Here is a 72,089-nt window from a genome sequence, read left to right as displayed (position 1 = left end):
ACATACCCAACAATATACTGATTGAAAGAAGTCTTACACAAGAGTATATACTGTATGATTCCATTTTCATCATGTTCTGGAAAAAACCTAATCTATGATGGGAACAAAAATAAGAACAGTGGTTGTTTGTGGGGAACTGAAAGCAATACGGACTTCAAGGGACATTGGGGAATTTTCTGAAGTGATGGTAATGTTTGATATCTTGGAGCTGTAGAACACAGATGCATGAGTTTTTCAAAACTCAGAAAGCACATTTAAGCTGTGTTTTCTGCATTGTACATCAATTTTATATCAAAAGAATAAAACTGTGCACAAACATTGAACTACAGCTAATGATGTGCATAATGAAATATTTAGGGGAAAGTGTATCGACATCTTCAATTCGCTCTGAAATGCATTTAAAAAATAAGATGAATTGATGGATGTCTAAAGGGATGGATAAACAGATGGAGAAGGGATAAAGCAAGTATAGTAAAATGTTAATGGTAGAAATGAGGTGATGTGTATACAGGGTAGAACAAAAGTAGGTTTACAGTTGTGAGTGCATAAAACACAGTTTACTCTTGTATTATTATTCATTAATTATTGTAATATTTTCCATACAAATGACTGTAAACCTACTTTTGCCCCACCCTGTACAGATTGATCATTGTAATATTCTTTCAACTTTGCTGCATGTTTGAAAATTAGGGTATTAAAATGTTGAAAACATGAGGGAGAAGAGTCAGCCTCAAGGAAAAATACCTATAAATCTATAGATGATTTTTCTCAAGAAATCTTAGCCTGCTGCCATGCCATTTCATGTGTTGAGTACATGAAAGCATCACAAAACAGTGTTCAATTGCCAACATGAGCCTGAGGGTGACTGGATTCAGTTCCTATCATGCACGTCTGAATTGTGACCCGCACCAAGCTGAGACACCAGAATGTCTTTTTCCTACATAACACATATTCTTAGGCTTTCTACTTACTTCAGTTGCACCCCATTAACTGATGTGAATGTTTTTTTTTAATTTAGAAACCAAAAAAGAAGTAAAAACATTCAGAGTTCCAGAAATTTTCTAATAATTCCTAATAGATTTGTAGTTTGCTTTTTAGTCACTACAGGTATTTGGCTTTCTGGGAAGAAAAAAGAAAAACCTTTTTATTCCCTGTCTCTTATGGAACAACCATCCAGAAATCTTGTAGTTTCTCTCTACTGTAAAAAAAATAGTAATAATAAAATCCAGTCATGTGACTTTTTAACAATAAGTAAAAATACTTACACGGATTTATCTAGGGCCTGGTTTGTCTCAACATGATTCCTTCAAACACCTCATTACTCAGTTGCTATTTAGTTTCTTGAAGGCTGTTGCCATCTGCAATTTCCATAGCTTTTAGAAGCTGAAGGACAGTTCATATGTGGGCTGTGGGATGATCGATAGTAGAGTCACATTTTTGCAGTTTGTGATGAGAATAACAACTCTCTCAAGACACTGTTCATTGTGAGCCAAATTCAACACATCCTTCTAAATGTTTCTTTGGACCTAGAGATATCTGTTGCTGAATAAATAATCTTTCTATATCATCTTATAAAACACCCAGTCTCTATGCAATGTTGTTTCTGACCCTTGAACCTCTTTGGCTGCTCCATTTCTACTATTCTGACCTGCAAGGTCAAGGATGGAGCTGTTTTAGCAGTGACTGGAATCTGTGGCCTCGGTTTGTTATTGATGGAGTGTAAACAATGTGTATGCAATTGCTTTACCATGATTCCTCAGGATTTATCCTAGTAATATTTAACTACACATCCATTACCAGCTAAGAAATTTGGTGCAGATTTATTCCTCCTCCTATTTCTAATAATAAATACCACTTCATCTTTCACTGTTCATTATGATTTAGGCATTTTGATGGTTAACTAATCTGTTATCTTTTTCTTTCCTTCACTGTATGTATATCTTAGAATAAGAATTGATTTTGTGTTTGCTATCCTTTCATTCTGTTATTCCTTAATTTCTGTGCCAGAGAGATGGGGTTCTTTGGACCAAGAAAAAAGTCTCATCAAACAAGAGAAATAGCCATTGATGTGTTATTTACTTGATATGATTTTTTTTTTAAAAATGAGACAGTTGGAATGCCAAAGACACTATCAACATATGCTTCATTTAATGTCTTTCATTGTTAAAAGTCAGCCTATAAAAATACCATTTTTAATAGGAGCATCTATACAAATGAATTGAAATAGTATTCAGTCTCTACAAATAACTCGTAATGCATCCCAGAGAAAATAAATTTCCTTTCTTCTGTCATTGTCTCTAAAGCCTGGAACCTTGAGTACGTGCATCACACGTTTTCCTTTATCTTTAAGTTGTGTTTTATTCTTCATCTTTTGTTGTTTTTAAGTAGTTTTCACATTAGAAAACCCTGCGTGATTGTCCTGATTTATTTCACTCCACGTTTCTGTCCATGCATGCTATTGTCGCGAGTACTCACACACAGCTTCTATTCAATTAGCCATCTAGAGTAAAGGGCCTTTTATTCTGAAATATTTGGTATACTAGGGACTTGAGTTTGTCTAATTGTTTCATCATAATCTGATTCTTTGCCTATAATATGTTACTATTTTTGTTTATTCTATACCCCCATAAAAGTCTGTTTTCATAGCATAACATCTTAAAACTAGAAGGGACCTTTGAAATACCTAGAATAAGACTCCTCTTTTCTAATTACAAAGAATGAGACAGAGCCAAAAAGCCACCCTGGGAACCCATACATGCTGGCTTCTGGACTAGCTCTCTACTGTTCGCAGAGCTAAACATGTATATGATTTTAGACTATTCTTATTCCCATGGCTTTAATCCATAAGTAAGGCAACTATTAATTTTCTGTAGATAAAAGAGTTGTATTATGTACACTAAGGATTTCAAAGAATTTCTTTGAATTTCTTTTTCTCATGGAGTCCAAGAATATAACTTGGAAGCTATAGTTTAAAAAGTAATTTGCAAGTCACTGTATAATATGTCTCTTTCTCTCTCTCTCTCTCTCTCTCTCTCTCACTCTCTCACTCTCTCACTCTCTCACTCTCTTTCTCTCTTTCTCTTTCTCTCTTTCCATCTGTCTATCTCTCCGTCTGTCTCTCTCTCTTTCTCTGTCTTTCCTTTTATGTCCCCCTTTCTCTTTCCCTCCCCACCCCTCACCCTGGTACCGTACTAGACACTAAATGTACAAAGATGAATGTGGCAAAGACCCTGATTTAAGGAGCATGTGAAGTGGGAGCTCAGCAAAGGGGATAGGAGACTTAGAAGAATGATCCAGGAATGCTTACTGGAGGAAGCTCAAAGTCCAGTCACAGTTAAACTGAACCTCCAAGGATGAAAAGGGAATAGCACATGAAGGATTAAAGAGAGATCTAAATAATATCATTTGCAATGGCCAGATGCCAAGTCAATACATTGTCTTTTTATGTTTAATTGGATAGGTCCAAAAGGTATTAATTGCTACATTTGCTATCACAAATACATTCACATACTCATCTTTTTTTCTTCTTCAAATAGTGTAAGCAGCAGTTGATATTGCAAGGGTTGGGAGAGAGAGGACACAAAATAGAAAAAATGGAGAGGTGACTAGACATAGAATCAGTAGTTCTAGAACCTGCTATCAGCTCCATCCTTCTCTAGGTATCTGATCTTGAAAATATTTAACTCCTCTTAACTTTGGTCTGCTCAACCTTTAATGGTGAGGGACTTTAATTTAATTATATGACTTTATAACATAATGATGAATATCAAGTGAGCAATGAGGAAGTACTCTAGACAACAGTGTAGCATTACACAGACACCTATTGCTATGTGCAGACAGTGCACACGGAAGAGCCCGCTGTGCGTACCACAGTGCTAATGTTCATCTCTACCTCTGGGGAAGGGAGGAAGCCTGTGCTACATCCCAAACTGATAGATACATGTCTATTCAATACATAGGATTTGCACATTGTTATACAGTTCTTTTCACTCTTGTGTATTGAATGTTTGCTCTTTCTGTTAGGTCTGAGATTGTCTCATTCACCTCCAACTTCCCTGCACCTAGTATACTACCCAGGAATATGCTTATAGAGGGGAAGCCAATGTAATCTTCAGTAAATATCTTCAAATGCAATTATTAAACCTGAATTATATAGCAAACAGATCAACTTTTTACTAGCTCTAGATACATAATTTTTTGTTTACTGTACACAAAGCAATATTTGATTGAAGAAGTTAATTTCCAGTGGGTTTTCCTAGTTTGTACTTTTGGCCAATTTTGATCCTTTTCAAACATGCACAGGAATATTCTTAGCCACATTCAATTTCTTCAATATGAGATGCTAGACACCTACAATATTAGGTTTATGACACTGAATTATGTCTTGTTCAGGGAAACAAGATGTACTTAATAGGAGCCTCCCATCAACAGTTATCTGACCATATAAAACACTATGTGTCTAAGTATAAGGAGCTCAGGTCAAAACAGTATAGCAGTTTAAAGGAAGAAGAGATGTGGGAGGGTCTGAGAATGATTTCCTAGAGCATTATAGGAATAGCTAACATTTATTGAATGCATGCCAAAGGCCAGGCATTGTTTTAAACTTTTTACATATTTTACTCAGTTAATGCTCACAGTAACATGAGATAGGTATCATTGTATTCTCACTTTGAGCACAAGAAAATTGTGGCTGAGCTAACAGAGCGGAGCCCGAACCTACACAGTCTTCCTCAAGCACCTGCACTCATGATAACTATACCATGTCTTTTGTAATTGAACGTTCAGGGCTGAGTGAGGTGCGACTGCTCACAGAAAAGGACACTGATAAAGAAAGGATGGGTGAAGAGTAAGAGCAGAGGCATGGAGGTAGGATAAGAACAGCGTAGTTGGCCAGTAGTGTTCCTGCTGAAGACCAGTGGAAGTCAAATCCGGAAAGCTCAGATGGACTCATACTATGAACTCGAGTGGTAGCTGAATAATTAGACTATGTTGTTTGGGCTGTGAAGACTGGTTACACATTTTCAGTCAAGCTTGAAAACATTAACACAGTGGAATGCAGAGGTTTGAAATAGGATCTGTACCTTCTGGCCATTGAGGCAAATTTTATATTTTCAGAAAAATCGAGTGTGCCCCTCTCTGCAAACCCTGCTGTCAGCTGCCTCGCCAGCATCCATTGCATTCTCCCTAACAGCCCCTGATTTCCATTCAGGCATCCATGGGTTTCCATGGCTAAGCCAACCAGTGACATTAAACCCTCTGATAAGAGGGGCAGTCAAATTTGCATTAATCTTAGGACTTCACCTTTCGGTCTTCAGGCAAAGGATGGAGTGGGGTATGGATGGGAGCCATCTGAGAATGAAGCCAGCACACAGAGCTGGTGGAGCCCAACAAGGAGAATAATATATGGAGCTCAAACCCCCGTGAATCCCACATACCTGAAGCCCATCCAACTTGTGGACTTTTCAGATATGTGAGCCACTATATTCTCTTTGTTTTAAAGTCACTTTTAGTAGGTTTCCTGTCACTTGCAATAAACATCACCCTAAGAAATACAGTGTCCAATGCTAAGGATTGCCCCTTGATTTGAGGACCTACAAAAGCTCTAACTGAGCTAAGTGGCACAGCTCAGAATATTGTCTTCTCTTTTTATGACCTCCCCTCTTCGCGACCTCTGCACCGGGACAAATCCCAGTGATTTTTCCATAGTTCAGCTCTGAAGCTTCAAATCCCGAGTCAGTAACTTCTGTCCCAGCACTGCTGAAGACTCTGCTCTCTGAGCTTATAAAGCTCCGGTGACCAAGGAATGGCTGTATATCATACCCAGGGCTTTCACATCAAAGCGCCCAGTGGAGGCCTCATCCTGTTCAAAATGACAAATTAAAACGAATCCCAGAGCTTTATTCTCTAAGAACATAAGACATGTTTTCTTTTGGAACATTTCATTGCACTGTCTTCAGAATCAAGCTCTCTAAAGAATGTTATTATACTTTGAGCTTCTTGACACATTTCCTAATAATTTGAAGCTTCTGACAGTTATACAATAAAAGATTGTGCTTCTGGAAAAAAAATCAATGAATCTTTTTGGCAATCGTCCTAAATCTGTAGAGATTAAATTCACTTCCCAGACACTGCTATTTCATATCAAACACAGAGTCACGCAGTATAATTAAGATAGTTGTAGAACCATATATTTCATGCCCTAGCTGTCTACTTTAAACTATCTTGGGAAGTTGAGAAATAATAGGGAAGCTACATCTTAACCAGAATAATTACATTTGCTAAGCAGAATGGTATGAGCAAGAGATATATAAAAGAATAAAACAAACCTACCAGAAAACCAATAATTTCTACATCCATTCTGATACATAAACCTTGCTGATAAAAAGAAAAAATGAAAGAGAGAGAGAAAAAAGTCTCACCTCCAGTTACAACTCCCAGGAGAATGGCAGCTATTATCCCCTATTGAGTTGGTATTTACCATACAGAGCCTGAACAATTCATACAGAAAAATAAACCCTAACATTCCTGTTTATTATTACTTTAGCTGAGAGGTGGTGACATTAAACAGTTCTGCACTGCTGCTATCAATCAGCAGGCTGGAGATGTTCTCAGCATGGGGCTAGGACTCCTTGGAAACCACGCTCATCAAGGCAACCAGCTGTCAGAGTTCTTCAAATTAAACTGTTATTACAGTAGTATTCATTAGTCGGTTACTAGCTATTAAGATATTTTTATATCAGCACCATTGACTTTGGCTGATGCTTTTTAATATGCAAGTTATATATAAACATGATTCAGTGGCTCATGTGAGGATGACAGACTCTGATAGAGCTTGGTGTCCACTGTCTAAAAGCTGCTGCAAAGAGCTCCGGTCTTATCCACGCACACACGAATTTTTCTGGGAAGCTGGATGTTTGCTCTGGTGGTTAGAGTGGGGAGAGGGGTCATAATAATATATTTCAACACTAGTATTTGCCAAGCAAAGTGATAGCTTAACATCAGAAATTATAACCCTTAAAGCTGTTACTGAGGCCCTGATGACAGTGGTTTATGCTTCTCCAGCTTGAGGGTTTGGGTTTCCTTTTTGTCTGAGTCTCTGGGTATGTGTTGAAGTTTTGCTTGAAATCCAGAGTCAAACAAAGGATGTCAAATGGGGTGTGTGGAGAAGTAAAGAGGAAAATCAGTATACAAGCTCTGATAGAAAAAATGTGACAAGAGTTGGGTTCTTATTAGCTTAATAGTATTCTTGGCATTTGGGAAAGTTCTTAAGCCTCTGTTTTAGTTTCAAGGCAAATTTAACCTAAATCATCTAGAAAAAAATTGTGCTACTCACTGGCCTAGAAAGATTGATATATTACTTACATGCATAGTGCAAACTCATTCACACGTAGAAACCACAGACCTGCTAGTTTTCCCCTTGCTTCACATTGATTCCTGTATCACATATAGAATGCTAGTTTGGTCAGTTAAAATGCAGAATATTTAGTCCAAATTGTTTATTTTGTGGATGAAGAGAGCAAGATTCAATGAATTAGATTATTGGCACCAGCCTTAATTTTGTTTTCCTCCTCTCTTTTTTCCAAAATATCTTAGACTCCCCATTCCATCTAGAAGATAGGCCATTTCCTTGTCCTCACACACACAAAGGTGCCAACAGACAACATACAAGCAACCTCTGTTGTAAGGAAGTGCAGGATTAGTTATTGTCTCTGATGCAAAATCTGAGCTCTCCAAGGTTCAGCACTGGGGTAGGGGTTGATTGGCTCTGTGGGAACTGGCATGAGCCATTTGACAACATCTTAATAGCTTGTGAAAGTATTAAGTTTTCAGGAATTTTGTGAGTCATTGACATTATGTTAAAAGCTTGAAATGGGCCATGATGGGGCTATTTACACCATGGAAATTGGCAGACATGAAAAATCAGGTGGTGGCGGTGGTTTCTTCTGGAGATTAGTTTGTTATTGATTTACCAGCTTACCACTGGCTTGCCGCTGAGCCTCCTTTGCCACGTCCAGACCCAGGAGAATGTACTCTGCTCATGAACTTTGTCACAGCTACCTCATTAAAATCATTCAGTAAACACATAGTTACTGGCCTGGAGCCATGACACTCACCTCTAGTTCTAGCTACTCAGGAGGCTGAGGCAGGACAATTGCTTGAGCCCAGCAGTTCTAGGCTGTGGTACATTATGCCAATCTGGTGTCTGCCCTAAGTTTGGGGTTAATGAGGTGTCCTCCCAGGAGTGGGAGGCCACCAAGTTGCCTAAGGAGGAGTAAACTGGCCCAGTGGAGCAAGTCAAAACTCCTGTGCTGATCAGTAGTGAGATCTCACCTGAGAATAGCCACTGCCTTCCAGCCTGGGCAACATAGGAAGACCCCACGTCTAAAGAAAAATAAGTGACTATCTATGAGTGTTTACCACATTTCAGGCACTCTGGCCACCTCCTACCATTGTACAGAACAAGTAAGGACTAATGTGAAACCCACCATCTGCCTGTACACCTGGATGGAGGCCTGCATCTGCCCGGAAGAAGAAATACTTTATAAAACAAAGTGACTCAGAGGCCTATGGGCCTAGGGCTTTGGGTCTGCAGCCCTGTGTCTGCTGAGAGGGGTACGTTTTCTTATTTTTTCAGAGAAACACGTGGGCCTCCATGCAGTATGCTGAAGACACAACAATGAACAAGTCAAAATTGGGGTTGCAGAGCTCACATTCTAGGAAGGGAACAAAATGAACCTGATGATTTGAGAGAGTGACAGTGCGAGGAAGCAAAGCCACCAAGAAGATGTGGGAGAGATAGAGGGTGGTGGGAGCGGAGCTTCTGTGGTCAGGAGTTCAGGCCCCTCTGTGGTCTGGGTAAAGGGCACCCCAGAAAGGGAGCACATGAGCAAATTCTCAGCGTTGAGAATGAGCTCGTGTCCCTAAAAGATGGAAGACAGCCAGGTGACTAGAGAAGAGTAAGAAACACTGAGAAGGGTACAAGTAGGGGACAGAGAGGTAAGCAGTGGCCTTTGCTGCCCATGGAACAGAATTTGGATTTCATTCTGTATGTAGTGAGAAGCCACTGTGTTAAGCACAGAAGTAATTCCCATGTTTAGATCATGCAGGGTTTTGTATGGAAATTAGATTGTAAGAAAACAGAAGAACATGCAAAAGGTCAGCTCAAGCCTGGATGTCACTCTCCCGCACCTGAGTGCACACTTCTCAAAATGCGGCTGCTTCTCTGTGTTTTTTATTTATTTTAGAATTTTGCTTCTGAATCCCAGCCCAAACCTCCTCACTCAACCACCACTCAACTAACCATGGGCTCAATTTCAACTCTGTCTGGTTTTCCTTGAATTGTTTCTAGATCACTGTTTATTAACAACATAGCGTGGTGGGTTTACTCAAATAATTTAAGAGATAATTTAAGGAACACAGGACAATGGAAACAGCAAACAAAGAGCAGCAAACAAAGGAAAAAATATGTCTTACATGGCAAAATTGATTTTAGTTTGAGACCTCACACTGGAGTTTTTATGAAATAATAACCCTTTCACAGCTGAAGGTCTGTTTTCTCCATCAGTGATTCCCAAACCTGGAGGCATGTTGGTGTTACCTGAAGGACTGTTAAAATACCTATGCTTGGGTCCTACCCTGACAGTTCTTTATTTCATTCATCTATGGAGAAACCAAGACAGTGAAGTGTTTTAAAAGCAAGGCAGGTAATTCTAATGGATAACCGTGCTTGAATATTACACTTCTGCATGCCTGGGCATCTAGCCAGGAGAAAAGGAAAAATGATGACAGACTCTGTATGGAGCAATAGCAGCAACACCTTCTCACCATTGAGCCTGGAATGATGAAGAGTGGCATTAATTTTTTCCCATGAAGGATGGACAGTTAATTTGGCAATATAGGGACCAAATAGTAAGAGTATTTCTAGAACTGAGTACATGAGCTAAGTCTAGATGTAATCCATCTGAAAAGAAAAAGTTGTAAGCCATCTCAAATACTACATTGTTAGAAGTGAGTACTTGCTAAGTAGAGACTGACTCTACTTCACTCTCATCCAATTTAAAATACAAATCTAAAGTGGAATAATGTGAGAGACCTCTCCTAAAATAGCAGCTGCTACTTGGATACTCAGATTTTGAAAGAAAACACACACCCAAATAAATGTCAAAAGATCTCTCTTCCCCCTTCCAACCACCTGGCCCCAACATCTCCAGCTTCTAGAAAATGACTATGAATTTGGAAATTATCATAAAATCAGAGTTGGGGAATTCTAGGAAAGTGAAAGACAGTTTTTCCTCCTACTGTCCATCAAGCATGGTGAGGGACTCTTCCCAAATCATCTCACTTATCATCAAAATAACCCATTATGTTCCTTATGTCCATTTCATAGTTGTTGAAACCAAGGCTTCTAGGTAAGTGATATTTTTCAAGGTCCCACATCCAGAAAACAGCAGAGAAGGTACCAGACTCCAAAGCCCATAATTCTTTGCATTGTACTATGCATCTTCTTCAGAGGAAATAAGTTGGGGCAAAGGGGTGGAAGAAACTGGTAAAGTTGGAGAAAAGATATTTGAAAAATCTGGAAAATTAAGAAGTTGAAGAAAGAATAAATGCCAGAACAATTTTAAATTTTATTTCCCCTCCTTTGTAGAGGAAGGTACTGTATGGGGCCAAACAGGTAGGCGTTGCACGCGGAATGTGGGCAGACCCCCAGACTATGTCGTAATGCCTTCAGGGAGCAAACCTGGAATGGCGTGAACAAAAGGGGCAGCCAGATGAAGGATGGAAGAAGAAAGAGCCAGCCATCTTAGAAAAGACCACTCTACTTCCTCTTCGCCTCTCCTGTGAAAGCATTCCAGAGATACCTATTTTCAAATGGCCCTGTTTTCACTTCTACTACGTCAGACTATTCCATTCAGGAAAAACTCCTGTCTTCCTATGTATAGGGCTGGGCAAAAGTAGGTTTACAGTGGTTTGTATGGGAAAAAATACAGTAATTAGTGAATAATAATACAAGAATAAACTCTTGTGTTTCACATGCAACTGTAAACCTACTTTTGCCCACCCCTGTATTTATGTGACGTCAGTTCATCTGTCACGGGGATATAGGAGAAAAGGGCTTTGGAGTGTTTGGCCTATTTTTTTTGTTTTGTTTTTATTTTGCAAAGTGATTTTGAGAGTGCTGAAGAGTAAAGCTGTTCTCTTCCCCTGAAGTAAACATTTGCTGGAACCAACCAAGGAAATGGAAGCCAATGTTTTCTACCTGCTGCAACACTTTCCTGCTGTTTATTTCAAGCCACTTAGACACCTTGCTTGTAGTTCGACAACAATGTCAGACAGAACTCTGCCTGCCATTACGAAATCATTGTCACAGTGGCTTTTTCTTAGCCAATGAGAAACTTGACTTTAGCCATTTACTCCAATTACTAATTAACCTTGTGCCAAATGATGGAAATACAATGGCGCAGAAAAGAATATTTTCCTGAAGCTTTATGGGTGATTTCCAATGAGTTTCTTTTTAACTTTTAAAGTCTCACAATGATTCTCTTTAAGATCCTATCAAATCACTTTTCTAAGTCTCTGTGAAACCCAAGTTTTTACGAAGACAGGGACTCTTCCTAAATGGCTCAAGGGCACCTGTATCCCACCCACTCATTCAGTGTACGTGGACCTTTTTCTTTGTTTTAGTTTGAGTCCCAATGAACAAAGCAGAAATCAAGTTGAACAGAAAACACTCCTTGCTGAAGGGTGGGCTGATATCAGAGGCAGCCAAACAAGTTATCTGTTAGGGAGGCTATTTGAATCCTCCCGCCTCATCGGCTTCCTGTTGTAAAGGTTGCTTTGGTCTTTTCACACACTTGGAGAAAATCCTATTCATTGTGTTGTCACGTCTATGAAACAGAGCTCTTGGATGACAAACCTGCTGTAAGACAGAAGGTAACCTTTGCTTCGCTATCAGGCAGCTAGGGAAGTGCACTCATATCTCAGGGCTGAGAGTGATGTCATTGAAAGATGAGGCTGCTTAAAGAGAAACGGAACACAAAACCCTGGACTCTCACTGCCTTCTTGCCAACAGGAAGACATTCCCCCGGGAGCCAATGTGCCAATGTCGGGGCTGGGTTGGATTACTCCTGCTGTGATGGAACGAAGGTGCTGGTAGCTGCCAGGAAACCAAACTGTGATGTAAAAGCAAGTGTGTCATGAAGTTGTGTTTCCTCTTTTTGCTCTGTCGCCCTGAGCAAGAGAACTTGATCTTTGTTCTAAGGCAGATGACCAAATACAGAAAAGGCTGGAGACTTTAGTTTACTTTTCCAAAGTAATAACCCTTTCAAACTACAACTCCTAGCTCAGACTTTGAGTTAGTAGTTGGCTTACTCTTTTATATATTTATTTTATTTTTTTTATCGTTGTTCAAGTACAGTTGTCCCCATGCTCCCCCCACCACTCCCCCCGCCAGCCATCCCCAAGTTGGCTTACTCTTACCTTAACCTGTAATAGAAGCACTTTTTTTCTTTTGGGTAATACCTAAAAAAGTACCAGAAAATCCTTTTTTATAACCTGTCCTTTTCTGAAATGCTAGATATTTTTATGAGTATGCTAGTCTTAAACTCAGTATAAAATATTTTTTGAATTCCTGCCCTCACCAACAGCTGGCACTTCACTTTTCTAGGGGTCAAGTTTGCTTCTCATTCTAGGTAACTCTGGAATCTTTAAGGATTCATTATTGACTTTGTGAATTTTCTGAACCCATTGGTCCTTTTCCTTCTCTCCGTTGCTGCACTGTCTCTACCTCACTATGCATCTTATCTGTGCCAAAAGGAGGCCAAGGGAAAGGGCTCAAACCAGCCAGCATGGCTCCTTGCAAACAGGCCTGGCAAAGGATTTGATGGGTAACATACTGGGAACTCTTGGCTGAAATGAGGTTTTAGAATTTTCCATGGATTTTTCCCGTTTGTTGTCTCTGCTCTCACTATTTCCCATCCAAATGCATAACTGAGATATAATTGTTGTATCTATCTGCATGTGGCCACAGTGCAGTCTGTTTCTGCAATACGGCTGTAAAGGTATTTGAAGTGGTGCAACATCTGGTAGGAAAGAGAGGTTTTGACACTGGTCTAAACTATGGATGTTGTCATTTTTATTTTTCTGTTCAGTGTTTGTAAAAGATTGGCCACATTGTTAATACAAATTGTACACTGAAATCACATAGAGATCATTTCTCAAAACATACATATACCACGCCCAAGGCTTGTATGATATTTAAAACAGGTGATTCTGAACTAGATTCCAGGTGATTCTGAACTGATTCCAGGTGATTCTGAACTAGACCCCTGACTGAGAACCAACAATATAAAAAAGAATTTATTTTCATATTTTTAAAATGTTATTATTGAGTTGGCCAAAAGCACATTTAGTTTTTTCCACAAAACAAAAGACACATTTTTCATTTTCATCAATAACTTTATTGATTTGGATACTTTGAGTATGTCGGCTATCTGCCACTATTGGCTTCTAATGGGTAGGGGCTGGGTTGCTGCGAAACGTCTTCTGATGGCTAAGAGAGCCCCACAGCAAAGAATTATCTGGCCAAAATGTTAATAGTACCAAGAAACTTCGCAAACCTCTTCTGACATGTTTGATCAGTCACAGCACCTTCTCCATACACTGCACAACTCTTTTTTTTGCATTTCAGTTGCATTCTTACCTTTCTTGAAATAATAAAGCATAATACACTGAAAATGTTGCATATTTTCTTCTAACTTCAGTGTTAAAATGCTACACAAAAAATGTACCAATTTCAATAAGTTTTTTTAAATGCATACTGACATAACAGCTGTCACAATACAATTTAACAAAATTGTTTCAAATGAAGTTAAAGACAACTAAGCACTACTAGAGCCATTGTACAGGAAAAAAAAAAAAAAACAATGAACTTTTTGGCCAACCCCATACTTTGAATTAAAATTTTCGTTACTTCTCTCTATCTGCTATTCATTTTTAAAAGAATGCTATGGAGCTTATTTAAACAATTTTCATTTACATTCATATTTCCATGGATAAAACTTTTAAAAGATCCACTCCCTTACGTGGCATGTTAAGATTCTGATTGCTGTATTTGTTTTAGTTGGCAAAATTAGATTTCTCAATATCATCAGTTAGAGAACAGACATAAGTTTTTGTTGTCAGATGCTTCACTTTAAAATGACACACTGCATAGTAAATCAAAGCTTGGATTAGGGTTCAGAAATGTGGGTTCTGATCCCAACCATGTGCTGACTCATGGGATTGGTTTAGGTGAGCCCCGGGGTCCCTGTTGGCTTCAGCCTATGTAATCCCACTTACACTCTGGGCCTGTGTGAAGCGGACTGGCAGTTGCTATGCTAGAGCTATCGAGTCAGGAATACTCAGGAGCTAAGCTTCCTCTGTCCCACCTGCCCTGGCAAGTAATGGCTTGGCTCACCTGACCTGTTATCTAGGTAGCAGGCCTTGGACTGTCAGCTCGCCTGTCAGCTTCAGTCCCGTTAGACTCATGCCCCCTAAAGGTGTTAGTTGCCTGATTGACTGACTGATGACGACTGACATGCATATACAATTAGCTCTTAGTTTCACTAGCCCTAAAGTGAGGCCCATATGTTCCTGATCCACACATGTGTGTTAGTGCCTCCTCCCTTGGCAGAATCACAACCAGGCACTAGCAGAGAGACACAGACACGTGGTTTGTAAGTACTTTTGCAGTCACACAGAATTGCACCTTCACTGACTGAGCCATTCCACACTTAGGTTTTTTTTTTTTTAAACTTTATATTTTAATTACAGTATACGTACAATATTATTTTGTGTTAGTCTCAGGTATACAACACAGAGGTTAGACAATCATATATTTTACAAAGTGTTTCCCCCAATGTTTCCAATACCCATCTGACACCGTACATAGTTATTGAATATTATTGACTATATTCCCTATGATGTACTTTACATCCATCCCTGTGACTATTCTGTAGCCACCAATTTGTACTTCTTAATCCCTTCACCTTTAACGCTCACAATTTCTGGAATATGGTGATTACTAAGTCTTGGATGGGGGAATTTTTACACCTAACAGCCCCCTCCCTGGTTTAGAACTAACAAAATAAAGAACTGGTTCTGGGTTCTCAGTTCTACTTCTACCTGTCCCTGAACAAACGCCGCAGTGTCGTGGTTCACGTTGCCTATGACGTGCTGCTATCTATCCGGCAAGAGAGGTCCCACCACGGCAGTGTTCTTGGGAGGTTCCTCAGCTATTCAGGGGACTTGGCTCTTCCATTAAACTTCAGTAAACCAGGCTTCTTTTTTTCCTGTTCCACAGAAGAAAACATGTAACAGGAATAGGTTATTATACACATATTTGTGGAATGACATCTCTTAAACAAATTTCTTCTCCATGAATGTGGTATCGCAATTCATTTACTTAGGTCTTCCATAGTTTTCTTCAACAATGCTTTAACATTTTCACTGTAACTTCCTAAAATATCCTCTGTTAGAATTACTTCATAAGGCTGTCATTTCTAACTACCTCTTTCTTGTGTATAAAAAATTAAACAGCTCTTTGGGTACAGTTGTGGGAAGAAAGACCACACACTCAACATTTTTAGGAACTGAATTATGGGAAGGCAAGGAGGGCCGTGCTCGCCAGCTGGTCTTATCACGCAAAAGTGACAGCCTTTGAAACAATGTACGTGAGTATATCTAAGACCTGTCACCCACCCATCAACCTCACCTGCAAGAACTGCTTAGGGATCCACTGAAAGAGGGTTTACTTGTTTGTGCACAAGTTAATAAACTCTGAAAGAGTGAGCCGGCTGTATCCACTTGAAAAGCGGTCAAATGTACATTCAAAAGGAAAGGGAGTTAAGTAATTGAAAGGAAATTATGGCTTTAAAGGTCTATAAAAGAGTAATGCTAACTATGCAAAGGAGTAAAACATTAAGAAATATTTTGGCTAGTTGAGTTTTTAACTTTTAGAATTATATGACATCATCTGTTGATTAAGGAAATTATTTCTTTCTCAGCTGCACTCAAATATCATGAATAACTGTTCCAATTCATTTTTTTGTAAAAATAATCACATTCCAAATAAGAAAGTGATATTATACTGATAGGAACATCAGAGGGTCCAAGAAGAAATATGGTTTCGGAAATAACACGTTGCTCTATGCCATCTCCCTCCTTCCTAGCCAGTCTCACTTTCTTTTCTTCTATCAGTTCAGAAATTTTACTATATACCTGCTCAGGAATAGAACTACCTATAAGAATAATGTAATAGACCCCCACAAAATAACTTAAAATATTTTTGTGGAAGTAAGAGATATCATTATAGAACAATTACCATATGCCTAAATATGCTAAATATAAATAAAATAGGCATAGACAACAGGTTCCAAAACACAAGTACCTGTTTGCTGAAAAACAAAGAAAAACCAAAAGAAAGAAATCTTAAGAGTTTTTCCAAAGAGTTGTATGAAATATAAGCTGAAGAGAAATACACAGGAGACTATATTTCGTAAAACCCAATGCTTATAATATTGGATTTTCTGGTCTATCCCAGTTGCTTTTAAGCCTAGAGCACATACTTCAGAGAGCTAAGAAGTAAATGCAAAGGGTGTAGTAGAACATTATTATTGGGTTGGCCAAAAATCCATTTAGTTTTTTCTTTAAAATAAAAGACACATTGTTCATTTTCACCAATAACTTAATTGAGTTGGATAGTTTGGGTATGTCAGCTGTCTCCCGTGTGGTATAGCGTGTTGATTGTTCTCAATTCCTGTCTCGATTTAATCACTATCAACTTCCCGACCATGGAGCATCATCTAGCGAGAAATCTCCAGCACAAAACTTCTCAAAACACTTTTGACACGTTCAGTCACAGCACCTTCTCCACACACTGCACAAACCTTTTTATGCATTTCAGTTGCATTTTTACCTTTCTGGAAATAATAAGCGTAAATGCTGAAAATGTTGCGCATTTCCTTCCATCTTCAATATTAAAATGGCTACACAGGAGAACCAAGATGGCGGCGTAGGTAGACACACTGCGCCTCCTCGCACAACCAGAACTGACAGAAAATCGAACGGCAAGTGGGTCCAACACCAAGGAAATACAAAATAAACATTCATCCAGACTGGTAGGAGGGGCGGAGACGGGCACCGGGGTGGAGAGGACTCGCGTGGCTGTGGCGGGACTGAGACTGGCGGAGTGTGGGACAAATGGCGCAGGCAGTCCGAGCACTAGCAGACCCTGCGGCCCCACATTTGCACAGATAAACCCAGAGGGCCAGACTCAGAGTGGCGGAGAGTGGGGCAGGCAGAGCAGCGGGTAGCACCCCGCGGCACCAAATTCGCCCACAGATAAACCTGACGAATGGCAGGCAACGAAGCAGACCGTGCAACCCAGGGCTCCAGCTCCGGGAAATAAAGCCTCAAACCTCTGATTGAAAGCGCCCCTGGGGGTTGGGGCGGCAGCAGGAGAGACTCCCAGCCTCGTAGGAGAGGTTGTTGGAGAGACCCACAGGGGCCTGGTGTGTGCACAAGCCCACCCACTGGGGAACCAGCACCAGAGGGGCCCAGTTTGATTGTGGGTATCAGAGTGAAAGATTGAAATCCGGAGGAGAGTGAGGCGGGCGCCATTGCTCCCACTGGGCCCCTCCCCCTCGTCCAGCGTCACAGCTCAGCGACCAGCGTTACCCCGCCCCAGTGAACACCTAAGGCTCCGCCCCTTAAAGTAACAGACGCGCCAAGACAAAAAAAAAAAAAAAAAAAATGGCCCAAATGACAGAACACTTCAAAGCTCCAGAAAAAATACAACTAAGCGACGAAGAGATAGCCAACCTATCGGATGCACAGTTCAAAGCACTGGTTATCAATATGCTCACAGACTTGGTTGAATCTATTCGAAAAACAGATGAAAAAATGAAGCCTATGCTAAGAGAAACGAAGGAAAATGTACAGGGAACCAATAGTGATGAGAAGGAAACTGGGACTCAAATCAATGGTGTGGACCAGAAGGAAGAAACAAACATCCAAGCAGAAAAGAATGAAGAAACAAGAACTTGGACAAATGAGGAGAGGCTTAGGAACCTCCCGGACGCCTTGAAACGTTCCCACATCCGAATTATAGGGGTGCCAGAAGGAGAAGAGGAAGAACAAAAAATTGAAAACTTATTTGAACAAATAATGAAGGAGAACTTCCCTAATCTGGCAAAGGAAATAGACTTCCGGGAAGTCCAGGAAGCTCAGAGAGTCCCAAAGAAGCTGGACCCAAGGAGGAACACACCAAGGCACATCATAATTACATTACCCAAGATTAAACGCAAGGACCTACATCCAAGATTACTGTATCCAGCAAAGCTATCACTTAGAATGGAAGGGAAGATAAAGTGCTTCTCAGATAAGGTCAAGTTAAAGAAGCTCATCATCACCAAGCCCTTATTATATGAAATGTTAAAGGGAGTTACCTAAGAAAAAGAAGATCAAAAATTGGAACAGTAAAAATGACAGCAAACTCACAGTTATTAATGGCCACACATAAAACAAAAACGAGAGCAAACTAGGCAAACAACTAGAACATGAGGGTTGTCATTAAGGGAGTGGGAGGGGGAGAGAGGGGGAAAGGTACAGAGAATAAGTAGCATAGATGATAGGTGGAAAATAGACAGGGGGAGGGTAAAAATAGTGTAGGAAATGTAGAAGCCAAAGAACTTATAAGTATGACCTATGGACATGAACTATAGGGGGGGAATGTGGGAGGGATGGGGGTGGGCAGGATGGAGTGGAGTGGGGGGGGAAATGGGACAACTGTAATAGCATAACCAATAAATATATTAAAAAAAAAATGGCTACACAAAAATTCACCAATTTGGATTAGTTGTTTTTTTAATGCATGCTGATATGACAGCTGTCACTGTACAGTGTAACAAATTGTTTCAAATGAAGTTGAAGACAACTAAGTGCTACTAGAGGCATCTTATGAGAAAAAAGAAAACAAACTTTTTGGCCAACCCAATACCTCTTTTGATTGTTCCTTCAGTGAGAAGGAATGGTGTATTCAAATATTTTGTTAAACATTTAGTTTACATTTGCAAGAAATGAAATGAATGTTCTCCATTGCTTTCACAGTTTCTCTGTCATGTCTAAGCTTCTAGACTGCATATTATTTATTGCTTAGATGTGCCCAAGTTAGGCAAAGAATTAACTGAATTAAATCGAACTCTCCAAAGGATATTCCAGCCATAGGAAAATAAGTCCAGCACGGTAGAAGGCTTTGTTTTGTTCATTGAATCATGTTTTGTGCGTGGTTGGCACCTAATAAACATTTGTTAAATAAACCTTAGTTTATTTAGCCCTGTCTCGGGAAATAACATTTAACACATCATATGAGGGAAACCGTACGAAACGGAAGACGCTGATGGTGAACAAATGTTCATGCCACGGGATCCCTGTCCCTCTGAGGCCAGGTCAGCAGGCGATGCTTTTGTTTTGTTTGGTACGTGTCTCCGGATTTCTGGCAAACCGTTCCACAGTTCGTCAATTTTTTAAACCAAGGTAAAACATTTAAGAAGAAGAGGTTTCAAGTAGATACATATAGTAAGTTCTCTATGTAATTATGCAATATTCAGGAAGAATAGTTTAAAGTAGAACAAACTTGGACATTTACAGGTAAATAGTATTTTACAGAGTGAAAATGAGCAGGGAACTTAAAAATGTTGATATCAGTTGGTGTCTTTCTTTAAACAAGACAAAAAATAACTTCCCCTTCCATGCTGTTCACGTGCAACATAGAAGTGGTTTGTGAGGTGGAGAGATGAGAATAATTTCAACTTGATGGATAATATATGTTCCTGTTCTAACGTGAAATGTCAATCAGTCTTGACCTTCAAAGCTCTCTGATACAGAATTTCAGCTTCAGCCTTTGTTCAGACTTAATGACCATCTCAATTAAATACCAAAATTTATTTTAACATTGCAGTTGTTAGAATTTAGAGATGTTCATAAATCAAAGGAAAGGAGAAGTTTTCTGCGAAGAGGAATTTACCCTAAACACATCCCAGCCTCTCCCTGTCTTTTTAATCACTCTGCCCCACCACTGGAGTGACCCACCTAGTTGGGGAGCACAAACTGGCCATAAATTCCCATATCAGCTCTTCTCCCTCTTGAGAGCCATCATCCTCAGCACCTCCGGGGACTGTCTGCCAGAGATGATTGGGGAGCATATTAGTTTCCTGAGGATATCATAACAAATTACTTCAAATTTTGTGACTAAAAACAATAGCAGTGTACTTTCTCACAGTTCTGGAAGCCAGAAGCCCAAATTCATTTTCACTGCACCCAGAGCAGCAAAGCCAAACTCTCTCAAAAGGCTGTCAGGAGAATCTGTCCCTTGCTTCAGTCCAATCTCTGCCTTTTTGGTCACATTGCCTTCTCCTGTCTGTCTTCTCACCCTGTGCCTCTTCTAAGGGCACTTCTCATGGCATGTATGGCCCTCTTAGATAATCAGGAAACTCTCCTCATCTTAAGATCCTTAACTTAATCACATCTGCAAAAACTTTACCAGTTAGCTTTCACAGGCGCCAGGAATGAGGACCTGAAATCCCTAACGACCGTTATTCAACCCACTGCAGGGGAAAGCCCGCCTTGTTGGGTGTGGTCACTGCAGACCAGGAATCACCCAAATTCTAGTCCCTTTGGCCCACAGACTGGAGTACATCCTCCCACTTAAACTCTTTTCTGGAGATCGTGTGATCTCCCAGTCTATATTGCTTCTCAACATATTTAGAACAGGGACAGGGAAGAAGGGTGCTTTCATGGGGGCCTCTTTGAAATCAGTAAATGAGATAAAGTAATGGGCTCATCATAGGCGACTACTTGAAAAACCCACCCCTTTCACCATGTACCAGTGAAGAAGAGGTGGAGAAGCCAAAACAAGGTAAAGGAAGGGAAGGTGAGGCAGAGCATGGAGGTCTAGACCTGGCTGAACCACTGTGGGCACTTTCATTGTGCACAAGGAAGTCTCTACATACGGCACCTGAAAAATATCTCTGAATTAATAATTAAGATCATGATTATGCCTCTAATTTCCCACCATATTCTCCTAAATAGACACTGTAATGAAAAGCATATTTTATTTACAATTATAGTTTACAAACCTAAATGTAAACTGACAGTAATGAGAAGAATGTGTCACCAAATCCATTTTAATGTAAATTACCGCATTTAAAATATTCTGAAAGCAGGAAGGGCAGTTAATGAACCTAGTACTGATATCCTTGTCAGAAGTGCCTGGCTTCAACCCCGATCTTCTGTTTCTGACTGGATGATGATCACTTCCTCAGCATTTAAGTGTTTATTGTTTCTCTCCATGCTACTCAAATTACAGCAGTTTTTCTTCCCTGCCCTGCTCCCAGCTATCAGTAAACCTGATTCGAATTTAAAAGGAACAACTAACTCTTTGGCTATAAACACAAATCTGTCTCCCAAGCCAGAGCTCCCTGGCTGTGCACTTAGCAGAGGAGGCAATGATGTAACAAAGGTAATTATAACCTGAGCTGGCTGGTGTCACTGCAGAGAAGGGCCTGTCAGCATGTCACTGTGAATAATAATACCATTGCCTCTGCTGATGTGAAATGCCAAGTGGTGGGTTTGTGGACGGATTTCAGTCTAAGGAGGCAACTTTTAATTGAAGACTGCTGCAACATGGTATACTTGCTGCAACCCTGTTATTCTAATGCATGAAGACTTTCCCCCCTTGTGGTAGCCACTCTGGAACCGGGAGCTACTCCTGGGTGTAAGAAAGGGGCCATGAGAAGAACGATTCAAAGTGGAGGTGAGACAGTGGGGGAAAAAAGCAAGTTTATAGAACATTTTGTTTTTCTCTCATTTTTATTTCTTTCCTCAAAAATGAATTCTCTTGGTGGCATTTTAGCTTGTGTTACCCAGAGACCTACAGTGACATAGTGAAAAATTTGTGGAAACTAAAGAAAACAATAAAGAGGTCAATGCTCATCTTTAAATTCTTATGGAAAATGAATGATTCAAGAAAAAGTAGTTGCAATTTCTGTCACACGTAGTCCTCATCTTCTGAATATATAAAGAATACTTAGAACTCGATTAAATAAACACCAACAACCCAATAGGGTAGTAGGAGACAAATATGAACAGACATTCAATTAGTACAAATAAGCATAAATGTAAAGAAGCTCAGCCTCATTCATAATAAGAGAAATGCAAACTAAAATTGCACTGAGGTGCTCTGTCTTACCTTTCAGATTGGCAAAAGTCTCCAAGTCTGGCAGCGTATTCTGTTTGCAAAGATGTGAGAAAATGATCTCATCAATTGCTGACGAGAGTGCAAAATGTTCCAAACCCTGTACAGGTGTATTCGCTTTCTGTTGTTGCTGTAACAAGTGACCACAACTTTCGAGGCTTAAAACAAGACATATTTATTACCTTACAGTTCTGTAGGTCAGACCCCCTGCACAGGTCCCATGAGGCTAAAACTCAGTGTCAACACAGCTCTGATCTTTATTGAGACTCCAAAGGAGAATCCATTTCTTTGAAGTTCTAGAACTGAAGTTGCCATTTTCTTGCTGTTTTAGGTTGTTGGCAAAATTCCATTTCTTATGGCTGTGAGCTGAGGACCATTCCTAGTGTCTAGGGTGGCCTCCACCCCTTGGACCATGATGTGTCTCTCTGTCTTCGGAGGGAACAGTGGTACGCCCTCCTCACACCACATCTCTCTCACAAAGTCATCCGCCCCTTCCTTTCCCACTTTAAAGGCTTTACCGGACTGTAATGGGCCAAGAGAATCCCAAGATACTGAACCTTGATCACCCTTCAGGGTGTTTTCGATGTGTGTGAGATCACACACTGACAGGCTCCAAGGATTAGGATATGGACGTTCTTTTTCTGCTGCTGCTTGCAGCTTTATTAGATATAATTGATAAGTGCAATTGTAAACTATTTGAGGTGTACAGTGTGATGATTTGATAAATATGTACCATACGATAGGGCTCTCCCCAGATAGGGACATCTTTGAGGGACCGTTATTCTGATTACCTCAGAGGGCCATTTGTCAGCATCTCCTTTATTACAAATGCATATGTCTTTGACTCAGTAAGCCCACTTCTGGAAATGCATTTCACATATAGAATTGCACAGACAAAAGGGTCTCTGTACCAAGTAACTATTCTTTGTAGTGCAGTTTGTCATTATGTATATATACATATATTTTTCATCCCAAGTATGTACCAGTAGGGGACTAATTAAACTATAATATATCCTCTTTAATGTATACTTAAAAGTTAGTATGAATACACTTTGTATTGTTTATAGAAATATCGCCATAATATACTCTTACTAAGTAGAAAAATCAAGGTTAGATAATGTATGTCTATGTGGCTATGTGCATATACATACATAGGTACAATATATATACTGTGTTTATGGTTGTCTATCAACAACATATAAATATAGTGTATATACATATAAACTACATTTATATTTGTTAATAAATAGCAGAATATAACATAAGAAAGTAAGAGATGTGAAATTACTCACAAGGCATAAATAGGCAGAAAAAGCTAAGACCAGGACAAGGATGGAAATATGATTCCTAATTGACCACTTCTTAATATCATTTTGATATTCAAACCTTTTAATTGAATTACTTATACAAAAATATAACATTAAAGTAAAAAAGTGAAAAACTAAAAGTCACTGGATTTGGGGGAATACAATGTTGTTCTTCACCAGAACAGCTTTCTAAAAAAAATTTAGGCATAAAAATGCATCTTATAAAAGTTAACAGGGGACAGAAACACCAATCAGTGCGAAAGTTTATATAATATTAAAATTAGGAAAATGGCCAAATGTAGAATAATCAGCAGTAGGAATTTTTTGTGGCTTTGGAAGTAATGTGAATTTCAAATGAAATATTTCTACAGTAAATGTGTTTGAATGCCCATTGGTAGTTTTCCTCTTACTAGCATGATTTTTGGTTACTCAAAATTACATTTTTCATAAGAAGTTAAATGCCATTAATTACAAACGTAACATTTCAGCTTGGCATGAGTCTCCAGTCTCTGCCAAGCATCAGGAAATCAGGTGAATCAAGCACAGCGGTCCTCTGCCGGAGCCCGTGCTAGGGTCAGAGCCCTCAGCGTCTCTGGTTTGGTCAGTGCTTCCCTAGCAAACGAGCCAGGGTAGAGAGCACAAACTGCTAAAACTTCACTTCAGTGGGGAAATCTGAAACTGCTTAGAGGAGGCAGAGCGATTTTATGGCCTTGTTTCCTATAGGCATTCAAAGGACAGAGTCTGCAGAAATAACGTATGGGTTCTTAATCATTTTTGCCCCTCCATGATGGGATAGAACTCCAAAACACATCAGGATCTTAACACAATTGAGGGTACTGTCCCAGTGTGGTGGGATTATGTGATTTTTATTTTCTTCTTTGCAGATGTGTTTTCCAAACAAATTTGTGTAAATTTATGATCAGAAAGAATAGGTTATTTAAATTTTCATTATAAATAACTATCTGTGTGTGTATTGTTCCTACTTTATAATACTAATTTTAAAACCTATCAAATGCTTATCTGACAAGCATGCCTATCAAGTTTATGACATCCCACCTGACCTGATTCTGTCCGTTCTCATTATCCTCATCAGCCTGCTGCCCGCACTGCTTTGCTCTCCACACTCAATTAAAAATGAAGTCAGAAATGAGAGAGAAAGTGTGTGTGTGTGTGTGTGTGTGTGTAAAACAATGAAAGACAGGAGAATGACTACTTTTCTGGTAAAAGCACACTCTACAAAACCAAAAAGATTCCCAGAGGTGAAAGAAGGAAAGCCAAATCACATGATCAATTGTAGTTTTTTAATAGAATATGTCTTACGGTTTCCACTATATCATATATGTACACCTACTTCTGTATTGATTGATTAAAAAACCAGCCCTGTGAATATAAGGAACAAAAGTTCCTGTCAAGGATTCTGCTCAGCCTGGCTGCTCAGGCCCCTTCTTCATTTTAAAGTCAGAAAAGCATTCCCTTCACATGGCATTTTCTTTCATTGTAGTAGAACAAAATGTAATGCACATTGTTTAAAGCATCTGTCTTCCTAGGATAGTATCAGAACACGATGACATAAAAAATACCCCCCAAAAGAAAGTACAGCACCCTTTGCACCATCATCACTCTACACATTATGGCCAACCATTATCCTCCAATAGTCTCTGCCATAAACCATCTCTTTGTACTAAGATTCCAAAGTAAATTCTCCCTGATCCTGGCCAAAGACCTATGGACACAGCCCAGTGCAGTGGGGAGGGCCCAGCTGGGGAGTCAGACTTGGGTTCAGATTCCACTCCCTCAATTAGCTCTATAGCTTCAGGTAGGTGACTAACCCCTTGATCTGCAGCATCTGTACCAGTGATGAGTCTTACTGTCCCACAGCACTGTTTTGGAGACTTCAGGAGACAACAAATTTAAAGCAACTGAGTGTTTGACATTCAAGAAAGATCCCTTGCCCTCACTTCTAGCCTTGGGACTCTTACAAAATTAACCCAGCAGGAAATTAGGAATTTAAGAAGTACCTGCTGCTACAGAAAGAAATTTACCACAGTTCACTTCAAAGCAAGAAATGACACTAATATATTCTCAGTGGGGAAATACATTATTTATTCCCATAACCTCAAATGCTCTGGAATTCAAATTCGTATTGGTAGCTAAGCAAAGTCTGCATATTGATATCTTAGGCAGCACTTGAATGGATCCCATTGCCACTGCTCATGAGGAAGACTTGGGCATACATAGGGTGGCCACACCCATACAAAGACAGGTAGCAATTCAGGTAAGAGCTTAAATGAAGCCTGTATGTAAACTACCCATGATTTAGCAGGGGGAAAAAAGGACCTATATACACATGTATACACATCTATACACCTTTTTATAAGCCTGTGATGACATGGTTCATAAAAATAAATTACTGGTTTGCGATTCTATTGTTTTACTTGGACTCAAATTTATGGGTCTTATTTGGAATCCAGGTTAGACATCAGAGTATATAAATACTATTTACAAAGTATACTGTCATCCTAATGAAAACAAAACATGGTCAAGATGGGATCAGTATATAGATCTTCTTGGACCTCATTATAGCAAAGGGAACTAGAAATTAGAATTGGAATGGATGTGGGGAAAAAGACAAGCTATGTCTGATGTGAATAGTCCTTTCTACTCACTTATATCTTTTGAAGAAACAAACAGAAAAACCTCATTAAATCAATGAGTCTAGTCAAAATGGTTCAACTTTCTAAGTAGCTCTGATTCCTTAGCCAAATGTTATAGATACCTTCCTATTGCTTAATTAAAACATCAAGTTACACAAACTGGTCCAGATAGTGGTGATTCATGCTTTTCAAATGAGTGAGGTCATCCCTGTTGTCTTGAGTGGGATTTAGACAGTGAAAAACAATACCGAACAGTATAATCCCTACCTGCTCAGAGTGTCCATGAGTTTCCACACGTGTGCACACACACAAGGACACCTACACAAACACATTACACACACTGAGATTATTTGAGATTCTTTCCCAAGTCAGTCAATAATCAATAACTAAATCTCACAATGTCAGAGGTAAGTGGAGAAAGCCAAGCAGATGGAAGTTTATCGTTATTGTGGAGCCTCAAAGAAGTAACAGACTTCCATGCCTTTCTTAACATGGGAAACTTATTTTTCACTAGAAACCCAAAAGCAACAAAACATGCAACCCCAACTTCATTCTGAATCAATCATCTAACAACTCCACCTTAATGATCCTCTTTGAGGTGGATTTCACATTGTAAATCATGCTAAAATCTACTCTACCAAACTGCACCACGCTCTCTGACTTACCCAGCTGAAAATTAGAATATAGCCTGTTTTGTTACATCACTGAATCTACTTGAAACAAAACCCTGTGAACTCAGGAAAGTCAGAAAGAAACAGGAAGTACAACAAAGGAAAGCTTGGGTGAACTTTCCAGAACTTCAGAGGTAGTTCATTTTTTTAATAATTACCCTTGGGGAAGAAGATCAAACACGTTTTTATTTTGCCACTCCATCAAGACCATAAACAGATCTTCACAGCACAAAGCACACTGCAAGTGCCCGTGATCAGACGCAATTGGCTTGTGCCTGTGACCAGCTCTAGGCCTAGGCTGCAGCAGGTACACATAAAAGAGCTGAATGGAGTGTGACTTTTACCTGTTACCCACAGTTCTGTCCATTTTCTGTCTTCAATTAGCTGCATAGAACTGGTTTCAGTATCAAAAGAAACCTCAAAATCCAGAACATTGTTTTGCTGTTGCTATCTTGTTCTGTTCTGTTTTACAAAACAGTAAATGTTGGAGGTCAAGCGCCGGGCATTAGGCTAGAGGTTGGAAATACAGGACATGTAAGGTGAGTCCATGACCTTAGGAATTGTCGCAGCTGTTAAGGGGGATCATGAGGCTCTTTTCTAAGTGCTAAATTCCAAGTGAGGCCAATCCTTGGAAAGCTTTGGTGGGACACCTCACACAGATGTCACTTCTCCCCAGGACATCCACTGATGAATGTGTCTGTCTCTTGTATACAGTGTTAATGCATTAATTTTATGGTAAAATAGTGGAAAAGTCTCAAACACATTATTTGGTGAATGTAAGAAATGACTATATTACACTACCAAAAGAAAGGTACTATGTAGCACTGTGCATTAGATTTGTTTTTAAGTGTTTTTGTTGGTTCTTAATCCTGATTTTTGAGTCAATAGAGAAGTCTCTTCTCTATTGGGGGAAGAAAAAAAACAACCACACCTAAATGTTTCTGATTCAATCAGTTGTTACACTTTTTCCTTAAGCTTATAGTTAACCATTGCAAAATTACAATGTGTTTAAAGCACAGAGAAAACAATTATATTTCGTAACAGAAGTGGAAAACTTTTACAAATATTAATTAAGTTTTTCTGTATTTGTAATGTTGGAATAAAATGAATAAATAGTATTTTGCATGTTTATGTGATATCCCAGTTAAGAATAAATTTCTTCAAGTATGGGATATTGTTAAATTATTGAGATTCATCATTTCCCAATACCAAGGCCATTATTACATTGATTTTTGTTGCTGTTGTGCTTGTTTGGCTATTGAATTAATTTAATCCATTCTATGAGTTATTTGCTGAGGCGGATAATAACATGGGTGTGATGTTAAAAAAGAAACATTCTTGTATGCATATGCATGCTAAGTTTATAAAGATGGAGGATTTTGCTCATTAATACTTCATATATTAGGTGCTAGGGACGAGCCTCAAATTTCAAAGTTCCATAGAGTTCTTTTGTTACTGGTTCTTTGTTTAAGCTGTCATATGTCTTGAATCATGGAAAATAAGTATAGATAGTTTTGTTATTAGATTCACCAAAAGCCTTGCTCTTCCTGTATAAAACACCCATTAACTTCAAGGCAAGTGTTGCAAGCTGAGGAAGGAAACCCTGAAATGGGGGTATTTGGCTCTCTTTTGAACTTTCTGGAATTAAAATGTAAGTATAAATTTGAGGTCTTAATTTTGAGAAACAAAGTAATTTTTATCTGATATTTAAGAGTAATTTTTACCACCTTTAACTACTATATGCTTGCTGACATAATAATTATAAAAATTAAAATCCATTGAATGTTCATTAGCTGGCAGGCCTATGATTAAATGTGTTTTTATTATAGGTCCCCTTTTCATTTAATCTTCACAACTCAGTGAGGTAGGTACTATTACCTCATTTTTCAGATGAAGAAAGTGAACTTTAAAGTAGGTAAGCAACTTGTCATAAAATCACACAACCAATAAATTGCAAAGCATTTATTGAAACCCTGAGTTGGTTGATTTGGAGCCTTTGTTCTTAACCTCCCATAATATTCTACTTAAGAAAATAATTTTTAATTAGGAGAAAGAAGAAAAAAAGACTACACCTGCCAAACAAGAAAGAGTTAAAATTAAGTTCAGACTTTAAGTAAACTTTAGGGAGAAAAGTACCTACTAAGTTTTCTTGTAGACTTTACCAATATTCAATATTTTGCCAGTAGTTTGATATATGTCAAAAAAATGGGAAGGGGAGCATTCGAGGTGTTGAGGATAATTCTGAATTTGAGAATCTATGGGTAGTCTATGTCTACCCAAATTAAATCTTGAATTTTAATGTTTTGAATTGTCAAACTAATTTTTGCCTGTGAATTTTCAAATGCAAAGTACATATTTGCATGTATGTCAACAAGTAATGCCTTCACTCTTAAATTTATACAGTCAAAGCTAGTTGGACATCTTCAATATTTTTTGAATATTTGATACATACAAGGGACTATATGTAAGCAGTACAAAGAATACAACTAAAATAAACACCAGTGATGCCAACAGCAAACTCGAAATCTATGGCAATGCCAACACCAACTACGTCACCAGGAGCTAGCTAGCTCTAGCCCCTTCACCGCATCTTATCCAACTCCCTGCCCCCAAACAGGTAACTGCCATCCTGAATTTGGTTTCATCATTCCCTTGTTTTTTTCTTGAGGTATAGCTGACATATAATAGTATGTTAGTTTCAGATATGTAACATTATTCAATATTTGTATATATTGCAAAATGGTCACAATAAGATGGAGTTAACATTTGTCACCATACGTAGTTACAAACATTTTCTCTTATGAGGAGAACTTTTAAAATTTACTATCTTAGCAATTTTCAAATATGCAGTATAGTATTGTTAATTGTAATCACCACAATTTATTTATATTATAACTGAAGTTTGTATGTTTTGACCTTCTTCATCCATTTTACTCACCTTCCCCATACCCTCCACCATTTCCTGCCTCTGGCAACCATCAATCTGTTTTCTGTATCTGTGAGCTTTCTTTTTGGTTGTTTTTTTGTTTGTTTCATTTGTTTGCTTTTTGTTATATATATCACATTTCCTTTATTCATTAATCCACTGATGAATACTAAGGTTGTTTTCATACCTTGGCTATTGCAAATAATGCTGCAATGAACATGCGGATGTACATATCTTTTCAAGTAGGGGTTTTTGTTTTCTTCAGCTAAATACAGCATGTCCTTGAATAATGTTTCATTCAACATTGTCTCATTACAATGTTGATGAGATGCTGTGGGGACTTAACCCTTCTCTATGTCATTAGCCTGTGGTAAAATTGATTTCATCACACATTATGTTGTTTCGCCACAGTTCTAAGAATCTATTGACAACCTTAAATGAGGACTCAACGTATCCAGAAGGGGAGTTGTGGGGTCATATGGTAGTTCTATTTTTAATTGTTTGAGGAACCTTCATACTGTTTTCCATGGTGGCTGCACCAGTTTACTTTCTCACTGACAGTACCTGAGGGTTCCCCTTTCTTTACATCCTCACCAACTCTTACTTCTGGTCTTCTTGATAATCCTCATTCTAGTAGGAATGAGCTGCTATTTCACTGTGACTTGGATTTGTATCTCCCTCATGGCCAGTGACGTTGAGCACTGTCTCATGTACCTGTTGCTTATTATCTGTGTGTCATTTTTAGGAAATTGTCTGTTAGGATCTTCTGTAAATTTTTAATCAGATTGTTTGGGGGATTTTTGGTTTTATTTTTTGCCTTTGAGCAGTATGAGTTCTTTATATATTTTGGATATTAACTGCTATCAGATATATGGTTTTTAGAGATTTTCTGATATTCAGTAGGTTGTCGTTTCATTTTGTTTATTTCCTTTGCTGTGCACTTTTCAGAATGATGTAGTCCCACTTGTGTATTTTTGCTTTTGTTGCCTTTGCTTTTTTCCTTTTTCTAAGAAAAATGTTAGCACATGTGTATATATTTCTAAACAATATATTTCTTAGTTTTGCTAATGTTGAACTTCTTAGAAATGGCCTACCAATATGTATATAGGTAATCTTTGTGGACTTGTTTATTCATTCACCATTGTTTCATAGATTTATTCTTATCATGAATTAATTATTTTTCATTTTTGTGGCAATATAATATTCCCTTTCATGAATATCCATCTATTTATTAATTCTCTTAGTGATGGCATTTTTTCTCTTTTTTTTCCTTTTTTTGCTTTTATAAATAGTGTTCCAATGAATATAGTTGCATGTCTCCTGTATTATTTCATTTGGGCTGCTATAACAGACTACCATAGACTGGGTAACTTATAAACAACGGAAATTCATTTCTCACAGTTCTGGACACTGGAAGTCTAAGATCAGGGTGGCAGCATGATCAGGTCCTTGTCACCGGACTGCCAACTTCTTGCTATGTTTTCACGTGGTGAAAAAGCAAGAGAGTTCTCTGGGGGGTCTATTATAAAGGACACTAATCATGTTGAAAAGAATTCTGCCCTCCTGACCTAATTGTCTTCTAAAGGTCCCACCCTTAAATACTATCACACTGGGAATTAGGATCTCAACAAATGAATTGGGGTGGGGGAGTACAAATATTTATTCTATAGCATCTCCTGTGGACAACTATCTCTTTCTAGAGCAAAATTTAGAAGCTATTAATGAAAACCCAGTTCCCACGCTAACACTTATGAATTTTTTTTTACTGTAGCAAATGCTTTCAAAGTTGCATTGTACAATGAAAAGTCATGTTCTATCATTGTGTACTTCCTGCTTAGTATATTTTATAGTCATGAATTTTTGCCAAGGAATGACTTAAACATAACACATATCTGTAACAGCTGAAAAATGCCAATAATATCATTTAAATTTTTGTAGCCTTTCTGATCAAAATAAGAAAGCTGAAGTGTTTCGTGTGTTTAAGAGGCTGTTGTAAGTGCTAAACCCATGCTTGCTCAATAAGGAGTCTGTTGCCACACTCACTCTAGCAAAAGGAGTATAACAGACATTTTACCTATACATATGTGTAAGTAATGGGAATACCATTCAAAGCTGGAAAAGATGAGTAAAAAAACAGTGGTGATGCCAGGTGTGTTGTTTGCAGCATCGTCTAACCGCTTCCTCTAATGCTCATTGATTAGGATTGGTTTCTAGCTTTAGCTATCCTTAAGGAAAGAAAGAACCATAGAGTACCTGGTTCAGTGCTTTTTAAAACCAGGAAACTTCAGTTATGTTCATTTTACAGTGAAATATTGATCTAGATGATATCAGGCATCAGAACGCTTTTCATTGAAGGTGACGGAAAATCCAAGCTAAACCCAATTACACAAAAAGGCAAGGTACTGGGTCACATTACTAGAAAGTGCTGTGTAAATCTAGTTTCATCTGTGGCTTGATTCGGGGTCCCACACAAGGCCATGGGACGTGATCCTTGTCCCGATCTTGGCGCAATTCTTATCCCTGTTGGCCGTCAGAACTGTATGACCCATGTCCAGGTCTGCAGGAAAATGGGCACACATTCTCAGCGATGCCTGCCAAATATCCTGCATTTCGTTGACTGACTGGGTCACACAGCTATCGATGAGCCAGTCTCTGTGGCCAAAAGAATGTAAGATTTTCATTGGTCAGGCCCTCCTTATCTGCCAGCTTCTGGTCAGGGATGAAATCAACCTTATCTAAACCTTTGAGCTGTGTCTGAAGAAGAATGTGATTCTCCAAGGAAAAAAGGGGGTGTGCATCCCAGAAGAGCATTGAAGAGATACTGAGTAGCTGACTTTCATTTCAATTTTTAAAATCTTATGGTTTTGCAGAATCATTTTTCAGTTTCTATATCTCATTCCAATTACCTTTCTCTTTCCCTTTGTTTTCGGTACACCTGTTTCATGCCCTTAAAGCTGAGGGGAATTGATTTGGGTTCCAAGCATCAGCCCCAGCTCTGTCACTGCAGATAAGTATATTCTGCTTGCTTCCATTCAGTGTAACCCGCTATGGCAATCCGCAGTTGTGGAAAGGAGTCTGACATTCCTGTAATCTCCCTCCAGCAAGTCTTAAGGGAATAGTTATGTCATTCAATGGATTCAGCATGTCCCAAAGCAAGTTTTAAGCATTTGACACTCAAGATTTCTCTTAAGTTAGCTTATAATTATCTCAGCTTTGATTTCAATTTTCTTTCATCCTCACAAAATTCTGTTATTTCATGCCACAGGAGCTCTCCACCCTTAGCACTGAAGCAGTTGAAAAATTGACATTATCCTGTGGCTGAAAATGACTACCTACAAAAAGTCCTCACATGCTGATACTTGCACTGGCTCATTCCGGTGAAACCCATGTGAAACATATGCTCATTAGTTACAGGAATCCATTTAAATGATAATGTTTTCATATGGCCAGCATCAAATAAACCCAGGGAGTAAACAGCATTGCAACGTGGTAAACAAGCTCTGAAGTGCAGCTGAGTGTGAAGGTGATTATCGAGGGACAGCTAGTGGGTACAGGGTGAGTAAACCAATCTACTGCCCGATAATAATGTAAATTTCTCATGCAGTGCACTCCATTGCTTCTCCCTTAGGCGGCTGCCACACTCCCTCCTGCAAGTTAAAAAAAAAAAAAATCCTAAGCTCTTACTGGCAAGTTCAATGTTCATTAAAAAGCAGAGAAGTATTTCACATGGGAGAGGATGGACATGAGGATTCGGTGTGTATGTGGGTAGCTCTGTAGGGTATAAATAGGTACATGAGTATCATTATGCTGTTGCTATTGTGTTTTTGAATTTGGAATATCACACATTTATTACACAGACCAAAGCTACTATTATACACTTTACCAATAGAAGCGCATTTTAAAAACCTTATTTTTTTATCCTTTAGTATTAAGCTCATTTTAAATAGTGCCATAATACTCAGAACAATACAGGAAAAAATTAGTGCCAAGTAATGTTTGGTAGGCACTAGGTTAAACACTGACTATGCAAAGAATACAGTGGACTGAGAATATCTGAGTTGGTGTGAAACGATAAGAGGGGAGTTTGCCACTTGACAAGGGGGAGGAAAGTGTTCCCAGCCAAAAGCATTATGTGCAGAGAAATAGAAATATATGACCCATTTTAAAAGTAGCAAGTTAAGGAGTGAGGGGTGGGGTATATTCATTTTATTTCTATTTCTTTTAAAAAGAGTATGCTTGAGCATCTTTTCATGATACATCTAGCAATTTTTAGGCACAGATATTGAAGAAATTTTTATATGATGCCAATAGATTTGCACATATCCAGGGACTGAAAATGTTGTGTCTTTAAAAGTTAAGTCTTTGTAAAATCTGGATGGTAAAATGGAAAGAAAAATGACTAAATTATATTTTCTTATTCTTGTCATTTTGTTTTTATTATGGTTTTGATTTATATTCTTAGTTATTATACTAAGTTTACTCTTGAGGCATATACATAAAAATTACTTAGAGCAGGAGTGAGTTCTTCAAGCTTTAGTCTTCACCTACCAAAGAAAGTCAAGAGCAATAAGAAGGGAAACTCATGCATGGAGTGCCAGCTGGGAAATGCAGTGGCATCCACAGCCATATAAACTCACTGAAATCAATGTGTATCCATGGTCTTTCAAAAAAACATATACATCTTCTGATTAATTCATTACTTGAATTACTAAAAATGGGGTTGGATTAAGAAAAGTGGTTAACTTGCATGTCATTCATATATTCAAATATTTATCACACCCTGATTCTATAGCAACAATATGGGCTCTTACTCTGTCATTACTGGATTGAGTGGTAATGGAAACCAGAAGGGCCAAACAATGTACAATGTTTCCAAAGGGACATTAGAGTCCCCATGCAGGTCTATGTATAGGTCTGCCTTGCTACACCAGAGCTGCACCAGACATGACATACCCCACAACAGGATCTGGCTGGTCTTCATAACGTCATCCTGTGACCCTGCGTGTGACCTCATTCTAACACCAGAGGTCAAGGGCAGGCTGAACTTCAGCATTTCCTATGAAGTATTAGGTATATTCTGTGAATACTCTGCTTCAGGGAACCCCATACCACCACAAAAACCTGTATTTTTGTTTAAAATAAAACTGTATTCTCAGTGACAATAGTACTTAGAAAATTATCAACATAGGATATGAACGATTTGGATTTTTGAAAGAAAAGATCAATCAGAAGCAGAAAGGGATTATTTCTGCCAGAGGCACTTCCTTTTTTTTAAATCTCTGGTGTTACAGACAGACAGGGAAGGTTTCAGGGAACAAATGCTTGCCTTCAGTTACCCTCTGATTAATTCAAAGACTGTTCTTCCTTTTGGAATTACTCAACACAAATAAAACTGGACTTCAAGGGAATATTTTCATACCATATTGTTTAGCCAATCTCATGGAATTTGGTTTTGATTCGGTTCTGCTTTGTTTTTTTCCTTAATGAGCCACATTCAACATGTATTCCTGCGCATACACATACAAACAGTGAATTGTGCAACTTCTGTTCTTACAGAAACTTCGGTTAGGATAGAAAATCCAGCTATGTTAAATGACAATGGTCTTGACAGCCTTCTCCTGGTCTCCAAATCTGATATTCTATTAAAGGGTTATTTTGTAGACTTAAGTATTCTCATGGCTTCATTCTGGAGATTAAAAGACCCTGCTTTCAGATTACTAAGCAAAAATCCTCCTTTTTCTCTTTGCTTTTTCTTTTCTTAGACTTGTAATCCAAGAGTAAGAAAAGCCAAAACATCCTCACTATGGAGATAGATATCTGTGCCTCGTTCTTGTTTTCTCTGGCTCTGGAGAGTAAGTCCATGCAGAGCACATGATGGTGTAATTGATGCTCTGGTGCAGCTGCCATTGGATCTTTCCTATAAGAAATCATATTAGCTTTCCTTTTTCAGTGTGTTTAGGGTAATAAGTCATCCTTGACATTCCCCATTCATACGACAAAATGTCTGTGTTACAAAATCAGCCCCAAGCTTATCCAATAATTAATACCAGATTTGTAAGTGACACAGATGATGTCAGGTTTTTGTATTAAGTAGGACCTTGATCCCAGCATTTACTGGTTGCAAGCCTTTTGCTAACAGATAACATCTGCCAGTGAGTAATAGTTGGTTTCAGGGAAGAACAGCTTTTAGTGATTCTATTCCTAGGAAGTTCACTACACTGACAACACTTGAAGCCAAATGCTTTAGTTTAACCACCATAGAGCAAGAAATGGCCATGCAATCTCTTTCACAATTTTTTAAGCCTTGAGGGAATTACATTTAAGAATAAGAAGACTACCGTTCAGTCCTTCGCATGGACTCACTGCAGCAGTCACTGATCAGCTCACTGCCTTTCTACTTTTGGGTGCTGTCAATCTGTTGATCAGGAAGTGGAAAGATGTCTGGTGACCAGGGTCTGATACAAACTGTCTAGATCACAAAATAAGTAGTGAAAATAGTCCCAAATCAGTGAAGCTCCTTACAGTTAGAATGGCAGGTTACAGATAAAGGGAGGAATCAACAATGCTCCACAAGTATTAGATTTGGAGAGCTCATTAAAACTCACGTTAGCTTAATATAGACGCAGAAGGTGACAGATAGGAACACTTATAGATGTATGAATAAACATGGGTGAGTATACACACACAGATTCCCTTGCTCAGTCAACCAGGAGGACATAGAAGTAATAATACCCCAGTAGCAGCCAGCACGCAGATCTTGTGTTCTAGTTCTGTTCCCCAATAAAAAGAACCGGGTTCCCCTGATTCTAGGACTTGGGTAAGAAACACACAACATAAGATTGGGTTATCTTGTACTTTGAAAAGTAAAAACACCACCAATAAAACCTCACAAGATAGGGTCATGTCAAAGGAACATAGAAACATAGAGACCAACTGAATAAGTTGCAGGTGACCAAAATAGTAATTTAGGCAATATAATAAAATAGTATAGAATTATAACACAAAATATGAAATAATCATTCATGAATCCATACTGATATTAATAAATAAATAAATAAAGGGAGGAAACTAGAAAAATCTGTGAGGAATTCCAAAGAACTCAGGTGGATCTTCCACCCTCAAAGAGGCAGGTAGAGCTTAACTCCCTACTCCTTAAGTGTGGGCTGCGTAGAGTAACCTCTCTTCAAAGGACACAGTGTAGAAAGGCGGGTGGAGGGGGGGTAAGACTAACCTGGCAAACACCAGCTCACCCAGGTGAGCAAGGTTCACAGCAACAGCAGTAAGTCAACAAAGATAGCCCATATCCTGGATATAATGTGATAAGCATGGAACTTGTCCTCTGTGGTCTTTCAAAACCCTATAACCCTTATCTAAGCTTGAGGAAAATATTAGCCAAGCTCCAGTTCAGGGGCATTCTACAAAACACCTGAGCAGTACTTCTCAAAACTGTCCGGGTCATCGAAAACAAGGAACATCTGGGAAACTGTCACAGCCGAGAGAAGCATAAGGCGACATGACAATGTAAATGTTAAGTGATGTAATGGGAACCCTGGGTGGCAATCATGGAACATAAAAAAGGACTTGAGATAAAAAGTAAGGAAATCTGAATAAAATGTGGGCTTTAATTAAATAATGCGTTGATATTGGTTCACATACTGTAAGTGCACCCTAGTAATGGAAAATATAAACAACCAGAGAAACCGGGCCTGGGGCCTATGAGAACTCTATATTATCTTCACAACCTTCTGCAGAAATTCAATTTTATTATAAAACTTAGAAGTGTACTTAAAACTTTAATAAGTGCTCCCTAATTTATTTTTTATTATTCATATGGACTTTAGTTAGATGTCAATATTTTTATGATATGCGAGCTAAATTATTATTTTCTTTTGCCCCATAGATTTGTGAATTTGTTTTTCTAAGTGCTTTAATCAAAGCTTTAATTTTACCCTGAAAATGATCTTTCAGTTGTTAGGGAAATATTTTCTTTTTCCAAGTTGTTCATATACTATCATTTTGGTTATTATATCATCTCTGATAAGAGACCACTATGGCTAGATTCTCAGTTTTATTAAAACTCTATTATAATTATCCCTCTAAAAACACTCCAAACCCTGGTCACTTGCACTCGGAGTGGTAATGAGGGTGGCATGTGTCACTGCAAGCCTAATTCTGCCCATTATATTCCTGCCTCTCCATTTATGCGCGTCTAAAAGTGCTATCTGAGCTGGAAGATCATTCTGTAACCTTCAGATTACTGCTGGGTGGCTTCAGCAGAAAAGGAATTACCAATGCATTAAATTTGAATTAGCTCTGAGAAATCATGCAGATGTATGCACAGAACATTATAGCAATACTGTCTCCCAGGCACAGCAGAATTGCTTTTATGCAGTTTTAAAGAATCACTTGAGCAACCCTTAAATTGCACACATGATGAAGCTGAGCCAGCATCTTCTGTATTAAAAAAAAAAAAATTCCGCTGCCCAAATCTAGCCTTTCAGGAAGTTGTCTTTCAGAGAAACCTGATCACACAGGGCCTGCTGCTGAGTGGACTGTTTGGGTTTTAGCCCCGCCATGTCAGAGGGCCCTGGCAGAGGGACTGCAGAAGTGTCACTTAGACTAATGATTATGAATTATGCAGAGGGTCATATCCTCTTAGTTACAAGTCATTTACACGGTCTCCCTCTGGACTGCCTCACCTGCTTCATTTTTTTTTCCCTCCTACTAGGAAATAACTCATTGAATAGATGTTCAAAGTTGAATTTATTGACATTCTATTTTTCTTCCATAATGCCAAGCTTGCAAAACAACCAAATGAAAAAAAAAAAAAAGTACAAGACACCTACCTCAGTGCAATCATAGCAGTAAAATGTCTTGGTGTATTTTTTTCCTTTTTGTCTGTCAGACAGCTTCCCACTTGAAAGGTCTGACAGTTCTAATATCTTCCTCTCTGTCTCTCCTTTCTATAATCAGTTAAATTGAAAGGGTGGTGTAAAGATTTGTGCGGGGGGAAAAGGCCCAGCTGATGCTGAATCCACGTATCGCCATCTGCAATATACATAGATACTGTTTCAGTGACCTACTTAGAAGCGGGAAACACCAGGAACACCCAAGCATCTCGTTTTTAAAAAGTTTGTCAGATGTAACTATATTTCTAGGAATCTGAGGCTGTGAGCCTACACTTAAGATAAAAGAGACAGGTCATAGAGGCAATTCTGTACATTTTAACAGACACCTTACTATGCTGACTGTGTGGATGGGTGGGAAGTCAGCTGAAATAAGGGATCTGCTTTTGTGTTGCTTGCTGACCTTAGACTTCAAGGGAATGTATGAGGAGTACTGACCTCTCCCCAAAAGTGGACCATCCGCAACCAACTTCAAAGTCAAAGACGGTTCCTCATAATAAAGCCAGTCTGGAGCAGTGAGAAGAACCTTTTCCACATTGACCAATTGTATTGTCCCTTTGGCTGAGCGGGGCAGAATCTGTCCAGACTTCATAAGCAACCTCAGAACCAACAGGCCTTGTTATTGTTTATAAGTAGGTGGTTATTCAGCCTTTCGATGCAGACTTGTACAGCACAGCTACCCTGACAGCTAGACTTTCAAAGGGAGCCCTGCTGCCGGAATGGCCAGGGCCCAGTAAAAATAACTTAAGGATAGTGCTCTGGAATGGTGCACACAAATCCAACAAGCTGGTTGACATACATGATGGAATGATTCAGTGATGGCTCAGCCAGCCACATTTGGCTGTGTTTGAATGACCTGTGCTGTTTGCACAAATTTCTTGCAGCTTAAATGTTTTCCCCTATAGAAGTTTACCATCAAAGTGCACCAGCAAGCACACATTCCCATTATCCCTGTGTACCCCAAATAAACTCAGAAAAGCTCCGGTGCAGTGGAGTTAAATGTCACTTAAAGGCGTACCATGGCAGAATGATTTATTGAGGTAACAGCCAGAGGGATCCTTTTAACACAGAACTTTAACTATGCCACTCCTCTGCTCAAACACAAAACCCCTCCCAACCCGCTCAAGAAAATCAAAGTGCTAGAGTGGCCTGTGGGCTAACAGCTCTGCCCTCCCCATCTCTATGACCCCCTCTGCCTTCACTGTCCTGTCACGCAATCCCACGGCCACACTGCCTCCTTGCCTTCCTCAAACAACCTATGCTAGCTCCAGCCCATGACTCCTGCTTGCAGTGCTCCGCCCTCAGGAATCCATCCACAGGCTTCTTTCCTCACTGCCTTCAGGTCTCAGCTCAGATGTCATCGCTGAGACAGGCCGGGACCTCACCCACACATAACCTATCACTTTGCACTGCTTAATTTTTCTAAATAACACTCACCCCTTATAAACACATGGTATGTTTTACCAACTTCTTTGTCCATGTTTATCTCCTCTGACAAAAATGGTAAGTACATGAAGGGCAGGGACTTTGTTTTATTTACTGCTTTATTTCTAGAATCTAAAAAGTGCTCATCATATAGAGGGTGCTCAATAACATTCGTTGAATTCCAGCAGGGGTATCCAACCTTTTGGCATCTCTGGGCCACACTGGAAGAAGAAAGGTTGTCTTGGGCCACACATCGAATACCTTGTGACATGTAGTCACAAAAAAAATCTCAATGTTTTACGTAAATTTATGATTTTTTGTTAGGCCACATTCATAGCCATCCCGGGCTGCATGTGGCTTATGGGCCGCAGGTTGGACACCCCTGTATGTGTTTTTTCTTTGCATTTGTCCCTTCTCAGCCTAACGTTTCTCCCCCACCACACACACACACACACACACATATGTGCACATGGGCAAGCACATGCACACTCCTGCACGCACACATATCCAGCTCAATTAGTTTTAAAAGGCTTGTTGATATAGGTCAGAAAAGTGCTATTGTGCCCTGGCTGGTGTAGCTCAGTGGATTGAGTGCAGGCTGTGAACCAAAGGGTCACCAGTTCAATTCCCAGTCAGGGCACATGCCTGGGTTGCGGTCCAAATCCCCAGTACGGGGCATGCGAGAGGAAACCACACATTGATGTTTCTCTCCCTTTCTTTCTCCTTCTCTTCCCCTCTCTCTAAAAATAAATAATAAAATCTTTTTTTTTTAAAAAAAAGAAAAGTGTGATTAGAGACAGGATTCTCAGATGCAAAAGACAGAAGCACTTCTTCCTAGCAAAGATAAAAACAGAAAATTCTCAAGCCCTGAAGCAGGAAGCAGACGTTCAATATGCCTGGCCTGTGGCACATAGGGCACATAAATGCAGTGGAGCGCATGCCTATGGGCGCTGTCCTGCGTGGGTTCCCTGGGCCTTCATAACTACAGTACCATACTGGGCAGTAACCAAAGGCTGCCAGCGGAATCCGTGATGTGTTCCTTGTATTCTGTAACATAGAGATATATATGGTAAGTGATAAAGAGTTTACACTCTAGGGCATATATTCAGTTTTACTTCAAATATAATCTTATCATTTTTAAATATATAATATCCAAAGTATAGAATATTCATGTTGTTATTCTGTATACGCAGATACTTGCACCAGCTAGATTTTTAAGTGCCCACAGTTAGGGACGCAGCTCCTGCATTCAGAGTTCTGTCTGGATGTGCAATGTGCTGTATTAGAATGCACATTATTTTGATTGACAGACCCTTACATGTAAATTCAGGTACCTGGAAATTACACCCTAAACAAAGTATGGAAAATTGACCTCATCTTGCACGAGGGATGGTTGTGTTATGAAAAACTCAGATACTGTGTTTGAGCTCAATGAAAAAGAAAGCAGCGAAGTCTATGTCTGGCATGGATAAAAAAAGGGGGGGGGGCAGGATGACAAGCTATGTGTCTTTATTTGTTATTTCTGCTTTAGATTTCAGCAGCAATTCCAAGCTTGGGAATATACTAACTAGGGGAGTGTTTCAGAATCAGTGAGCTATTGGTACACTTCTGGTCTAACAGGACATATTCAAAAATCACCATTGAATAGAGTTTTTTATTAATGCTCTATTGTTTATTTTGAAATTGCAAATAACATCAAAATAAAGTGAGAACTTTTATGCTTCGTGGAAAAGGCAATGCATTTTTAAATGCTGAGAAGCATTACATTAGTATATAGATTCATAAATAACTTTCTTCTTCCTTCTTGGCAATGCATACAGTTTAGTCTAACAAGCACTAATGTCCCACCTGTATGCAAGCCACTGTGCTGGACACTGTGGGAACTTTTCACCATAGAGTTTGTAATTGCTGAATTAAATGAACACTCGTGTGTTGTTGTTGTTTTTTTATATATATCTTACAAAGCTGAAACTTTCTACCTGTTAAAAAGCTCCTCTCCTCTTCCCCTTTCTCCCTCATCCCCTCACCACTTCCATTGTACTTTCTGTTTCTAAGAGTTGAATACTTTAGCCTCATCTAAGTGGAATAATTTACTATTTCTCTTTTTGTGGCTAACTTACTTCACTTAGCATAATGTCCTCAAGGTTCATCCATGTTATAGTGTGAGAGGATTTCATTTTTAAGGCTGATTAATATCCCACTGTATGTCTATATCTCATTTTCTTTATCCATTTTCCTCCTGATGCACATTTAGGTTGCTTTTGCCCTTTGACTGTTGCAAATAGTGCTGCAAGCAACGTGTGTCCAAATATTTCTTCAAGATTCTGTTTTCAGTTCATTTGAATATATCCAGAAGTGGGATTGCTAGATCATACAGTAATTCTATTAATTTTTTGAGGACCCTCAATACTGTTTTGCATTGTGGTTATCCATTTATATTCCTACCAACAGTGCACAAGTGTTAGAATTTTTCTACATCCTCACCAACACTTGTTATTGTCTGTTCTATTTTTTAATGTAGCGGCCATCTTAACTAACAGGTAGGAGATAGCTTGTGCTATTTATTTGCATTTCTTTGTTGATTAGTAAAGTTAAGCATTTTTTCCCCATATCTGTTGCATATTTGTGTGTTTCCTTTGGAAAAATGCCTATTCAGGGTTTTTTGGCCAAGTTTTTGATTGAGTTATTTTTGTTTTGCGGGGGGGGTGTTATTTTGGGGTATTTTTGTTTCTTGTTTTTTTTGCTACTGAGTTGTAGGAGTTCTTTACATATTTTGAAAATTAACCCCTTATCAGATATATGGTTTGCGAAGATTTTCTTCCATTCTAATTGTTGCCTTTTCACTCTTTTGGTTATTTTCTTTGCTCTACAGAAGACTTTGAGTTTGATGCAGTCCCACTTGTTCCAATGATCCAACAACTCTTACATAGAGTATCGGTGTTTTACCTTAAAATCCTTTGAAACCCTTGCACAAAACCCCCACCTTGCTTTTCCCTCTGTTCTCAACTATCACTTGTCCTTAGTCAATCCTAACCAACCCTCCTCAGGAAAAGAGCAGTCTTAACAAACCTTGAAATTCTCAGCAACTTCTGACTTTACTTTCCCCACTGCAAGTTGCTGCCAAAGCTTTGTGAGATGGAGTCTCCCATACAACAGTCATCCATAAGTTCACCTCCGTCTTTCCTCTTTGTGAGACTTGGGGAGCCCGATTTCAACCATAGCCACATCTAAACAGAAACCTGATTTATGTCAGAGTTGGCATGGCAGATCAGTGAGGAAGTAGACTATTTTTTTCAGTACACAGTGTTGAAATAATTGACTTTATCCTAATAGATCATCACTTTATACTACACACAACAACCAATTTCAAGGGATGTTAAAGACTTACATGTGAAAAACAAAGCTATAAAAATGTTAGAAGTCAATATAGGGGAATATCTCAAGATAAGGAAGGTTTTTTTAAAGATACAATAACCCAAAAATACAAATAATAAAATTTAACATCATTAAAATTAAGAATTGTAGTTTGTCAACATTTATATGAAAAAAGTGAAAGGAAAACCATGAATTTAGAGAAGGAAACTAGCAACATATAACACATAATTAGGATCAATGGTAGAGAAAGAATTCCTACCTGTCAGTAAGAAAAACAACAATTAAAAAAAACAGGCACATGATAGGAGAGGAAAATAAACATATGAAAAGATAAATGTATAATCAGAAAAATGCAGATGAAACTTTGTCAGGAAACCATTTTGCACATAACAGATTAGTAAAAATTTAAAAGTCAGCTACTATCGAATGTTGAGCGAGGGTGTGGAACAGGGATTGCACGCCGTCCCGCTGGGCTTGGACAGGTGCAGCGCCACTTTGCAGGGTAGTGTGTTATCTGCCATATGACATACATCCGATTTCTTAACAAATTTTAAAGTATTTTTCTTATCTTCATAAACATTTTCAGTTGCTTGCTTTATAAGAGTGTTTCTGGAAAGCAGAAGAGCCAAACATAGAAATAATTTTTTAGAAAGTCTTTTCAGACTCAAACGGTCAGTTCTTCATTTTAGCACCCATTCTGCTACCAGCCTGTACTGCCTCATCAAGAGTTCAGTATGTCAAGAACGGGAAGAGGCAGGAAAGGGAAATTGCTATTTTGCGTGCAAGGCTCTGCATCCTAATCTAAGAGGGCCTGGAGAGTCTATTTCTTCTTATTGTGCAATCCTGAACTGAGCACCAGTGCGCATTAAAAGGAGGGCGCAGCACACACACAGCAGCGTGGTGATCACCACAGTGGGGGTAGGGGCAGGCAGGACAGGGTAAAGGCAGGGGGAGGGGACAAATGGTGACAGAGGGAGACCTGACTTTGGGTGGTGAGCACACAAAACAATATACAGATGATGTGTTTATAGAATTGTATACTTGAAACTTACATAATTTTATTAACCAATGTCACCCCAATAAATTCAATAAAAATTTTAATTAAAAATAAAAGAGGGAACAGTGATTCATCAGTGCCCTGAAGTAATTCCAATAGCTGTACCATCTGTCTCCTTATCGTTTGGGGAGGTGGGGATAGGCACACTGTCCTGTCAAGGTCTCCTCCTTTCCTTTTTTCACCAAGTGAAAGCAAAATCCCAGAGAGGCTTTTTCCCCCTTCACACTCGCATGGGAATATTTTATTTTGGCTGAGTGAAGGCCCACTAAAAGGTTGCTGTTTCTCCATTATTTCTGCCTTGGGAGGATCCTCTAGATTTCTGTCCTGCTAAATTGTAGACCTTTCAGGGCATCTTCACACCCTGAATACAATGCCTTGGAAGTCATTTGCACCAAATTGATGCTCTTTGATTTAGGTTCATTCAGTGAATATCATAGCTCTCAGTGGCTATACCTAAATTACAGCACCCGATTTCTGCCTTCTTACTAGTGAACAGGTGAGTAGCAGAAGCTGTTGAGACATTTTGTGTGTCTCCCAGGGCAAAGACCCTAACGTGGAGAATAGCACATAAGGGTCTCAATCAGTTCTAAGAATATAACTTTTGTAAAGTCTCACAATTTTCTCCGCTTGCGATATATCCCCCACCTGATGTGCACGTGAAAGGAAATTCAATGCCTGTTGTGAATAACGGCATAATGATACTTTTTTTTTCAGAGAAAAAACATCTGGGGAAATAGTTATCAGCATATCTTAGGAAGACTTTAAAATTATTGATACTTTTTTCTTCTAAGTAGCATTCCTGTATATCAAGCTGAAGGCATGAGCTTCAAGCTTGAAAATAGGGTACATGGCTGTCACATTGGAATCAAATTAAGTAAAAGGTGCCCTAATGGCCTAAAAGAATTAATGTACCTTCAACATGTGAGCCATTTCCTTCAGGGAAATAAGGTCCTTATTAATCTGGACAAAAGATTCATGAAAAAAAGGCAGGTATCAGAAATGCGAGCCCCATTTTGGGAACGGAGCAAGCAAGGCGGAGGAAATTGAAATGACTGACCTTTGTCATAAAGGGAGACGAGTGTCAGAGCTAATTACATAGACCGTTTGGGCTTCCTCTTTTAAATTGTCACACTTCAGCAATTAGAAATCACTTATGCTCTCAGTGCTACATTAATTTGTGCTTAGACTCCCAGACTCAGAGACTGGGCTGCACAGAAACAGCCTTGGAGCCCAATCTCTTCATTTTTCAGATGAGGAAACCAATGTCTGGGGGTGTGATAAACCTTGTTCAAAGTTACACACCCCGAAATTGAAGTCTGACACTAAGTTTAAAACTCTTTGGTGATGCTGCATTTTGGATAAAAGTTACTCATTTCAAATTTTTAAAAATTATTTTCTATAACAAACATGTCTCATACACCTGTGAATTTTCATAGCAAGTTGTAAAATTTTAAAATGCGTTCGCCTGGGAGAACCAAGATGGCGGCGTAGGTGGACACACTGCGCCTCCTCGCACAACCAGAACTGACAGAGAATCGAACAGCGGGGGGCACCGACACCAAGGAAACAGAAAATAATCATTCATCCAGACTGGTAGGAGGGGCGGAGACGGGCACTGGGGTGGAGAGGACTCTCGTGGCTGTGGCAGGACTGAGTCTGGCGGAGTGTGGGACAAATGGCGCAGGCATTCCGAGCACTAGCAGACCCTGCGGCCCCACATTTGCACAGATAAACCCAGAGGGCCAGACTCAGAGTGGCGGAGAACATAAACCCAGCGGGTAGCACCCTCTATCTGTGGGCACCACATTCGCCCACAGATAAACAGGACGAACGGCGGGGAGCGAAGCAGACCTCCCAACCCAGGGCTCCAGCTTGGTGAAATAAAGCCTCAAACCTCTGATTGAAAGCGCCCCTGGGGGTTGGGGCAGCAGCAGGAGAGACTCCCAGCCTCACAGGAGAGGTTGTTGGAGAGACCCACAGGGGCCTAGAGTGTGCACAGGCCCACCCACTCGAGAACCAGCACCAGAGGGGCCCAGTTTGATTGTGGGTATCAGAGTGAAAGATTGAAATCCTGAGGAGAGTGAGGCGGGCGCCATTGCTCCCACTCGGCCCCTCCCCCACGTACAGCGTCACAGCGCAGCGACCAGACCAGCGTTACCCCGCCCCAGTGAACACCTAAGGCTCCGCCCCTTAAAGTAACAGACGCGTCAAGACAAAAAAAAAAAAAAAAAATGGCCCAAATGACAGAACACTTCAAAGCTCCAGAAAAAATACAACTAAGCGACGAAGAGATAGCCAACCTATCGGATGCACAGTTCAAAGCACTGGTTATCAATATGCTCACAGACTTGGTTGAATCTATTCGAAAAACAGATGAAAAAATGAAGCCTATGCTAAGAGAAACAAAGGAAAATGTACAGGGAACCAATAGTGATGAGAAGGAAACTGGGACTCAAATCAATGGTGTGGACCAGAAGGAAGAAACAAACATCCAACCAGAAAAGAATGAAGAAACAGGAACTTGGAAAAATGAGGAGAGGCGTAGGAACCTCCAGGACACCTTGAAACGTTCCATCATCCGAATTATAGGGGTGCCAGAAGGAGAAGAGGAAGAACAAAAAGTTGAAAACTTATTTGAACAAATAATGAAGGAGAACTTCCCTAATCTGGCAAAGGAAATAGACTTCTGGGAAGTCCAGGAAGCTCAGAGAGTCCCAAAGAAGCTGGACCCAAGTAGGAACACACCAAGGCACATCATAATTACATTACCCAAGATTAAACGCAAGGACCTACATCCAAGATTACTGTATCCAGCAAAGCTATCATTTAGAATGGAAGGGAAGATAAAGTGCTTCTCAGATAAGGTCAAGTTAAAGAAGCTCATCATCACCAAACCCTTATTATATGAAATGTTAAAGGGAGTTACCTAAGAAAAAGAAGATCAAAAATAGGAACAGTAAAAATGACAGCAAACTCACAGTTATTAATGACCACACATAAAACAAAAATGAGAGCAAACTAGGCAAACAACTAGAACATGAGGGTTGTCAATAAGGGAGTGGGAGGGGGAGGGGGGGAAGGCATAGAGAATAAGTAGCATAGATGATAGGTGGAAAATAGACAGGGGGAGGGTAAGAATAGTGTAGGAAATGTAGAAGCCAAAGAACTTATAAGTATGACCCATGGACATGAACTATGGGGGGGGGAATGTGGGAGGGAGGGGGGTGGGCAGGATGGAGTGGAGTGGGGGGGAATGGGACAACTGTAATAGCATAATCAATAAATATATTAAAATAAAAAATAAAAAAATAAAATGCGTTCGCCTCATGCATCATCACTTCAAGGACTCCTTTTCACACACACACACACACATGCATACATACATACATACATGTACTGAAAGATACCAATTCCTTAGGGTACCTGTAAGACTTAGTACATGCTTCCTCATTGCATTAAGTGCATTTATAAAGATTCATTTAATACCTATCACACCTACTGTATTGTTAGTTCTTTCAGGATAGAGACTGGGTCATACTCAGCTTTGTACCCCAAAATCTTAATATGAAGTAAACATTGTGGAAATATTAAATGATTTATCATTTACCCCTTACATGACAACATTCTGTAAATGATCCATGACTATATCTGAAACCAATTAGTATTTTAGGTGACTTAATAAACAATATACGTTGGCTCTTCTGGAGAAAGATCTCCTAAAAAGAATCAAGCTGCAGCATCTCTTTCCTCTGTCTTAAAAAAAGAAGCATCCTATGGCTTGCCAGATCGAACTCCTCCATCTGGTTGTAGAATTTTAGTATGCCAGCCAGGCGTTATTTTATTAGTCATTCCTGGATCCTCAGTCTCCCCACTCATATATTGCCGTCTGACTATCTACAAACCAAACTGACTCTCTTCCATCTCTAAACCCGTAGTAATCTATATTCCCTGTCTCTACTTCCTGGCTATTTATTTCTTCTCTCTGTATTATATATTCAACGAAAAATGAATGTACGGATGAATAGACATGAAGACTTTAATGCCTGAGCAGCCGGTCCCATGGAGCCAGCAGATCCGGCTGCCTCGACCTCTCAGTTGTTTTCCTGGACACTCCCAGGTCTCCATGGTTTCTCTTGATTCACATCAGCCCAAGAAGTGGAGACTGGTGCTTGGGCTTTGATTCAGACAGTGAGTTACATTAACCTGGGGGAGGGGCGGCCAGAAGGGACCTGGGGTAGTTTTGACTACTCTGGTAAAAACTTAACCTTAGATAACCTACTTTCCAGGTACCTAAACCAAAACACAGGTTTTCCTTACAGACATCTTTTAATTGTGGTGGGTCCCAGCATCACCACAAATGAAATAAAAATAAAACCTTCTCAACTAAAAGAAGAAAAAAAATTAAAAGAATAAATTGAGAACACTGGTTGTTTAATCTAGGATACCAGCATGTCATTTGACATAGAAAGCTCTTATTATCCCCTCTACCCCAAGTCTGAAAGTTTCTAAAGCTGTTCTGTGTTACCCTGGCGCTTCCAGGGAATACATGTTCTTGGTGATGGAAGCTGGTGGTCCCACAACCCTCCTCTGGGCTTCTCTGAGTCTCCATCCCCTCCTTTTCAACCTGCAGCCCAGAGCATCCTCTGCTGTGGCCACAACAGCCCTTGTGAGTTTTTGTACCACGAGTCCATCATTTTTACCTTATGAGCTGCTCCCCGGGGTTTACGGGTCACAGCACGGCCACTAGGATGGCCACATTGGTTACCCTCGTGCGGAAGTACCAACAGCAGCTGTTGCCTGTATGTAGGGAACAGTATGGTATACTCAAATCGCAGCTGAGGCACCTAACCATCAGTGTGAACTTGGTCAGGGTCCTTGACTTCAGTAAGCTTCGGCATCCTCACCAGAAAAGTTAATATAATAATAACTTCCCTGGGTATTGCAGGGTAATTTTGATTAAAGTGTCAACAAATGATATTTGCTAAAGCAATAGTTGCTGTTTTAGTTTGCATGACGTCCACTGTTACTGCAGCAGTGGTTTGTTACAGACGAAAATGCGTGTATCTTCTCTGACTTTGGCGCACTGTCTGACTGCAGTAACTAAAAGATACATTACACGCATATTGGCCTTGTGAAGCCATGGGTCAAATTTTCTGTTATAAATTTCAATCATTGTATAAGTTTAGCTTTATCTAAGATGCATTTATTAATCTCAGGAATAATTATTGTATGTCTGTAATGCACAAGATGTTATGCCAGCCACTGGAGACAGAACTGTAAACAAGATAAACGGTATCATGGAATTTAGAAGCCCGTGAAAGGGTTAACAAGGACAGGGTAGGAACTACAGCCAAAGCAAACTGCATTTGAGAAGGCCTGTGTGTCGGAGGATATTTCTCTGCTAAGTGACCATGGTTCCCCTGATAGTGCAGGAGGCACAGCTGTAGTCTTGACTACAGAGTGACTGGTGGGGCAAGCCACATTTGAAATCCAAGAACGTGAAACAGGACTCTTGCAGGCGCGAAGCGTTATGGTGCTGGCTTGATTCTTACACAATGGTGGCCATTTGTGGTGGCATAGTAACGGGTGGGACCAAGAGTGTCCAGCTCTCAAAACTCAGTTGGAAAAGCCGCACTACACATCCTTGTGTTTGTTTGAATCTCCTGTCTTTCTCCCTCTGACAGGGAGAGAATCTGACCTGAGTACCAAAAAAGTGTTATAAAAATCATGATTTTTGCTCCTTCTTCCTATATCTGATAAACCCCAGATGATTTTCACAGAGCTGATTCTGCACCAGCCCCTTTTCATATCATAGAGGTGAAGGAGTATTGGTGTTGTGTGAGCAGTGCCAGCTTTTGGAATTCAAGCAGAACAGCAGGTGGGAGTGCTCGGCCTTGTCTTCAGACCCCCCAGCCGGCTCTGAGAGGGTGGGAGGGGCACAGCACATTTGAGGAAGGAGAAGCCAGTCTACATGGAAGGAAAAGAAGAGCAAAGTGGGGAAGTGACAGGAGATAAAACTGAAACCGATGAGATAGATGGGGGTCAGATTATGTAAGTCATATGGCCATGTGAAAAATTGATTCTTATACAAAATGCAATGGGAAATGTACTGTCTTTTTTAAAGGTTCAGAAAAGCAAGTAAATTCAGAGTGTAAAAGAAATCTCAAAATGACATAAACATTCTACTGGGAAAAAAACAGCTCAAAATGGTAATTTGATTGCTGTGACTTCCCTTTGATTAGTAACTGAAGGAAAACATTTTGTTCCTCTGTTCATGTCATTCACTCGGGAACACGAGCTGCATTGGGTCCCACAGGGACAGATTTGGAACAGGCCTGGAAAGATCATATCGCTCTGCTCCCTGCCAATAGGCAAGTGAATCAAGCAGCCAGAGCAGAGAAATGGGATGGCTTTAACAGTGTCCCAGAAAATATGTGTCTGTATGAAAAAAAGATACACACATATAAATATATACACATGTGTGGCATATGCATGTATATGCACCACACATATACATGCATGTTTATGCAAATGTGCATATACATGCATGTATATAGTGTGTGTTTGTGTATGTATATATACATATATGTTTTTTACATATATATATATATATTTTTTTTTAACACTGTTACTGCCTTCTAAAGCAATTCTATCTTAGTTACCATGGGAGTTTAGGAGGCAGGTAGGGGGTCAATGAAAGGAGACCCAATAACTGGCTGCTGAAGAGAAATTTTAGTGAAAATGAATGTATTCATTCAAGAAAACTTTATTGTGTGACTTCCATTTTCCATACTTATTTTAAATAATGAAGGACACAGCAGGAAATAGAACAGACAAAATTTTCACCCTCATTGAACTGTGTGAAGGAGGGAGGCAGATGATAAACCCACGATTAAGAGAATATGTAAGTACAATGGAGGAAAGTTAAGTAGGGGAGAGAGTGTGCAGGGCTAAAAGGAAGCCTCACCTGTAAGATGGGGTTTAAACAGCAGCCTGAGGGAAGGAAGGAGCCTGCCACATTACCATGTAGGGAAGAGACTAAGCAGTAGGAGCCGAGAGGCCGGCTGGTGCAGAGGGCACAGACCAGTCCAAAAGGAGCGGAAGGCTGGCTTGTCCTCAATAAGGAGTTGTATTAAATTGTTTGCTCTGTGGGGGCGATATATGATCTCCACTCCCTCATACAGTCCTTTGGTAAAATCCTCATAACTGGCTCTTGCCAGTGGAGAGAACGCACTGATCTGCTGAATTCTGTCTTACTATTATGTCTAAGATATGATTTCAGCTCTGTAAGAAAAGCTCAAAACAGCTGGGTTAAGTAGGAATATGACTAAAGAAATACCTATATTAGAGGACAAGTTATATCTTAAAAACAGTTGCAAGTTCCAAGAGCAGAAATTTGGCTCGAGGGAGTTAACCTGTGAACCACAGAGAGACCTGCAATGATGGTGGAAGAATTCTCCTTACCGGCCATCATATCTGCATGACCTTTTAACAGAACACCATCCTAGGACTTGCATTCTCCTTGTCTTTATATGTTGTAGACACGTAGGGTACATCTATTCCCATAGATTTGCTTTAAGAGACTCGCCCCCAAATGTCAACCCTGTTGTTTAGGTTGGGGAGGAGCCCCTTCCCTTCCCCAGAGTAAAGGGCAAACCCTGAGTGACTCAATCCAAAACATTGTTCAGTGTTGTTGGTCACAGTGCTCAAGGGTGGCACAGGAGCTAAGCAAGACCAGCCAAAGTGGCCCTCAGAAATTTTGCTAGGACTTCTGGGTACAGTTGTTTGCTAGGGCTGCTACAGTGAAGTGCCACATACTGGGTGAGTTCAACAACAGAAATGTATTCACAGTTCTAGAGGCTGGAAGTCTGAAACCAACAGGTTGTCAGGATTGGAATCTCTTGAAACCACTCTCCTTGGCTTGTTGATGGTTTTCTTCTGTGTTCTTCCCTCTGTGTTGTTCTGTCTCCTAATCTCTTCTTGTAAGGACACCAGCCATAATGGATCAAAGCTCTCCCTAGTGACCTCATTTTATCTCAATTGTCTCTTTAAAGACCCTATTTTCAAATAATCACATACCGAGTAGCTGGGGGTTAGGACTTCAACATATGAATTTGGGGAGGACACAATTCAGCCCATAGCACTGGGACAAAGACTAATTTTCCCGGGAGCCATCCTAAGAGGTTTTCCCTTTTTTCCAGAAACCGTGGTGTGGGGACGTGAGGTGTTCAAAGGAAGCAGTAATTCTGTGACCTGGAGGGATAATGGAAGGTCCTTTGTGAAAACTTTTGAACTGTTATATCAAACCTCACCTACTGAGATAAATGAGGCTTTTCAGCTACAAGGACCAATACATTCCTTTTGCACTTACACCTTATTTTGGTCTGTTCTACACCCATTTGGTTTTCCATTAATCACAATTAAGTTATTCCTTACAGATAAAGCCTAAAGTGAGTTCATTGATCTAAAAAAATTAATAATGTATGGGATTTATATTCAAAGTTCAAATCACTTTTTCCCTGTACCACCAATTGAAGTCTCTCTCTCTGAATCTCAAACCAGTCAAGATCCCCAGACAGTAACAGGACACACAGATAAAACAGAAACGTAGCACAAGTGAAGATGTTCTTTTTCCTCTAAAGAAAGCAACAAAATAGTACTCTAGGCTGGAAAGTGCTGAGGAGGCGATCGAAAGCAAGAGTTTCTAAATTCTATCACTAGTTACAGTGTTGCACTTGCCTTTGAATAAGGATAGGCTTCACGCAGCGCGTCAGCCCCGTCTTACTCTCCCTTCCTCTAAAATAACCAGAAGCACCTCTCTGCTGGACGCATAATGTTTCTGCCCCAGAAACTTGATGCCTATGGAGAGAAGCAGATCAAAAGCGTGGGTGCATCATGACTGTGTATGGCTGTATACAACAGACCTTTTCAGCAAAACAATCCAAATTAGGAAGTAACAGCTATTGCTCTTTTATAATAAAGGCCAACTCCAAGACTCATGTCATGCTATCGAAGTGATTATTATTTCAAGATTTATTTGTATTAGAGTTTTCTCCAGACTTTTGTGCTAAATGCTAAAGTTACCTAGAAAACTCAAAAGAACAAGATTTTCTGAATGGTCCCCAATGTATCTTTCCCGCTGGGAAAAAAAAATAGGAAAATTATTTTCTCATGAAATGCTAAAGCATTCCTTTCTTGATTAGTTATACAAGAGATCAGTATTAAGTATGTTTCATCAAGGAAAGAGCTAGTATGCTTCCAAAATAGCTGAGCTGAAGAGCCGAGAGCTGTTTCTCAAAATAGCTGAGTTTGGAGCTACTGTAGCATGTTGTCACCAAACAGTGTCTAATTCCCAGTTTAAAATGTGAGAAAAATTATAGATGGAAGCAGTTTACCAATAAAGATACATTGTTAACATTACATCATCAGTATGGAGAACTTATACCTTAGACACCACTGTCAAACACGTCAAACATAAAAACAGCTTCCGAAGACCAGGGCTTTTGCAGGAGAACCAAACTCACAAACACACACACATGGTGACAAAATAAGTGTCTTTGTCACCGGACAGATGTTGTATGCTCTCACTCTTGGGTTTCATGTTGCAGAGGACTAAGTGGCAATGAAGGGGAGTAGTCTTGTTCTGAGTGATAGAGAATGAATTTGCCTCCTCCCATGGCACTTGGACATTTTATTAACTCCCTGCTTGTCCTAACAAGCCTCTCCTCTCTTCTTTCCCCTCAGGTCAGAAACCTTTGCCCCCCACCCTGGCCTTGTTCCAGTTTTAGCTCTGTCAGTGGCCCTCAGGTGGTCTCACCCCTGTCTTAGCCCAGTCAAAAGTAAGCAGCTTCCTTTCAAAAGTGTCTTTCAAGAAGAAATTGTATACCACTCCAATATTCCAACGTAACAAGTTTAGAGTATCTTTTTAAGCAAACATAGGACAGAAAGGGGATATGCATATTTTCTCTACAGTCCACAGCATGGGCATTGGTCAGCAGTCTTCAGAACATAAAAGTCAGCTGATAGAGAAAACTTACAGGCTACACCTGCCTCCCGGCACAATGGAATTGCACTGTGCGGTCACAGACCTGTCTGACCATTTCCCACAAACTCAGGTTAATGCCTGGGCTTTCTTGCTTTCCCTCGGTGTTGAAATGTCTCTTACAAAGCCAGCTATGGGAAAAATTTCCTCTAAAGTTTAATTCAAAAACAAGACAACTTGTAAATGCCCTTCAACTTTCAAGGGTAATTCCCCTTACTGCTTTCCAGGAGACCAAGGGAACCCACTCGCCAAAAATATTGGACATGTTGAAAATACTGTCTATGGTTATATAGTAAATATCTTTAAATAAAGACTGTTGAAGAAGGGAGGCATTAAAGATAAAAATTTACATATCATGACCTCTCTAGTGGCAAGTTGCTAAGGTGTTTTTTTTTCTGTTCTTTTAACTAGAGAGGGAAAGCAGCACTGTCCAATAAAAATATCATGTAAGCCACACACGTCATTCTGAATTTTTTAGTGGCCATATCTTTTAAAAATGGAAAAAATGGTTAATTTTAATAATATGACATTATATTTAATCCATATATTTTACATTATTTCCACATATTATGTTCAAATATATCATAATATATATAAAATATTGCATTTCAATATAAAATATTAAATACTTTACACTCTTTTCTCATACTCAGTCATTAATTCTGGGTTATGTTTCACACATCACACCTCAATTCAAACTGAGAACATACCAAATGCTCAGTAACCCCATCTCTTTCATGGCTTACATATTGGACAATTACAGCATAGAATGATGTTTTATACACTCTGATTTACATGGGCATCACCACTTATGTAAACCTTTGACTGTGATATGCTTGTACGGAAAAGCAATTCTCTTGAGAGAGGGGAGAGGGAGACATCAATGTGAATAAAAAGTATCAATTGGTTGCCTCCCTTATGTGCCCCAGTGGGGGATCAGGACTGAGAGAGGTGTCATTATCTTTCTCTAAATAGATTGCAACTGACCATCCTGAATAACGAAATTTATAAATTCGCTTAAAAAAATAGTGTCACTAGGCTTTTCAATTGCAGGCTCCCCAAATTTCACCAACATAATTTTTTGACAAGATAAAGCTGAGTTCCTCACCACAGTAATGGAAAACATCATCTTACCTTTGGTAGCATCTTGGAAAGACGAAGGCTAAATCAAAATTTATTGAAAATGGAAAGTTTAGTGTCAAGTGGATCTCCCAGTGCAGAGACTTGATTAGAAATGGGTAAAGATCAGGATATAACAGTTGAGGATTGGTAGAAACAGCCAGTAAGGACTTTTAATTTGTTTTTTGTTGTCTATCCTCACCCAAGGACATTTCTGTCATTGATTTTAGAGAGAGAGGAAGGGAGAGAGAAGCATCGATCAGTTACCTCGGTTACATCCATTGCCTGGCTGGGGGATCATGTGCACCTGGGCTGAGGATAAAACCCTCAACCTAGGTGTGTGCCCTGCCTGGGAATCAAACCCGCAACCCTTTTGTTACCTGAGCCACACGGGCCAGGGAACCAGTAAGGATTTTCGAGGCAAGGGATTTAAAGAGTCTTTGGCAAAAACTATCTGTTGATGCTGAAGGATTGGTGAATATTTCAGAAAGCTCTGGTGATGAACAATCAGGATATTTGCCCTGGCAACACCCTGGAATAGAACAGTTATGCTAATGAAGATAAGGACACTTCCTGTAGTCATGTTAATGAAGACAGTAAACTGGGAGGGAGGAACAGGCAGCTTTCATTCTCAGGCTGTGTGTGTGTGTGTGTGTGTGTGTATATTACCATACAAAACGATGTCCAGCAGGGAGGAAATCCCTCCCTTTCACACACCTGACAACTCTGGAAAATATTTACACAAATAAGCTTTACCTTTGCATGGTCACTTCCACATAACAAAATCATCCAAATACAGAAATCAAGTAATTATAGAGTAAGTACATAAAATGTTTTAAAAACAGAAATCTACCTTTGAACCCCAATGATTTAGGTCAAATGCTCACATACTTGAAGTTGTCTTTATTTGTCAATACACCAAATAGAGAGCTCCTACTAAGTTCTAAGTAAGCACTGTGGCTTCATCTCAGTGAACAGTACACAGAAAGCTCCTGTCCTCGGGAGGCTAACATTCTAGTCAGAAGAGTTATTTAATGTTTAAAAGAAGTAATATAATTAGAAATTGGCATAGGTGTGCTCTGGCAGAAATAAGGAGGCACCATAACACTGAGGAGGAAGAGGTGCTGGAAAAGACTTTTCTAAGGTGTTAATATTGATTTGTTCCATAAAGGCAAAGCAGGAGCCAGCCTGGGAAGGGCCCACACTGCAATTATCTGTGGCAGGGAGTTCCAAGCTTGGAATAGCCTTGTGCAAATGCCCTAAGGCAGGATAGGATTTAGAATGTTCAGGAAACAGAGAGAAAGAAGGCTGATGTAGCTGAGGTTTATTAACAGGTGAGAAAGAGACTGGTACAGAATGAGTTTAGAGATGTTTTGGAGGAGTGGGGTGGTGTCAGGCCTTTAAGCAGAAGTGGCTCCATACACAGGCTTCTGCACTTCCTTTAATCTCTGCTGTTGCTTTCCAATGATAAATTATTAATAAGTTTTGAACAAGAAGATCCTCTGCTCAAAAATTATTTGCACTGAATCTCGCAATTATATCCTACTGGTAAACAAATCATTTCAAGGATTTCAATTCACATATTGTATTATGTTAGGGTTTTTTTTTTTTCCCCTTCCCACATTCCAGAAACCTGAAAGTAATCAGTTCAGGGATGGTATGTTCTCTCTCATATCAAAGCCTCTAATTCTTTGTATCTTGTTGCTCTGCAGTACAGGGCTTTCAATACCAGCAGAACCCTAGACTCCAAAATGACTGCTAGTGTTCCAGCCATTACAACCTTTTCCCAACCATGAATTAAAGTCACCTACTGAATTACCATACCATACTATCTCCCATTGGCTATATTTAAAAAATGATCATATCTAGCTGGAAGACAGGCTGGGAAATGAGTCTTTAAGATCCCAGAAAGGTATGTGCCCAGCTGAAAAGTAGGATTTCTTTTTTCATTTAAAAATAAGAAATATTTAAGGGACTGTTGTCAGCTCTGCTATACGCTCTCAATTCTTCCTTTGACCTAAAAAAAAAAAAAACATTTATTTATTCATTTGACATTAATTTACTCAGAAATTTTATTGAGGGTCTATTTGTACCAGACAGTATACACTAGTAACTGAGGAGAAAAAAATGGTTAAGAGTGGGACCTGAGAAGCTAATATAGGGGGAGGGAGAAAGACCACAGATAATTACAGTACAATGTCACAAATACTAAATAAAGTGTTTAAACACATATGGTCAGGAATAACCAACTACAGGTGTTGATAAAACTACACAGAGGGGATGAGATGACATGTATGTTTGATTTTGCAAGAATAGATTAACAAAGAAGGGGAAGGTATTTCCAAGTTATACTTTGTATCACGAAGTATGATTTTGAATATGTGGGACTTTCCTAGCTCTGTTATAGTTATTAGTCAGACTTGATAAATAAAACATGACCCAGACAATTGTTTGGTTAAGCATTTAGTGACTTAGGGACTCTCGGTCTGCACACAATTGTTTTGGCTGCAGCCATCAGAGATGCTGATACAAATGGATTGGCTCTGCTGCTTCTCTGTCTGCCAGCAGACATAACCTGAAAGGCAAAGAAATACACCAGCTGACAGAAGAATCAGGCATAGCATTTATGTTCCATTTCTCTAGCCCCACACCCATCCAACTGAAAAATCCCCCATTTGATCTCAGCCTCTCTCCTAGCCCAACAGTGTTGCGACAGAGACCCTAGCAATCAGCAGCTTTCCAAACGGTCTGGTCCTGGAATTACAGGAGCACGTCTCGTCTGGTGACACTCCCACCAACCTCGGGAAATGATTCTCATATCCAGTAATGCTTTGCTCATCTTTTCCCAGAAAAATTAAAAAAAAAAAAAAAGGAAAATGTTTGGCAACATTGCCAAGCTTTGACGAGCAAACAAAAGGATTCCTCAAATTGGAAAATACCGATATTTCAGATTTTTCAGAGTTCAGATTCCCTCTCTGAAGCCACAGTCATACCCCCACTACAAAGATGGCTGTGCCTGTCACAGAGTGACCCTCCTGTGCAGCTATTTTCTCTGAAACAAGAAAAAAGAGCTCTGTGATAAATCACATCCGCAAGATGTGTTTCATATGTCAAGCACACATTGCTTCTAAATCAAATGCTGATACATGACTTATTCCGTCAAAAGTAAGCAGAATGCTGTAATTTATAATCATCTTGAAGCACACTGCAGAGAAAATGAAAGCAGACCATTAAATTTTAATGCCTTCTCAGCTCTCTGAAAAAAGTGTTTCTGGCCACGTTTGAAGCAGGGTAGTGTTTCTAGCACCATTGTGCACCCGCCTTCGCAAACACTTTGTGTTTGCCAACATTTGTAAAAACTAATTGAAAAAATGATTTAGCTGTCAAAAGCTGCCATCAGTCAGGAAGTTCTGAGCACAAAGGTGACTGCAGAAGAGCTGGTCCTGTCCAAGGCCTCCCTCTGGCCCCCCTTCGCTTTTTAACAATTGTCTGTTGTTGTGCAAGCCAGCTCCCCACAGCAGGGCTGCGAGCAAATATTCATTGGGGTGTCATCTCCGCTTAGGCTCTTGTCCTGCACACCTATTCATCTGTGTTAAGTGAACAGCAGCATCAGCTCAAATTAAGCTGGCTTGAAAACAGCCACTGTTAATAATTTCTGCTGTGATTCAACTTAGCTTTGGCTAACAGGTGAAGATGTTTCATAACGGAGGCAATTACAGCTCTGAGAGCACTTTCCCGCTGCCTGTTTAATCAGAGGAAGGGAACACTAGCTCCTTTCGTGCGGGGAAGGGCCAGCACAGCCACCATTGGCTGCATTTGTTATCTGCTAGATTGAACAAGCTGCCTGCCGGGGACAGATGCTTAGTGCAGTGATTAGAATATAAAGCAATTGCAAAGGCTGAGGGGATTGGAGTCAGTCTCCTTTATCTCAACTCACTACAGGCTTTTCTGGTCAGATAACAAGTCTTCCAAACCTGTCTTTGTAGATGAGAAATCATATGTATATCAATGCTTGAAGACTCATGCATATTCATTTATCTGTGCCCTGTGTGAATTTCCATTTAGATGGGGAACTATTTTTTTAAATGAGGGGTGTTTTTCAAGTCTATGCAAGTTTAGTTCCTTTCATAAGTGAATTTTTTTTAACAAGAAATGTGGAGCCCAGTAAGTGTTGATCCAGTACAATAAAAATGCTTGCCAAAATTTCTTCTTTATTTTCTGAGACTGAAAAGTCCAATGGTTTTACTAACTTTTAAACAGCTTTCATATTTAAGTTTTGTAAAAAAGAATGTGAGTGAAAACTTTAAAATAGATAACCCTAGATTTTCACTTACGTTAGAATGAAATAAAAGTGAAATTATGTACCCGTTTTGTTACTTTTTACATTATAGAGATAGCATTATTTCCATCTAGAGGAAAACCTATTATTCTAGCACAAAGTAATTTTAATGTCAACTCTGCAAAACTTTAAATTATAGTAAAAACCATAGCCGTATATTTCCTAATCGTGGAGATTTTTGAATACTTCATTTCCAGACAAACATTTTTCCTCTCCTGCTAAAAGAAAATCAAGCAGCTTAAATTGAATTTTTATTCATTACAATTTCCTGAAATGTAGTTCTTAATGGTTTCTGATGTGCCTAAAGGCATGAATCTTAAACTATATTTTTTTCCCCCAACCAAGGAACTAAAGAAATGAAAAAGACCCTTCTTTGTTACAGGTATTAAATTTCCATTGTATACATTAATCTGCTTTCAGAGTATCTTTCCTCCATGTATTTTCCATTGAGGGCCTATAATAAAGTCCTTGGTAGGTTATTTTTAAGGAGCAATTAATTACAGAGTTGTGTATCCCCAAACTGATCATGTTTTCTAAAACGTCAAAATACCAGAAAAAGATTAGGGGGTGGGTGGGTAGTTTTAGTAGCAAAGAAATTAGCCATAGGCTTAGTTTTCATTTAAAAATCTTTTAATAGCCTAGTAATGGTTATGATTTCATCACACCATGGTTATACTAAGAACAATCTATTTCCATCTAGGTTTTTTAATGGCAATCACCGTCTTCATCAATTATTTAGTAGTTTTCGAGGGTGTGTATGTGTGTGTATAACACTGTTATAAACAAGAGTAACAGGAAGAAACAAAGTGATAGGGTTTCCGTGGCAAAATATCTGATTCAAAGCTGCATTTAAAATTCCTGCTTAACAAGATAGCAAGTTGTCTTTTTCAAGAGCCATTTCTTTCTTCCCTCACTCTTTAGAATCATCCATCTAGCCTCATCTTGAAATATTCTCGGTAAGACTCCACTGCCCACTGAGTTTTCCCCTGACAGTGACTGTTGATCTTTACCCTTGAAGCTTTGAAAGCCTGTGTAACATTAGCCTATCTAGCCCAGTGAAAATGTCTTTACAGATTAGTGTAATGTTAATACTGCTGGCTCCCTGCTTTTGACCTGAAGTGGAATACATTGCACGGCTGGAACAGATGGAATCGGAGTTTCTCTGGGCTGCAGAGATTGGTTGGCTGCCTGCCAAATATTCAGGGCTGGTGGCAGCGGAGACTCGGGCTCAGAGAAGCAGGCTGGAATCTATTCTCTGCTCTTGGAGAGGGAAAACAAAAGTGTCACCTAAGTTTGTGTGGAATCAAAATGCATTTGTTAACATCGTTCATCTGCAGATGTTTACCCGGTGTTCAAAAAGAAATGGAGTCTTTTGGTGTGAAATGGAGACATCTTTATTCAGTTTTGCTAAAAGACATGAGACAAAAGCCAGAGCAAAGAATAAAAAAAGAAATTATCTGAACTCCATTTAACCTTCCAGTTGAATGCTGAGCTCACCATAAGAATACAAATGTGTACATGTGGAGTGTTTAAAGTCTGTCTCCTTTTTTATGAGTGCAAATAGATCTTAGTCTGAAATAATAAACCAAATTTATAAATGAAAAAAAAAAGGAGCTGAGTTATATAAAGTGAAATAATTATCCAGATAGTTCCAAACCGGGACCTGACTCTCTAGGGCAAGTGGGGCGGGGCAGGGGAAGATCCGTGCCCTACATTATCCCACTGGCTCTGTTGTTGCCGGTGCCTTTCGGACAAATGGTCGGGACCCTTGCTGGCTTTGTGTGCACAGAAAGAGCCTAGAATCACGTCCTTCCAAAATAGATATGCCTGTTAACAGCTTCCTTTGACCTGGAACACCAAGAGCATTGGTTAAGAACTTTTAATAACAGCAGCTAAAAACTGCGGTTGTCAGATTTAGCAAATAGAAATATAGGACACCCATTTAAATTTGAATTTCAAGTAAACAACTGATGATATTTTAGTATAAATATATCCCAGATATTGCATGGGCCATGGGACATGCAATATTTGGGACACACTTATATGAAAAGAAGTATTCATTATTCATCTAAAATTTGATTGTGCATCCCGCATTGTCTCTGGCAACCCTAAGATGCGCTCTTCCTTGCCTGACTTTTTGCATGTGGTACGTCATCCCCCCCCTGCCCCCGCCCCCAGCCTCCATATGCATACACACGCCTCTAACTTCCAATTAGCATACTTTTTTGTATTTATCCATCAGGTTATTTCTAAGTTTATTTTCATCACATTTCTTCGCAAGCACTGCCTTTCCACAGCAGTAAAACATATGCTGTTTGCTGCCTAAGTAGATGGGTAATGTAAGCTGTGATGTGGAAAGGATTCTTCTCTTCTCCGTTCTCTCTGAGGGTGTAGTTACAGAAACATATATATGTGCTTTTATCTGGGATAAGAGCAACCATCTGCTAGCTGCAATGTGCACAGCTTACCGTCTGAAGTGCTTATACATGTTATGAAAACACACAGCTTTTGTGTATGTTAAGAATACATATAGACAGTGTTCTAATAAACCAGAATATTAGCTGTTTGAACATGTCAAATAGATGCAAAGTATAACCAAAACTATGGGCAAGGGCGATCAGAGCTGGCCCGTTGCCGTGTGTCTGCTTATGGCCTTTTAATACAGCATTATTTGCAACCTCTTTCCATGAGATAATTATTTTTAAGTATATTTTATTGATTATGCTATTAGTTTTCCCAATTTTTTTCTCCCCTTTATCCCCCCTCCGCCCTGTACTCCCCAACCCTCCAGCATTCCCCGCCCTTAGTTCATGTCCGTGGTTAGTACATATAAGTTCTTTGATTTCTCTGTTTGCTATACCACTCTTAACCGCCCCCTCATCTATTTTATGCCTACCAATTATGCTTCTTATTCCCTGTACCTTTCCTCCCATCCTTCCCCTCCTCCTCCCCCTCCCCACTGAAAACCCTCCATGTGATCTCCATTTCCCTGATTATGTTCCTGTTGTAGTTGTTCGCTCAGTTTTTGTTTTTTAGGTTCAGTTGTTGATAGTTGTAAGTTTGTTGTCATTTTACTGTTCATAGTTTTTGGTTTTCTTCTATTTCTTAGATAAGTCCCTTTAACATGTCATATAATAAGGGCTTGGTAATGATGAACTCCTTTATCGATGAGATAATTATTTTAAATAAATGGAACCTTTTCAGTGAAAAGAGCCCTTTGCTTCATTCAAGGAGTAGACGTTTCATGCCAGGGATACCCAATCTCTGAGATGTGTGGTGCATATACGTGAGCGAACGGGAGAGACTGGAGGCAGTGCGAGAGGACATATAAATTTGAGTTACTTTGACCTTTAATCCAGGAGAGCATGGAGAGAAATGCACTAGGAAGCTTGGTTTGTAGCTGTCTGGAGACTGATAAGCTGTAATAAAGGTGCACTCAGTTGCAATTCATCTAAAGCTTCCATTGCTATCATCCTCCTTTTTCGATTTTTGTTACCTCAAGTACTTATCTAAATCCCTTTCAGTGCCGGCTTGAATGCACTTTGTGTTCCCTCCGACTGTGACCAGGGCTGTCTGTGTGTGCCGGTGTTCTGCAGCACACGCTCTTTCCCTTGTTTGACAGGAACCAGTGCCAACACCTAATTAAGGATAAGCCACAGAGCTCTTGGCGTTATCTTTGTCAACTGCTCCATTCCTAGCTTTCTGCCTAGTTGAGTTTTTAATGACATGAGCAACAGTTGGGTTCAGCATTCCTCAGGCCCACTTGTTCCCCATCTCAGTAACCAACTATGGTGAGCAGCAGCAGCAGGAAGACACTGGCCCTTTGTGCCCCATGCTGTGCAAACAGCACAGGAAAACCTGGCCACATTGTCCCCTGTGTGTCCCCTGCTCACTCCATGCACACATGCAGATGTGCACATGTGCTGGAGAGAAAATTCAGAAGCTGTTCCTTCCAAAAGGTTTCAAAAATTTCCAAGCACCTCATTTGTAAAGAAAAGGCCTATCTGGTTCAACCTCATATTATGTTGTATTGAACATTGTAGCTCAGTTTTGCAAATGTAAGAGTTAATCATTCCCTAAAACTCTGGCAAAATCAGAGTAAAATGTGTGACATGTACTTTAAGACAGCCAATTAACTCTGTATTTAAAATTTACACTATGGCATTTTAATATATATTATATGTATTTTAGGTAGAGAGAACACGTTCTGTGTTGTGTTTTATTCTCTATACCTCTCCATTATACTCAAAGTACAATCCTTTTCCTTGAAGGCAGTTCTCACTGCTAGTTTTAAATCAGTGCATTTGCATTTCTCTTTGTTCTCCGACTGCTGGTTGAAGCTTAATGGTTTAAATGATCAGGGAAATGTCACCAGGCACAGAGCTGTCCCAAGACACAATCATGGAAAGATCACTGAAGGAAAAAATATCTAAAATACTGAGCTAATTGTGTGTATCCCTGTTGCCGTTGTGATTTTTTACCATGTTTTCCCCACCTACATGCAGTGGGGAAGACATGGATTATTTGTCACATTTTCCATTGATACTTCACTTTAACTTCATGTTTCCTTTCAAATTACACAATGTCTTTAAATCTGGCTGAAAAATCATCTCCTTTCTAAAATTAACTTGGATGTTTTGACTTCATTCAAACTTTTTTTTTATTTTTAACCGGTAATTCTGTATCAAAGGAAAAAAACCAGCATTTTATCTGCAGACAAGGAAGGGTTAAAATATTTGACAGCAAAAGAAGACAACAATAGTAAATGTGACTACTCAATAATTTTACGAGTATTTCAGACATTCCGAAACTGCTGCATGCTCCATAATATCCAAGGTGTGGAAAAGATAAGAAACAATCCCCAAATGACAGGAGTTTAGAGTCCAGTTAAAGAGATGAGATATTATATATTTAACATTTCCCTATATGGCCTTTGGAAATAGTAGTAAATCTCGGCAAAGATGTTTAGAAGAGTCTCAGATAGGATATATTCCCTCCCCTTCTTTCTGAATTGATCAATTCAGCCCTATCAGCACAAACAAAATGAGGAACCAAGTGTCTCATCCTCTTAGTTTAAACCAAACATTTGCTCCTGCCCAAATTTTCTGAATTCTTTAGATGAACTTTTGCTCACCCGTGCCGTTCGGGCCTCAGTGCCTGGTGCCTGCCAGTAGAGAAAGCCTCCCTTCTGAACAGCACCTGTTGGCGTGTGCGAAACACCACCACTGTCTGCTCTTGTCATCTCTCCTCCAGGATATCGAGCTGATACTTTTGATGTCTCCCCTGGTTAACATTGTTTTTTCTTTTGTGGGGGGTGGGCGGGGGGATGAGTGGTGGTGATGGGTTTGTACTAGACCATCTGCATTCTGTTCGAAAGCACCCTGAGAGACCAAAGGCACTCTTGGCACTATGCAGAGATTTGTGTGTATTCTCTGACCACAAAGCTGAGTATTTCTCTTCCCTGCGTTAATTAGACCACATTGCAATGATCAAAACCAGCTTTATCTCCGACTAATTGGTGCAGCTCCTTGAAGCTAGTATTCTAAATTATTGTCTTGCTCAGAAGGTGGCAAATGCAAATTTCTCATCAGGCTGGTCCCTGTGAGAGTCTGATGGACTGGACATCATTGCACTACATCTTCTGTAACAGCACTGTTCCTAAGCAGGTGCTTTTGCGGCTGGGTAGATTAAATCAGAAATGTTGTGGGATCCAGGTCTAGTTCTATGAGCAATTTCTCAGTTGTTAAATAGATTCTCACTGAGGAACCGTCCTGTCTAAACTCTACCAGCGTAACAGTTCTGCCCAGAAAGATAGGAATACAACCCCTAGAAAGGTTTTATATTGATACTAGAATTATTGTACTTCATGAGACAATAAAAGAGCAGCCATCTTTCACAGTCCACATTTCATCTTTGGTGAAATAAACCAACTTCTGACATAGGTACAATGGGTCTAAACCTAAGTTGACCAAAGCAAACAAACAAAAAAGAAATGTTTGGACTTTGCAAATGAAATGAATTGTTTATAGGCAAAAGGAGCTGACAATGTCTTTTCGTTGAACTTTCAAGTTATAATCATAATTATTTGTGTTTTCTAAAACAAACCTGAGGGCCCATTGTATCAGTGGTTGATAGAGAATAGCCTGCGTTCTGGACATAAAGGGGGTCATTTAAAATATTCTCATGGTTTACCCGGGTCATACTAATTTCAATTAGGAAACAAAAGTAACTTTTGTGAAAATTGTAAAATAATAAAGCAATTTGGAAATTGCTTTGAATAAACTATTTGTAAATCCGTATTAATCATATGCTGACTATGAACAATCTGGTTTTCCTTCCCCGGTTTCTGTGCGCATACAGTGCTGTCTGTAGGTCAGCCGTGCTTCTCTGCACATAAACCAGTGGGTTGTCACACGAGCACATGTTTCTGTATATTTGGGCCTGATGTTAAGTACAAGAGACTGCTAATTCCACACGAACTTTATTTACATACATATTCCCTTGAGTTTATTACCAAAAACTACCAATTATACCTTAGCTTAGTGTGCATAAAACATTTTTCTTTTCTAAGAAATAACATACCATTATTGCTAGGAGCTATACATAAATACTTATTTACCAGAAACTAAGAAATTCAAATTTATATTAAAAATAGATTCACTATTTAATAGACCACATTTGGTCTGATTAAACACATGCAAGAGAAATCCATCCATTTATAAGGTCTCTGCAGAAACCATTGTTTTAATACAAAAGATGACCTATTTGTTTTTTAGATGAAACTGTGTCAGGGGTCAATAATTAACCTTCTCCAGGTATACTTTTCCTAAGTCAGTACCTTAAGCTGCTTATACTCAAAAGTAGATGAACTGCATAGTGAAATATATTGCTGTGACTACGATGTAGCATCATGTGTTGCTCACCTATAGTTTGGAAGAATCCGTGCAAACCTTTTTTAAGGGGAACACCAACGTGGAGATGTAGGTTAGTTTCACCTCCGGCTGAATCTGATGTCAGTGTGGTAATTACCAGGCCCAGTCAATAAAACCTCTCCTCAATATAATTGCAGATCCAGTGCAACCATGACCAGGACTAAATTGCTTCAGAGCAATCAATAGGAATTTTCTGATTGTGTTCCCGGGTGTATGCATCAAATATAAAGAGGAAAACTGTCCATTCAAGCAAAAGGTCAATTTTATAAATAAAAAAATACTGTATAAAAGTCCTGTTATGTTTTATGTTCCTTCCTCGTAGAGGAGACTAAATGTATTGGTTAGTTGTCCGTGGAAAGAAAGTGGGTAGCAAGGGATTCATCAAGCAGACAAATAGCAATGAAAGAAAAGCAGGAATATTTCTGAGTGAGAGATGTATCTAAGACCAAGGCTAAGCTGACCAATTCAACAAGCACCTTCCTTCTGTTTTGAAACACAGCTTTAAACTTAAAACTGAAATTCCTGAACTCTTCGGTACGCTTCTGACATTAAAGGGGCTAGTTCACTAATGAGTCCCATAAGTCCTAAGTTCCATTAGAATATCAGATTATTAATTTCCTATCAGAGGCATTGGATAATATAGGTTACTTGAAAGGGTCAGTACCCCATCTGTTGAAATCAGTGTTCCTTAAACTAGGCAAAAAAATTGCCGAGCAATGAGAAGGTTAGAATCATAGAGCTACAGAGCTAAGCAGAAAATAAAAATAGTTGCCTGGTCATGAGGAACTGAGGCTAAGTTATGTTGTCTCACATCCACCCTAATAAGAGCATCTTTGGGTCTAGGAAAATTGGAACCGGGTTCCAAAAAGGTTGGTGATAATGATACCACCAAGAGGGTAAGTACAGGTGAGAGGGCAGTGACCAGCAGAAAAAGGAAGAAAGAGGCAGAAAAGGACATGGGGCTGCTCATGTGATTATGGCATAAAAAAGAAATTTAAAACCAAAGATTTAGAGTCTTTATAGTAAGTGTCATTAGATATTCTGCTTCCGTGTTTTTGTTTTTTTTTTTTTAAGTATTTGGTTTTATAAAAGAGGCGGGGGGACAGTTGCTAAATCACATTTGCCCAACCCTTCCAATCCCTCTTTCCATTTTTCATATTTCTGGGGTGGGAGATTTGAGTTGGTTAGAGCAGTAGGCCATGATGCACTGGGTTCCAATGTCCTCGATGACTTTCCATTAGCTAATGAAAAGGTTCAAACTTCTCATCTTGTTCTTGGCCTTGCCTGAATCTGCCTTTTCAATCTTCTCTCCCGCAAACCACTCCACCTACAATACCCTACATGTGCACATTGCTCTTCACCATGACCTTGCTTTAGCTGGGATGAGAATCTTCTCCCTTTGTCCCTACCCTCTGACATTCTACCCATTCCTTCAGTCCCAGGGCGATGCCACAAACCTTCCCTGATCCTTCTGTCGTAAGCAATCTCTCCTTCAATGCTCCCACTTCATGCAGACTTGGCATGGCCGTGTATTGAACTGAGTCACAATGGAGTGAGAGAGGGATCAGCAAAGGCTAGTCATCACCAACGGTAATATAGTGATAACACGCTACTACAAATAAAAAATAATATAAAAATTACCCAAACCATGGGCTGCATAATGAAGTCTAATTTTATACAATTCAAATTAACCATAGCTGGAGCTGGCCTTACCCTCCAATGAGGCCCTTAAGAATGTAAGAGGAAACAACTTGACTCCTAATTTGAAAACTTCTCAAAGTGGAGAAACTATTTTTCATATAAAGTCACTGCTTTATGTCACTTCTTGAAATGTTACTGATGTTCCATGTATAATAAAACTGAATAAACCAAAAGTGTATCAAATTGCTCATTAGCCTATACTGATAACTGTTTACTTTCAATGTAAAGTACATTGGACCTGGAGTATTTTCACATGACCAGATATTTTCAGCAGATGCTAAATGAAAGAAAGAGAAATTAATTTAAAGCTATAGTAATTTCCAGAGTCAAAAGTAGTTCATATCTTATGAGAGCACACCATATATATATATATATATGTGTGTGTGTGTGTGTTATATATATGCACATATGTATATATATTATATATGTGTGTGTGTATAATATATATCTCACATCATCCAAGCTCCTCTTTACCAAGTACCCCCACTAGCGAACAGGAATTCTACAGTTGGCATTTTTGCATTAAGGCATAAATGAAAATGTTGCAGTCAAAACAACCTAAAAAAAGGCTGTTAAATAGCTGATAATTTCATCAAGTCAAAAACCAATGTAGCTGTATTAGAAGAATAATGCTATAAACATTTTCAATTACCTCACTAACCCTTCTAGGGAGCCAAAATGATCAGGAGGCCCTGCAGTAAGGAGCACCCCAGCCCCCTCCAGCCCTCTGCCTTGGCGTCCACTGTAAGGGGATTGCGTGGACTGTTGCCCACATCAGTTTTAAATTGCTCAAGCAATTGTTTCCTGTAGATTAATTTGTAATTCTAAATTTCCAGGCGAATGAAATGTGAGCCTGTCCCTCCCTCAGGCCATTTACAGAGCTATAGCTTTCCTGTAATCTGAGGCTGAGTGCTAACACGTGGAAACAGAGAGGGGGCTCAGCCAGCGAGGGAGGAGGAGGAGAGAGAGTGTGGAGGGGGAGACAGTGGACAGAGCTTGTGACTGAAAGAGTGAAGGGAGAGAGTGGGTGAGGTGGGGAGGAAAGAGGAAAGTTAAGCCAATAACCAAATCTTTCTCCTCACCCTATTCACCCTCAGCAGTATTTCTTGCATCCTTACACAACTGGCAGTTTCACACAGCTGCATTGTCTTTGCATTTTATGCCTTGTCTCACAACACGTAAATAAATCATTGTGAAGCAAGACTTTGCAATGTTGGGAGACACGCCTACAATATTCACAATGGAGTGAGTTGTGTTCGCTGGTTTTAGTGAACTACTTTGGGCTCTGTCCTCATTGTAGCCTTTACAGAGGTCTGCTTTGCTTTGAAGCTGAATTACCTGTCACATTATGGAACAGTCTGGGTGCATGAGAGGAAATGAGTTCGTCTAAGTGCAAAGCATTAAGTAATTACTCCCAGGCAGCGGTTCCACTCAGTCAATGTTGGCTGAACAGCCACTCCTCGTAGAAAAGGATGTGAAACCCTGTATTCTTAAAACAAAATACTTCCCAAAAGACCACAGTTTAACGCAGTGACGTGTAACCTTTCTTTGGGACCCAGACCCCTTTGGGAATGTGATTTTTTAAAAATATAGATCCTCATTCAAAGTGCAGAGAGGCCTCACTACCTACCAAACTGTGTATCAACACTGACGTTCCTTTATCCAGCCCAAATTGAAACGTTGTTATGAAAATTTGTACTTTGCTGAGCTTACTTGAACTTTTCATGCAAATATGTATGGCTCCTTCCTAAATGTATTTAAAATCAATCCAAATGTGTAAAATCATGTCCACTTCAAATGTGTCCAGAAGTAACTTTCGATAAGAAGTCAGCCAGCATCTATCTCTCGGTGGGCACTGTCAATGGGAAATGGTCTTTGATGTGGTCACGTGCCTGCCAGTGTTGAGCAATTGACTTTGCTCTTTGTTTTGAAGGCAGGAGGTCTTAAAAACACCTACAATATAAGGTAATGACCAGGAATCAGAAGCAGAGTTTCCTTAGCACTATTTGCCAGATAAAGAGAGAGTTTTACCAAAGAATTCTAGTATGCTCCATCCATGCTAAATTATTTCCCTTATCTCCTTAGTGAATAAAACCGTTTTTGGCAAGCTCCGAATCACCCTTATTGTCAATGCTACAATTTCATTACTATTACAAGGAAAACAACCAAAGATCTGTAAGTTCAGAGAATGTATCTGAATCATTTTCCACTGAACCTCCAATCATGCCAATAGAGGAGGCAGTGAGTCAATGGGACTTGAAGAGGTTCCGTCTTCAACAAAAGGTTAACACCTCATAGGCAGACAAACAACAGGGTCTCTGTTTGTATGCAGATACCCAGACTTCCTTCTAGTGGGAACTTCCCTTGACAATGCATCAAGCACAGTCGCTAGAACACAGGAGGCATTCAACTGATATATATTGGGTAATTTTTAAAAAGCAGAAAAGGAGTCCAGCGGTTAGACTACATCCACGTGTTGTTAAGTTGCTGATTTTAAATAGTTTGTGGGGACATTGAGCTACCTGTGAGGTAAAAATGGATGCCACGCTTTGGCGGAGAAATTATAAAAATTGTAGATATCCTGTGCATTCAACTGCAGTTGACTGAGCAGCTGAGATATATAAAAGTGTGCAGAGCATGAGAGGCTATTTAGAATATGTTCGCAGTTTTCAGAGCTCACTGGTTCTGCCAAATTTCTATTGGCCTGAAAAATGGGAACTGACCCTTATACACATGCATAGTTCCCAGGTTTCTTCTTGCCTCCCTAGCCCACCCCCTGACCCCTCATGTAAACATCTTCTTTGTGGGCCTCTTTAAATCATAAATCGTTAAGGATTTCTCAGATCAGAACATCGCCTCTATTTCTTTTCGTAATACAGTGAGAGAAATAACATTTTCCCCCGGGCAAGTGAATCAGGTTCCCTAAAAGACACAGGTGGTGCCAGAGCCAGACCTTGGAATGACAACTTCGAGCGGACTGCTCGCACCTCATGTGCCAAGTTGAAATGATGACGGCTTTGGACTCCTAGTCTAGGAAAGCTCTTAGGAACATTTCAATTATGCCAGAAAACATCTGACGAGACATGTAAATATAATCATAAATTCCAAACTGGGACTGGAAGTCCTAGGAACATGTAAGTCCTGTTGTAAGATGACCACTTAATTAGATGTAGCCCTGTGCCTGACCTCCTTCAGTCACATTTGCGTGGCTATTTTTCTTCTGTGATTTCAAAAAAGGGTCCAAACAATTACTGAGAGAACTTGTGCCCGACATAGCCAGTCACCTTTCCCCCAAAAGTATCCCTGTTGAGCAGCATTGTGCCATGCCAAAGCACCTTGTG

This window comes from Desmodus rotundus, chromosome 1, assembly GCF_022682495.2.
Source record: "Desmodus rotundus isolate HL8 chromosome 1, HLdesRot8A.1, whole genome shotgun sequence".
Lineage (NCBI taxonomy): Eukaryota > Metazoa > Chordata > Mammalia > Chiroptera > Phyllostomidae > Desmodus > Desmodus rotundus.
This window is presented reverse-complemented; position numbering follows the sequence as displayed.